At 38.4% G+C, this 72,089-nt stretch overlaps 1 protein-coding gene and 1 non-coding gene across 2 annotated transcripts; both read right to left on the reverse strand.

The window, feature by feature from the left end:
• Positions 1-2,540: 2,540 nt before the first annotated feature.
• LOC130981025 (zinc finger BED domain-containing protein RICESLEEPER 2-like) lies at positions 2,541-5,846 on the reverse strand. The gene is made up of 4 exons (XM_057904664.1): positions 5,822-5,846; positions 5,257-5,458; positions 2,690-3,878; positions 2,541-2,585 (listed from the first exon to the last, which is right to left on the reverse strand). The coding sequence occupies exons 1-4, from the start codon at positions 5,844-5,846 to the stop codon at positions 2,541-2,543; spliced, it is 1,461 nt and encodes a 486-aa protein (XP_057760647.1).
• Positions 5,847-28,735: 22,889 nt separating this feature from the next.
• LOC130984516 (small nucleolar RNA R71) lies at positions 28,736-28,839 on the reverse strand. Its single transcript, XR_009088450.1, has one exon. It is a non-coding gene; the product is annotated as a small nucleolar RNA R71 (small nucleolar RNA).
• Positions 28,840-72,089: the final 43,250 nt, after the last annotated feature.

The raw sequence follows: 72,089 nt of genomic DNA on the forward strand, positions 1-72,089 counted from the left end.
GTCGAAAAAGAGAAGAGAGGTTAAAACTTAGGAGAAGGAAAAGAAAAAGTTAGTTGAAAAAGAAAACAAAAGTCAAAAGTTATAAAGAAAAAGGAAGAGTTAGTTGAAAACAAAAAAGAAAAGCAAAAGTTATGTGCATAGCAAAAACGTCCTTAATTCCAAAAACATTTTCAAAGTTTCAAAACAACCAAGTCTTTGTTCACTTCTCAAAAATTCAAGATGCCAAAACAAGTGATGCACATGTATGTGTAGAGCACATAATCAAGTAATTATCAATCACAAATAAAGTGGCATAAGTTTAAGCAATTTGGTGTTGATAAAATCAAAACATTGAGAAACAAGTTAATCAAGAAACATTCAAACACCAAATTCAATGAGGCATAAAAGTCACAAGTTGAAAAAAGAATGGAAAACCTCATGATCTATGTGACTTAGTGTAAATTTGGTATGAATAAAATGAATCAAATCAGCCACATAGATTAAAAACCTTCAAACTTGGGAGTTTATGCAAAAGAGGCTCAAATTTTCCAAAGAATTTCAAGTTTATGGTTAATTTTGAAAAATCACTTGAACTACTCAATGCATAGAAATAAATTAGCATCACAAGTAAGCAAAGAAAGTTAGAAGCATGACCAAAACTTGCAAAGAAGTGTTTGAGGAGTTTTCCAAAACCATTTAGCCAACAAGATTCTATTCACATAGAAATCCGTCAAATAGAATCTTGTTGCACCCAAGAAGACAATGTCATTTAATGAAACAAGGTTAGGAAAAAAATCCTGTAGCATTTCAGCAGTAAATTGGCCTATTTTCTAATTTCAAACAATCAATTCAGACTTCCTATGAATTCATGGACAATTAAAAACATAAAATCATATATAAATTCATAGGAAGTAATCAAATAAGCCAACATACAGCAACAACAGCAGTGAATAATTAAGCCATAACTAATAAATCAACAAGCAGCATGCTTTCTTTGAACAATGAACAAAAATAATGGCTTAAAACACAGCACCAAAACAGCACAATGACCAAAAGTACTGGATTCAGGAAGCATTCTAATCATTGAGTTCAACAACCATTCCAGAAGCGGCATAAATTCAAGAAATTACTTATAACTAAATCCAACAATGAAATGAAACTTCTGCAGCACTCAAATCCAATTTAAAACAGCAAGAATCAAGCAACAAGAACATTATGCAGCATCAAGAAACCAATTGAGTACAAAGGCATGGCATCACCAGCAACAAAACAGCAATTAATGGCCCAAGATTCGGCCTCACAATAGCAATAATGAACAATCCAGCAGCAATAACAAGTTGAATTCAAAAATTTATCAAAATTATCACAACTGCAACAACTATCTCTTGGAATTATTTGTTTCAAAAACTAGCCACCAACAAGAAAAAGTGATAACTAACAGCAGGACAGCATTCTGTTCGTTTGAAATTAACAACCAATCACAATCAACATGAATTCAAACAATTAAGCATCACTGAATCAAACAATGAACTTTCAAACTGAAATAGGAACTCAGCAGCAATAACAATTGAAGTTTATAACATCCTTCAGCAAGAGTAGAGCAGCAATAAGACTATGCAGCAGCATGAACAAATCAATTCAGCACCGGGAGAGATCAATGAAACAGCAACATTCCAAACAGCATTATTAATCAAAACAAACCCAAAGCCACTATCCACGCCAGATTCTCTAACAAGCTAATCAACTAACATGCATTTCTAACTAACTTAATCAACAAAAATTAACCTAAGCTAACCAAAAACAGAAAGGGAAATAGGAAACAGAAAAGAAAATGGAACCTGGAAGGAAGGAAATGGAACAGAGGAAGAGAAGAAAAGGTGGATGATGGTGAGTGAACGGCCGGAGTAACCCAGCTGGCCTGGTAGTGGAGCTGCTCCAATGGCAGCAGCTGAAGAGGGGCACAACAAAGGAACAAGGCTCTTGCCCTGTTCTATCGTTCTAGCCAGTGAAGAGAAACAGGGGGAAGGCTTGAGTGCGGAGGAGTTCTGGGCTCGATGGAAGAGGGGTGGTGTCAGACGGGGTCGCGAAGAAGAGGACCTATGGTCTCTGGACTTGATGGCGACAGAAAGGGGAGAGGGAGGAGGCTGGGCTAAGGATGGCAACGGGTCCCCATGGGGGCGGAGACATGCCACCCACCCCCCGCCCCCCGCCCCGCCCCCCAATTACTGTCCCAGTCCCCGCCCTGTCCCCATGACGGGTAACGGGGACCCCGTATCCGTCGGGGACCTAGGTCTCCGCGGATATCCGCGGATTTTTGTAAAAATAAGTAAAAGTTGAAAAAAATGAAAAAAATTAGAGAAAATCAAAGATAATCTTCAATTATCATTACAAACATAATATCCATAGTCTTTAAAGGCTTAAATAGCAATAACAACAAACATAAACATCCAAACATATCCATAAACAACCAAATATTACATAAACAACCAACCATATTCATAAACAACAAAATAAAGTTTATGACATCATAAAAACATAATTCCACCATCCCAATCTTCCTTTCATCGCATAATGGTAGTGATGGTAGATTCAGACTTACTTGAATCCTACATTGACAAGAAAACAATTTAAAGTTAAAATCATATAATAACTCAATAAGTCAATAATATAAAAACATAGTGTATTATATGTAATTTAATAGTTTACTTACGTCAACATCTTCTTCAATGTTATGAATTGTGTAGCACTCAAATCCTATGTTAGCTATAGTGCCAAGTTCATTCCAAAGCCAATCTTGATTACACATTAGAGCCTCTAATGTGTCCGGACGCAACCTACTACGATGTGGCATAACAAATCGACCACCCGTACTAAATGAAGATTCAGAGGCAACGGTAGAGATAGGAATCGCCAAAAAATCTCTAGCAATAGCTTGCAAAGTAGGAAACTTCGCTTCATTTGACTTCCACCAATTTAAGATATAAAAATAATGTTCAGTTTGTGGTACCGGTCTCTCTTCAAGATAATAATCCAACTCGCTCTTTGTATTAATAAATGCGGATTCCTCACTTACATGTGCAGCAAAATCAGCTTGCCAATCTTCATGACTGAACTTCCTCCCCTTTGAACTTGAACGAATTGATGGTGGTGGCGGCATATCTAATTGAGCAGCTTGGTCTCTCTCTCTTCCCTTTGTTGCATATTCTAAAACTAAATCTTGCACTACTCTTTTTACTTGACCAATTACAACACATGCTTCCGTCTCACCATATATTTTACGAAAAAAGAAATTCAATAAATACATCTTGTACCTAGGATCCAAAAGAGTCCCAATAGCCATAACTGTATTAATCACACCCCAATACTTTTCAAACTTAGTTATCATACTAGTAGCCATCATTTCAATTATCTCATATCCATAATTTTTCCACTCCATCAAAGCTAACTTAATCACACAAACCTTAGGAAAATAAAGATTTGATGTAGGATAAGTTGTTCCAGAAAATAATTCAGTCACATCAAAAAATACCCTCAATCTTTGAAAAATCTCATCCGCCATATCCCAATCCTTCTCACTAGGCAAAGATTTATATTGACTTTCATGCAATGACAATCTTTCAAATACATCTCTATACATAATTGCAACTTCAAGCATCAAAAATGTTGAATTCCACCTAGTTTTACAATCAAGACAAAGATTTTTTGTGTAGGGTATTTTAAGTTGCGCACATGTTTCCTTAAAATTTTCTTCTCTTTTAGGTGTTGCAATCCAATAATGAACACTATCCCTCACCCTTTCAATAGCATGTGAAATAAGTTGTAACCTATTAGTGCCTATAGGTTCTTCCGATGGAGCACTCTTCTCAAGAGTATTACTCAATGCATCCGAAGAAGACATTCTATAAATAATGAAATATAAATCATGAATCAAAATCACATTAATCTAAAATATAAATCGTCAATCAAAATCTCATTAACCTAACTTAAAAATATAAATTAAAAATTAAAAATTAAAATTTAGCTCTCCAAACTATTCAAATAACACTTAGATAGGAATATGATATTAGTTAAAACTATTTGGTCTAGTGAAACAGATCAAAGAATAAATGAACTGGAAGCAGGAAAAAGAATTTCAGCTTATTTCTAAGCTTTATATATATATATATATATATATATATATATATATATATATATATACTAAATTAAAGAATCTCAGCTACTGAAGCTTGAAAAAGAAGAACGTAAGAAAACAAAGAATGAACAAGAAAAAATAATAGAAAAATCAGAATAAACAAAGATAATTTCTTGCAGACTAAGTAATCATTCAAATGAGTATATACAATTTCTTGTATGTAATATTCTTACACTAGTGTATTAAAACATAATTAGACTCATACATCAGGGAGGAAAAAACTAATAAACACAACTACTCTTATATAGTGCTCCAAGTTTATAATAACTGAGCTACTACTGCTGTTAGAACAGAAAAACATAAAATAGTTTCTAACGAATTTCTTGGGTTGCTTCTTGATTAGCTTCAGTTTGTTTTCCTTTTCTATCTTTAATATAGACCTTCTCCACCAAGCTCAGTTGGGGTGTGCGTGTGTGTTGATGAGAGGAAGGGATGGATTTTTTTCGTATAAGTCCAATGTCCAATACTCCAATCTCTTTTAAATTGTATTATGTGCCTCGCTCTTATATATTTATTTGGCCTAATTCATTCAGACTTAACTGCCAAGACAGTAATCACCACTCAATATCATATCTAATGTAATCAAATATTCAAATAGGAATAACTCTTCACTAGAATAAAAATGCAAATATTGTTTATCAAATTATTTTGCAATGACTTTTAAAAAAAATGAAACCATTTGGACTTAGCATAATAAACTTTTATGCAGAAATTAGTCCAATTCAAAATATTAACTCAGAAATACCAATTACACACCAGAAATTCATAATCGGAATCAGATTAACCTAACTTTAGATTAACTCAATATTAACTCAAATATTAATCAGAATCAAAAATCAAATTCATATCAACCTAACTCAGAAATATAAATTACACAACCAAAATCCAGAAATTCATAGTCAGAAATTTAGCAACCTAATTAGAAATTCAGCAACTCAAAACTCAAAAATCCAGAAATTCAAAACACAAAAATTTAGATCAATAGGAATCTCATTAATTCAGAACACCCAAATTCGTTACCCTAATTCAAAAATCTAAATTCAGAGAAGGGGATGGAAGACCAGTGAAGACCAGGGCTAACTTACCTGAACCTGATGGAGAAAAGGGGAAGGAAGACCAGCGTCCAGCGAAGACCGGCGACGCGAACAGGAGAAGATGACGACCACGACCAGGAATAGACGACGACGTTGCTGAGTCTGGGGTGGGAGGCAGCGCTGAGAGACCAGAGGGTGGAAGGCGGCGGTGATGGTCGGCGGTCGGCAGTCAGCGGGAAGGAGGCAGGAGGGACTAAGAGTTTGAGAAGGAGTGGAGTGTGGAGACGAGACTCTCAGGTCTCAGCTCAGTTCTCGCTTTCTGTCTCTCTCTGAAGTAGGACGGCTAGGGTTAGGTTATATTCAAATCATCAAATGAGAGTGGCTCACATAATATACATATATATATATATATATATATATATATATATATATATATATATATATATATCAGGGTATTTTTGTCTTTTCACACAAACGGGGATTTAACGGGTCTCCACGGGGCAGGAACCTCTACCCCGCCCCCGCCCCATTTATTATACGGGGCCCCGTCCCCCGTCTCCGTGGATAAAAATTACCCCCCATACCTGCTCCCCGACGGATAAATCCCCGCGGATACCCGCCCCACCGAGGATTTTTGCCATGCCTAGACTGGTCGCGGTGGTCGAGACTGGAGTTTGAGACAGGGCTAGGGTTCGGTGGAGGAGAGAAGAGACATGCGGCGGATAGGGCAGCGGCAGCCAGAGCTCGTTGGTTGCAGAGCGTGGTGCGGTGGCCCTTGGGCTCGCGGTTGTAGTGGCGGAGGTCAGGGTGATGATGATCAGAGGAGAGGAGAAGGGATTCGTACGAAGGGAAGGGGCCTGGATGCCGCGGCGGCGCTGGGTGGTGGGTTCAGAAGAGGGTTAGGCCGCGGAGAGGTCGTCGGCGTAGGTGGGTAGAGAGAGAGGGGCGCGGAGACTCGTCGAGGCCAACAGTGATGGTTGGTGGAGGCTGTGGTTCTGCAACGCGGAGAGAAGAGAAGAGGGTTGGGCAAGGGAAAGAAGATGAAGAGAAAAGGAAAGCTCGGTGACCGGAGGCTAAGAAAGGGATGGATGATGATGGTGAAGAAGATGGAAGTTCAAATGGAGAAGCTATTGGGTGGCTCAGAGAAAAAGAAAAGAGAAGAGAAGGGAAGAACAGGGGGACTGCGAACGCACATAACGTGCGTGTCCTTCCAAGAGAGGAGGGTGAATTGTGGGTGCGTATGCACGTACGCACGGATAGGAAAATGGGCTGCAATGCATACGCATATGCTGTGCGAATGCTGAGAATAGAAGGCGTGTATGAGAGTGTGCGTACGCATAGAGGGCTTTTTTTTCTTTTTTTTTTCAAATAAAAAATTTACCCAACAATACAAAATGCATATAAACAAGAAATTAATAAAAATATGCAACTATTTACATTAATTTTAAAATTAATCTAAAATTATATTTTTTAAATCAAAATCATAGACTATTCAAAGCACTTGTAATATGCACAAATAAAAATCCATTCAAATTTAATCATCCAAAAACTAATTAAAAATTTTTAAACATGGAATTTAAGTCAAAAAGGCAATTTAAAGCAAAATTACTAACTATTCACATATGCACTTTAAAACAAAAACCTATTAAGACAAGTTAACAACCAAGAGACATATTTACAAACAAAAACAAGCAATCAATCAAAAATAAATTATTCACATATTCACATATTAACAATAGCCAATGATATAACACCATTGCAATCTCCCCGACAACGGTACCAAAAACTTGATGAGCGAGAATTTGTCATTGATTCGGAATTTCTCAAAATAGAAATCACTCGTTGTAAGTATAGCCAAATCAACAACTAACTCTCAACATCAAAGTTTAATTCAAAGAATAAGTCACAATACAAAATAAATAACCGGGAGTTTGAATTCCCGGGTCGTTCTCCCTAGGAATTGTAATGAAATGCTCAATTGTTGGCTATGAGGGAAGCAAGGGGGTTGTGATTGCAAGGAGAAAGAAACTAAAGTGTAAGAAAGTAACTTAACATGCAAGAAATTAAATGAAGGCAAGTAAAGGCAATGAAAATAGAATTTAAATACTAAAAGAGCTCTTGGTGAGGATTGGGTGATTAGGGCTTGCTATCCTAGAAGTGGACCACAAACATGGTAATTGTGTGTTAATTAATCCCAATTAGTCAACCCTACATCGATGATGAGTCAAAAGGACATAATTAACCTCAATCCACAAGTCCTAACCAACTCAATAATTAACTTAGTGAAAGGCTAGCGTTAGTGGAAACCAAGTTAATTAACAACCCTCACACAATGTGGAATGGACATCCACCACTCAAGTTCACCTAAACCACTCAATTTCTCAACTTATAGTGAGAAAAACTATGTAAAAATCCAACCAAGCATTTTATCAAACACTTGGTGGGTATGAAAAGAAACATAAACATCAAAATTGCATTAAAGAAAATTAAAAGTGACAAGTGTGTTCATACAACTAAAATGAGCATAAAAGAGAAATTAAAAAAGGAAACAAAGAAAGTAAAGGCAATAGAACAAGAAAATGTAAATGAAATTACAATTAAACAAGAATTAAAGAGAGAAATTAATGAGAGAACAAAGATAAAAATCCTAATTCCAAAGAGAAGGGGGAGTTTTTCTCTCTAGAAAATGACCTACAACATGATAAAACCTAAATCTAAGTGCTCCCCCTTCATTCCTCTTCAATTTTGTTTGAAATAGTTTCAAAAATGAGTTGGATTGGGTTTTGGGGCCCCAGAAATCGCCCCCAGTGGTTTGCAGTTAATGAGCTCACGTGCCAGGACCTGTGCGGACGCACAGATGTGTGCGTCCGCACACTTGCTGTTTTCTGACCTATGTGTGCGTACACACACTTTAACTTAGTCTACTATAGCAAATTATATATCATTTCGAAGGCCGGGACGTTATCTTTCCAATGCCATTGGAACCGTCTCATTTGGACCTCTATAACTCAAGTTATGACCAATTTAGTATTGAGAGGTTAAGGCTGGCAGCTTTATAAATCCTTCATTTCTTGAATTATCCCATTTTGCATGCTTTCCTTCCACTTCTTCAATTCATACTTGTCTAGTAAGCCTAAAATTACTTAACAAACACATCAAGGCATCAAATGGAATTAAAGTGGATAAAATTTAGCAATTATAATGCTTAAAAAAATATGTTTTCACTTTCAAGCACAATTTAGAGAGAAACTATGAAACTATGCTATTTCAATGAATAAATGCAAGAAAAGTCAATGAAATTCACCTAATTAAAGCAAATAAATACCATGAAATGAGGATTCATCATTTATCCAACCCAATAAAAAATTCTATATAAAGAAAAGAGTATCTGAAAAAAAAAAGGAGAACGTAGAGATAAAGAAAGAGCATGGAGGAAAAATTACATTTTTGAGAAGAACGCAAATTAGGAAAAATAAGAAAGGGTAATAGTGGAATAATAAAAAATATTTTTGGATAAAAACAAAAAATAAATTCATAAAAATGGTCCGTGTCCCTCTTCCAAATCTCGTGTTTATTATTGTCATTCGTAAAAGAGTGGACACAAAATTATAAAAAATTGTCTCAGAGACAATATGTTCAGTGTCTATGTCTCTGCTTCCAAATACTTTTTAAAGACGTGCTGTCCATGTCTCTGTGTCATGTCTTCAAAAATAAACGCTACCTTAGTAAAGAACATAAGTATATTTTTAAGTGCTTATATATAATTATATCCATATAAACAAGTATCTTGATTAATGAAGTTTAATTAAGTTGATTCTCTAAAATTATCATATAAAATACGCCTGAATTATACATAAAATGTGCATAAATTATATGATACTACTATTAGAGGTGGTAATATTATCCGAAGCATAAATACTCACTCTGCTCTTACTCGATCAAGGCGCGGATTTTGTGAGACAGAGCAGGATGGAGTTGGTTTTAGAAAAAAAAAAGTATAAGTAGACAATTAAAATATTAAATAATTTAAATAATAAATATATTGAATATTTAATTTATTAGATGTACGAATAGTTATTTTAATATTTAAATTTAAGTGAGTAAATTGGAGTGTGGTGTGTTTTATTTGAATTGAGTCATTTTTATGACCCGTTATTTATGTTGTTTAAAAAATTCATTAATTACTTAATATAATCCAAAAAAAAATTACACACCCCAATATATATAAATATATATAATTTTAATATATAATATATCTAATATATAAAAAATATTAATAAAATTATTAATAATATTATTTGATATTTTATTATTCTTAACTTTTTAATTTAATTTATGTTATATATATAATTATAATTATATGAATTTTTAAATTTAATTTTGTTTGTTAAATTTTAATAATTATTAAAAATAGATAAAGCAGGACGGATTAGAGTACAAGTGTTTACTACCAAAAAATAGGAATGAAACAGATTTTATATGGATTAGGATTGAATGCGATAGAATTTGATAAGACAAAAATTCACTCTTATTTATTTCATTTACCACCCCTAATTACTATTTTTATTATGACCGCTAATACCACTAATATTATCACTATCACTACTATTACCACTAAAGAGTTGAAATTTACAGGGCGAAGGAGGTAAATATCATGATTATATGTGAGAAATGAACTGAATTAATTGATTCAATTGTTGTCACTTAACTAGTTCATCCGTTGATTTGTCAAAATCAAAGGGTTGAACCGCTGCTTTTTGTTTTTATAAGAAAACTAGCTTAAAAGAATATATATTTTAAAGAAATATATTTTATATAGAAGTATATTATTTTATTATGGTCAATACGTTTTTAGTTTCATAAATAGAATTATTAATTTGATTCTCAAAGTCTTAGTAAATATTAGATTATATTGGTCTAATTGTTCTTATATATATATATATATATATATATAAACTTGCAATGACATTAGATTGTTAAACTCATTTACTTAATTCTATCACGGTACATCACACGTAAACTCGAATCGACCAAACCTTTTAAGATCGTAAAATTATAAAATATTAGTTTGTTATTGTTTATCCAAAGACGTACACAAGTACACAACAACATTGTTTTGGGAGTTACTTGAAGTAGAAATTTGGGTCTGAACGTGAGGTTTAGATTTTTTTTGAGACAGCGTCTGACTTGTTCTGATGTCGAGGTACTGCTGTTCGAGTTTTTCGTGAGAAGGTGGGGATACTATTTTCAAGAGACTCTGATACTTAAGTTAACAAAGTATAAACAGTGTCTCTACTTGAATCCCAATTTTTATGAGGTCGGGTTCAAGCATTTTATGGTTCCAACTTTCTTCGTCAGGTATGCTGCTTCAAGAGGTCGGGTACTCGACGTATTTCAAAAATTTTTGTAACGTTGCTCCCTTTAATGACATGGTGCACGCTACGCAGCAGTTCCTTAAGGATCTGCGCGTGACCTTTAAAGAGGGGTGTGGAATGTCCTTTTTGCCTTTTTTTTCTTAAAAAAGTTTCACCTCTTCCCTCTTTTTTCTTTTCCTGTTTCTGAAACGTTCCTCTTCGTTCTTCCTTCATAACTGTGTCCCAGTTCAAAATTTCTCCATCTTGAATCTTTTTAAAGATTTTGTTTGCATTTTGGAGAGGAATGTTCGTATTTCTACTATTTGGCATGCCTTCTATTTCCGCTTTTTATTAAGGTCGGTGCTTTTTACCCATTTTTCTCTCTTTCTGTTTCGATTGCTCTGGGTTGTATTTGTATTTGTTTTGAATGATACTTTGAATGGTGATTTGAAATATTGTTGGTGATGGAGACTTTTGTATCTCCTTTTGAAACTATCGCTTACTTGTTTGTGTCTTGAAACTATTGAAACCATCACTACTTGAGATTGTTGCTACGGGCTATAGTTGTATTCTCCCCAAATGGTGTCGCTTTTGCATGTTTAGAAGCGATGCAATTTCTATATCTTGAGCATGTTTGTGAAAAAACCTTTTAAAATCATATTTTTTGTTTTGTTGTTGAAATCCGATTTCCTTTGTTTGGTGTCCAAGCTCTTTTGTGACGATTTCTTTGATTGTTGTATTTGTAGGTATAGCTTTAATGTATTGATCTATTATTCACAACATGTCAACCAAAGTTTTGTCTGACCTTACTTGAGTAGATATATCTGTCCTTACTCCTATCCCTGTAATTGATAGAGAGTATACTGAACAATTTTGTAGATGTCATAGGTTGTGAGTAAACCAAGAGGATGAGAGGAGCTATGAAATTATTGTTGCTGATCCTGAGGAGAGTGTGTGTTTTTCCCGACTTGATAGGTCAGAATGTCCTTTCTTTTATGCCTATGATTGCTTTTTCATTAAGCTAGATGTCCACCTCCCTAGGATGTCCTCTGGACTTATAATATTGCCCCTACCTATATGCATCCTTATTCTTAGGGTTTTTTAAAGATATACTAGCTTTTGTGTTGGGAACTCGATGTCCGACCATCTTTGAAGGTCTTCTTTTATCTCTTTGTGCTTACCAAGCTTTTAGTTCTTTTAAAAAATCAGGTTGGGTCTCTTTTCGGGCTATCCAAAGGTGGAAAGCATTTGCTATCTTTGATGAGTCATTTCATAATTTTAAGAATTATTTCTTCAAAATCTGAGCTATTGATAATAGCCGACCTTTCTTTTTCAATGAAAACGATGAACCACAATTTCCTTTATATTGGGGGGAGAAACGGGTGATAGTTAAGTACAATGTGGACAATTTTGATGATCTTGAGAAGAGCGTAGCTGAGCTGTTCTAGGAGTGCTAGGGTCGTGCTCCTTATTTAGATACCAAAAGATTTTTAGGGAACTCCAGCCAACTCCAATCCGAGCAAGGTAGCCTTCTTTCTATTTTCTTTTAAGGAGCTGTTAATTATACCTTTCATGCCTGACTTTGTTTTTAATTTCTTGATGTGGTGTAGAAAAAATGGCTCCCAAGATGGCCACAATAAAGAATTTACAGACTTTGAGAAAGAGTGCGGTTGCTCAAAATTTATAGCCTCAAGAGACTGGTGGGGTGGCTTCGTCCTCCAAGTCAAACTCGGGTGCTTCTGCCTCGGTAAAATCTATACCCGATCCAGGTCCCCATATAGTCTCCTCTACCTCAGAACAAGCAACTCGTCCCCGAAAACAAGTAAATCATCCCCCTCCTTCAAATCTTGATTCGGGCTCTAAAAAGCGCAAGACGTCGAGTTTGGACATCTACGAACAAGGTTTTAATGCCTTGGCCTGGAGTGAGAAGCACATTCTTCCTCATAGTTTTATAAGCATGGATGATGTGGCTATTGAATCTCACCTCGAGGTTATGGCCCGAGGAGGGGTTCGGATGGCTAGGCTCCGCGTGGCCTTACTGAAAGAGTTGAAGAAGGCCCACTTTAGGCACCACTCAGAGTAACCTGGTCAAGTTACAAATTGAGGTGGAGTCTTTGAGGGAGATAAAAAAAGAGTTGGAGGCCAAGAAGGAGACCCGAGTGTCTAACTTGTCCAAAGCTCGAGAAAAATTGAAGCAGTCTGAGGCGGCTTTGACCATGGTCGAGGGACTGAAAAAGAAATTCGAGGAAAGTTACACCAGGATTTTTGGAGAAAGGCTGGACTTGGTGGATGAGTTGGCTAAGGCAAGGGACAATTATCAAGACTTGGAAGATAGTGTTGCTGAGGGGATGGATGAGCTCGTGGAGAATCTAAAGGCCTAATTTCGAGTTCATGCTCTCGAGGTTGACCTTACTCCGATCTCAGCTGACAATGTTGTGGTGGACGGGAAGATAGTTCTTACTCCCAAGGATGACTATGCCCGACCTCATGGCGCCGGGTCGTCGTCCTAAGGAGAATTCTCAGGGACTTGCTCAAACCGATGACGAAGCCATCCCTTCCCCGCCTAAGGAATAGCCTCCCCCTTCTAATTCAGTCCCGACCTCTTCCATCCGTCCCGAGGACGCTGTTACCGGCGAGGAGCTGCAGCCTTTGTGATTTTGTTCTGTATGGCCCAACTTGTGTGTCTTTGATGAACACTTTTTGTAGTTGTTTGAACAATTCATTTTGCTTCAGTTGTAGTTAAACAACTTTTTGCTAAAGAACCTTTCTTTATTTTGATAATGATTGTAGGTCTTACGTAATTGTTTCTCGTTGAATTAGATCTTAGCCTATACAGTTACTTAGTTGGGGATTATACCTCGACAACTTTTTAACGTTGTTTTTTTGCTAAGTTTAATAGTGATGTTGGGGCAATAGGTTGGTGTAGAATATTCTGTTTTCCTTTGTAAGTTTCGACTTTGTGTAATCGGACTTTGCCAAGTTACTTTTACATTTCATTTTTGTTCTGCCTTAATTTTGGTGTCGATCTTACGAATTACTTACATAACTTCTTACATTAATCTATACCTTGTCGTTTCATTTTACCGACCATACTTGGTCGGGCAATGATTTTTGCAGTTTGTTAATCTTAAATTAATGCCTTTTTATAGAAAACTTTTGAAGAAGAAGTGGATTTATCATTATTAAATGAAAAATGACTTACATAAAGTTTGCTACTAAGGACTTTTTACTACCTTTAGCCTTTGTTATGATGCCTCATTAAAACCCTTTTCAGAAAAAATCTTTCTCAAAAAGAAATCATGAAGTCGGGAAAAATAGTACACCGAGGAACAAGGTGCTTACCTAACTATAGTACTTCTTCAAGTTACTCGCATGCCACGACCTTCGGAGTTCATTCCCTTGTAAGTCGGTCACTTTGTAATAATCCTTTCCTAAGACTTCAACAATCTTGTAGTGTCCTTTCCAGTTTGCAGCCAGCTTTCCATTGCCTGACTTCTGAATCCCGATGTCATTTCAAATTAGTATCAGGTCGTCCATGGTAAAGCTTCTTTTGATTACCTTCAGAGCCATCCTTTGCTTTAGTGCTTCCTCTTTGTTCCGAGCTTATTCTCAGACTTCTAGGAGGAGATTAAGCTCTTTCTTTTGTGCTTAGATATTAACCCCTTCATTGCATAATACAACCCTTGGAGATTCTTCAGCGATCTCTACATGAATCATGGCTTCCATTCCGTAAGCATGTCGGAAAGGTGACTCCCCTGTTGTGGAATAAGGAGTTGTCCAATATACCCATAAGAGGATCGTCTGCCCATGCTCCCTTTTTCTCTTGTAGTCGGCACTTCAACTCAGCCAGTATGACCTTATTTGCAGCTTCGGCTTGTCCATTGGCCTGATGGTATTCTACCGATGTGAATTAGTGTTTTATCTTTAGGCCGACCACCAAGTTCCTAAAGGTTGAGTCAGTAAATTGAGTTCCATTGTCCGTGACAATAGAGTGGAAAACTCCAAACCTTGTGACAATGTTCTTGTAGAGAAACGTCCGACTTCGCTGGGCCATGATAGTCATTAATGGTTCTGTCACAATCCATTTAGTAAAATAGTCAATCCTCTATGAGGTATTTTACTTGTCCTGGAGCTTAAGGGAATGGTCCGACGAGATCGAGACCTCATTTTGTGAATGGCCATGGTGAGGTGACGCTGATATGCTCTTCGGGAGGTGGAACATGAAAGTTGGCATGTTTCTGGCAAGGCGGGCACCTTTTGATGAACTTGGCTGCTTCCTTTTGCTAGATCAGCCAAAAGATGCTGGCTCGGATCACCTTCTTGGCTAGTGATTAGGCTCCCTAGTGGTTTCCACATATGCCATTGTGTACTTCCTCTAGGACCTCCTTCGTATTAGAGGCCGGGACACACTTTAGGACAGGTGTTGATACCCCTCTTTTGTATAAAACATTGTGGACCAAGGTATAATTTTGTGCTTCCCTTATGAGTCTTCGAGCCTCTTTTTCATCTTTAGGAATGATATCAAATGGAAGATAGTTGACTATGGGGGTCAGCCATCCTAAATTTTTGTTGGATATGGCCATTATGTTTGAGTTGTCATGTCCCTTTGACACTGATGGTTTGTGGAGAGTTTTCTGGATGAGACTTCTTTTATTGCCCCCTGGCTTGGTGCTGGCTAGCTTGGAGAAGGTATTTTCTCAGGCGTTTGACTTCCGAGTTATGTGTCGAACCTCTCTTTCTTAGAACTGTGCTAGTTGTTCCCATGCTTCGTCTAGGTACTTCTTCATATTAGGATCTTTAGCTTGATAAGTGCCATTAACTTGTGAAATTACGTCTTGGAACTCACTAAACACTATTAACCTTTTTGCCCCTACTTCTTTAGCCAGCTTCAAGGCAGCAAGTAAGGTTTCATATTCTATTTGGTTATTAGATACAAGAAACTCGAATCTTAGCAAGAGTTCTATCTGAGTTCCTTGCTCACATTCCAAGATAACACCTACTCCACTGCCGGATTTATTGGATGATCCATCTACGTATAAGCTCCAAGTTGTCGGGCTTCCTCAACTTTCAGTGTATTTAGCTATGAATTCGACAAGGTACTAGGACTTGATTGTTGTCCAAGCTTCATGTTTCAAATCAAAGTTGGACAGTTCCACAGCCCATTGTAGCATTCTTCTGCTAGGTTCATTTTTTGTAGAATGTGTTTCATGTGTTGATTAGTTCGGACCTTTATAGTATAAGTTTGGAAGTAAGGTCGGATCCTTCGGGAGATGAGGATAAGAGCATATGCAAGCTTTTCTATCTTTTGGTAGTTTATCTCTGCTCCTTGTAAAGCTTTGCTAAAAAATTAGATTGGTTGCTATCTATTCTTAGCTTCTCGAATTAGGACAAATGTGCTTGCCACTACCAAATAGAGAACGAGCTCTTCTTCTGTAATAGGTCAGGTGAATATAGAGGGTTAGCCCATAAATGCTTTAAACTCTTGAAAGGCTTGTTCACATTCCAGGGTCCATTCAAATTGACTCCTCTTTTTGAGTATCGAGTATAATGGTAGAGACTTGAATACTGACCCTGCTAAGAACCTGGATAGTGTTGCCAACCTTCCATTTAGTTTTTAGACTTCTTTGAGGCAAGTCGGACTCTTCATCTCTAGTATGGCTGTGCACATGTCTAGGTTGGTCTCAATACCTCTTTGAGTGAGCATAAAACCTAAGAACTTTTCAGCTTTCACTGCGAAGGTGAATTTTGAGGGGTTTAGTCTCATCCCATGCCACTTTATTGTGGAGAATACCTCGGAGACGTCGGACAGGAGAGCTAAGTCATCTTTAGTTTTGACGAGCATGTCGTCCACATATACTTCCATGAGTTCTCCTAAGTGGAGGGAAAACACCTTCTTCATCAGTTGCTGGTATGTAGCTTCAGCCTTGTTTAATCCAAAAGACATTACTACATAGAAATAATTAGCCTTTAGAGTGCTGAAAGAAGTCTTTTTTTGGTATGGCTTATACATCAGAATTTGATTGTATCCCAAGTATGCATCCATGAAGGACAAATACCAATAACTTGAGGCCGAGTCAACCAGAGCCGATGTTCGAGAGAGGGCATCGATCCTTGGAACAATCCTTATTGAGGTCAATGTAATCGACACACATTCTCCACTTTCCATTTTGCTTCTTTAACAGAACCACATTAGCCAGCCTCACTGGATACTCTACCTCTCTTATGAAATCGGCTTCCAATAATGCTTGCACCTGTTCTTCCACGACCTATGTTCTTTCAGGCCTGAGTTTCTAAAATTTTTGCTGAATAGGTATGGAACCCGGATAGACGGCAAGCTTATGAGATATTAGGTCAGAATCTATACCAGGCATGTCAGAGGCTTTCTAGGTGAAGAGGTTAGAGTTTTTTCGTAGAAGGTCAACGAGTTGTGCTTTCAGACCTCTTTTTCGGTTAGCCCCTATTTTCATTGTCTTTTTAGGATGATCTCCGATTCACACTTCTTCTACCTTTCCTCCAGGTTGGGGGCGTAGTTCTTTTCGAGTTCGAACACCATGGAGCTCGATAATGTTGACTTCTTTTCCTCCCGGGTTGTGCTTTAGATTAAGCCTTTCATTGTAACACTTTCGTGCCAAATTTTGATCTCCCTTTATGGTGGCAATTCCTTCTACAGTGGGAAATTTCACACACAAGTAGGGCGTAGAGACGACTGCTACTAGTCGATTTAAAGTGGTCCACCCTATTAGGACCTTGTATGCTGACATAACATCAACCACGATATAGTTGACGTTTAACGTCCTTGACTTCGTGCCCTTTCGAAAGGTGGTGTATAGGAAGATAAATTCAAGAGGTTGGATTAGCGTGTCCCCTAGCCGAAAGAGGTTATCTGGGTATGCCTTCAAATCATTTTCTTCTAGCCCGAGTTTGTCAAAAGCGGGCTTAAACAATATGTTTGTCAAACTCCCATGATCCAGTAGAGTTCTATAAAGATTTGCATTAGTGAGGATTATTGTTATTACCACTGGGTCGTCGTAGCCAAGTTTCACTCCTTGAGCATCTTCTTTAGTGAACGAGTTGGTTAATAAATGAGGAGTTCTGTTATCATCTCCAACTTGGTACACCTCTTTAAGATGCCTTTTTCATGAGGATTTTGAGATTCCTCCTCCAACAAACCCTCCATTAATCATGTGTATGTGTTATTCAAGAGTTTGTGGGGGGGGGGGGGCATTCTTGCCGACCCCTATCTTCATCTCTCTTCCTTTTTCTTTGGTCATCTGACCTCTCAGCCAAGTATCTGTCTAGCCAACATTCACTGGCCAATTTTTCTATGACATTCTTTAAATCATAGCAATTGTTGGTAGAATGTCCGTAAATCTTGTGGTACTCACAGTATTCTGTCTGACTTCCTACCTTTTTATATTTCATTGGTGAGGGGGAGAAAGTTTCACACTGTGGCATATCTCCTTGTAGACATCCACAAGAGATACTTAAAGAAGGGTGAAATTATGATACCTTCAAGGTTTTTCTAAGTTGTACTCTTCCTTTTTCTTAGTTTTTTTCTCCTTTTCCCAAGTTGGGTAGGACGAGTTGGGCCTCGGGGGAGGTTCTCTAAGTCAGAAATTTTTCTTCATGTTGATGTATTTTTCTGCCCGCTCTTGTACTTCATACAAGGAAGTCGGGTGTTGCTTGGATATGGATTTTGAGAACGACCCTTCTTTAAGGCTATTAACTAATCCCATTATCACTGCTTCAGTAGGCATGTTTTATATTTCAAGTAGGCTTTATTGAATCTCTTTATATAGTCTCGGAGTGTCTCTTCGACTTCCTGTTTAACCGTTATCAAGCTTGGAGCATGCTTCACTTCGTCTTTTTGAATTGAAAATCTGGTAAGGAACTTCCTTGCCAGGTCATCAAAGCAAGTTACCGACCTGGTAGGTCAGTTATGAAACCACTTCATCGCAAGTTGTCAGGAAGGCTTTCCAACGAGTCACATCAATGGTATCGGCTAGATACATCCTACTTTTGAAATTATTGAGGTGGTGCATCGGATCGGTCATTCCATCATAGAGATCCATGTGAGAAGTTTTAAACTTTTTGGAAAGCCTAACTTGCATGATTTCTTCAACAAACGAATCTTCTCCTCCTAGAGGGTCTCCTCCTGATCTGCCTGGTTGTTCCGTCTTCAGAGGTCGACCTCTAATCTTAAGAGCTTTTCCTTCAGCTCTTTTCGTCGTACCTCCCTTCATAATTTCTGTTGTACTTCTCGTTGTCGTTTAACTTCTAGTTCGAGTTTCTCTAATCGTTCACAGTGGTCATGAACTAATCCCAATATTTTCGTTAGATGAGGAGGTTCTTCATCTTCGGGAAGGTTGAAATCTGAATGGATCTGCCATGGTTGAGGGTTTCCTGACATTCCTTTCCCGTAGGGGGTATTTGTTCTTTCTCGAGGTGGAGGTAATGCTAGCGTCAAGTTGTCATGGTGGTGCTCCAGTTCTAACTCAGACGTCGAGTGACCGTCTTTGTATTGATTGTCCGCCATACGCGGATGTAGATTTCCAGGCCCCCAACAATGGTGCCAATGTTTTTGGGGGTTACCTGAAACGGGAATTTGGGCTTGAACGTGAGGTCCAGACTCCTTTTGAGATGGCATCCAACTTGTTCTGATGCCGAGGTGCCGTCGTCCGAGTTCCTCGTCAGGAGGAAGGGGTGGTACCTGCAAGAGACTTCGATGCTTAAGTTAGCAAGGGTTTTAAGCAAGTTTTTAGTAGATTGGGACTTGAATATACTTAAGGGGTGTTAGAGTATTTATAGTAGGAAAGATGACCACTTTTTAAAGTAGATGCACCTTTATCTTAGGAAGTTATTCAGATCTTCCTTCTAGATAGGATATAGATAGTAGAAGAGATTTAAGAGAGGTAGTTACTTATTTAGATAAATGGGACTGAAGCTCCCTCGTCACGCCCGACCTCTTAATAGGTCGGGCAGGCAGAAGTGGCTACCCTTTTGGGTGGGCCTTCTTCCTTGTTGGGTCTAGTTTTATGTTTTGGGTAGGATATGAACAAACATATTAATATAACTTTGAATATGTACTATATGTACTATATATACTATGGTTTTTAAATTATTCTATCATTCATAATTTGTAACTCTAATCATCTCCAGAATATATGCATCTTTATTCAAAGCTTTATGAGTAATTATTTTTTTTCTTATTTTTTAACATACATACTTTGGTTTGCAGGTATATGCATTGATGACTTTATTCTCCTTCCCAACATAACCTTTATCCACGTCAAGAAAAGCGAAACAATCACTATATAATTTTTTTATAAGAAGCCCAAGAAAAAAAAAAAATTTAATTTATGCAATTTAATATATCGGTTCGAATTTGACAAGGATAAAACGGTAACAACACAATAACAAGCTGTTATTAGTTAGTTACGTTACTAGAAATAATTCTTACCTCATAAACATACAATTGAATAATTGATAATGAATCATATATTTATCCTTCGATTTATCTCTTTATACTTTCTCTTTTTTGTCTTTCTTTGTTTTTATCGTTTATCATCTTCTATCTTCAATATCTTTTATTTCAAGATTCTTTCATGGTATCCGGAGCTATTTTCTGATCCATGGTCAAAATTTGCAATTTTCACTACTACTTCCCCCTCTAAACTTTTTCTTTCTACTCTAATTATTGACGAACTTGACAAGAACACATTCAAGGCCTGACAATAGCTTGCGCTACACATAAATGGGGCAATTGGACTTTACGATCTTCTTCACTCAAACGAAATTCCAGCAAAATTTAACTTATTAACTGAAGAAACTGCTGGAACAATATCTTATAAAGATTGGAAGGTCAAAGACCATTATCTTATGACCTGATTGCTGACCTCTATGGATCTTTCTTTTAAAACAAAATGCTTAATTTCACTTGTGCATATCAAGTCTAGGGAAAATTTTAGCAACATTTTGCTTAAAGTTTCAAGATTCAGCTAAATCAATTGAAATCTCAACTGAAGCTCATTAAGAATGAAGCCCTTACAGCATCAGAGTATTTGAAGAAAATTCAACAAGTAGTACATTCTTTAGCTTCAATTGGCCATGCCCTTTTCACTGAATATCACATTGAAGCCATTGTTGAAGGGATTAGTGAAGATTATGCTTTGTTTCTCTCTTCTTTTATGACAAAATCAAATTCTATCACACTTCTTGAAGTTGCTTCACTTCTTCTTAGAAATGAAGATATGCTGAAAATATTTAGAAAAACTATTGCATCATTCAATCAAATTTCACATAAGGCTCTTCGTTTGGTAGAGTTTTTGGCAGAAGAACTTTTGGAAGAAGAAGTCGTGGCTCAGGTAGAGGATTTTCACGTGGAGGAAGGTTCAATTCTCAATTTAATTCAATATTTGAATGTCAAGTTTGTGGCAAACTTGAACATTCAGTGATGCATATACATCATGTGTATTTTTCTATGCTTTTTCATATAAAAAATCAATTCATCATGCTTAATTATTGAGTATTTTTGTACTTAAGTCATATATTACTTTGATCTCTTTGAATTGATTAATTTTGTAGAAAATGATAGAAAAAGAAGAAAAAGTACAAAGAAAGCTTCAAAGGATTTGCTACCTTAACCTCCTCATACTCCAATATAAATAACTTGAGCTACAAAGCTCTAAATGAGGTGATTCTAATGCCATTGGAAATTCGACTTCCAAAGCTTTCCAATCATATATGGCACTACATGGTGGACACTAAATTTGAGGGAGAAAATTCAACCTGAAAATGCAAAGAGGAAGAACCCATCGCTGGAAATGGCACTAGGTAAACCAACGGCAGGAGCAACCCTGGAGCTAGCCCTAGCGCTCAAATGGGCGCTAGGTTGGGCGCTGGAAAAATAAAAATATCCCTATTGAGGGCTTTTCACCGTGGAAGATGGTGGTATTTGATGAGCGGATAATTTATACGCTTTTTGGCATTATTTTTAGGTAGTTTTTAGTAGGATCTAGCTACTTTTAGGGATGTTTTCATTAGTTTTTATGTTAAATTCACATTTCTGGACTTTACTATGAGTTTGTGTATTTTTCTAAGATTTCAGGTATTTTCTGGCTGTAATTGAGGGACCTGAGCAAAACTCTGATAAGAAGGCTGACAAAGGACTGCTGATGCTGTTGGATTCTGACCTCCTTGCACTCGAAATGGATTTTCTCGAGCTACAGAACTCCAAATGGCGCGCTCTCAATGGAGTTGGAAAGTAGACATCTAGAACTTTCCAGCAATATATAATAGTCCATACTTTATTTGAGATTAGATGACGCAAACTGGCGCTCAACGCCAGTTCCATGCTGCATTCTGGAGTCAAACGCCAGAAACACGTCACGAACCAGAGTTGAACGCCAAAAACACGTTACAACTTGGCGTTCAACTCCAAGAGAAGCCTCTGCATGTGTAAAAATCAAGCTCAGCCCAAGCACACACCAAGTGGGCCCCGAAAGTGGATTTCTGCATCAATTACTTATTTCTGTAAACCCTAGTAGCTAGTCTAGTATAAATAGGACATTTTACTATTGTATTAGACATCTTTGGATTACTTTTGGATTACCTTATGATCCTTTGATCACATTTTGGGGAGATGGCCATTCGGCCATGCCTGGACCATCACTTATGTATTTTCAACGGTGGAGTTTCTACACACCATAGATTAAGGGTGTGGAGCTCTGCTGTACCTCGAGTTTTAATGCAATTACTACTATTTTCTATTCAATTCAATTTATTCCTGTTCTAAGATACCATTCGTACTTCAACCTGATGGATGTGATGATCCATGACACTCATCATCATCCATCCCTATGAACGCGTGCCTGACAACCACCTCCATTCTACAAGCGAGAGCTAGAGTGTGTATCTCTTGAATTCCTGATGCACGACGCATGGTTGCCCTCGCCTGACAACCGAGCCTTCCATTCCGTGAGATTAGAGTCTTCGTGGTATAAGCTAGAATTGATGGCGGCATTCATGAGAATCCGAAAAGTCTAAACCTTGTCTGTGGTATTCCGAGTAGGATTCTGGGATTGAATGACTGTGATGAGCTTCAAACTCGCGATTGTTGGGCGTGATGACAAACGCAAAAGAATCAATGGATTCTATTCCGATATGATCGAGAACCGACAGATGATTAGCCGTGCCGTGACAGAGCATTTGGACCTTTTTCACTGAGAGGATGGGATGTAGCCATTGACAACGGTGATGCCCTACATACAGCTTGCCATGGAAAGGAGTAAGAAGGATTGAAAGTAAGAAAGCAGTATGTTGTAGAGATCCAAAAGGAACACAGCATCTCCATATACTTATCTGAAATTCTTACCAATGATTTACATAAGTATTTCTATCTTTTTTTTCTATTTATTTATTATTATTATTTGAAAACTCCATAACCATTTATTACCCGCCTGACTGAGATTTACAAGAAGACCATAGCTTGCTTCATACCAACAATCTCTGTGGGATCGACCCTTACTCACGTAAGGTTTATTACTTGGACGACCCAGTGCACTTGCTGGTTAGTTGTGTGGAGTTATGACAAAGTATGATTCACGTTTGAGAGCACCAAGTTTTTAGAGCCATTGTTGATGATCACAATTTCGCCTATCAAGTTTATGGCGCCGTTGCCGGGGATTGTTCGAGTATGGACAACTGACGGTTCATCTTGTTGCTCAGATTAGGTAATTTTCTTTTTATTTTCTTTTCAAAAAGTTTTCAAAAATCTTTCAAAAATTTTTCTTTTCTTTTTCGTTTTCCAAAACAATTTTCGAAAAATAAATCCAAAAAAATTTAGAAAATCTTAAAATAAAAAATATTTTGTGTTTCTTGCTTGAGTCTTGAGTCAATTTTTTAAGTTTGGTGTCAATTGCATATTTCTAAAAATTTATGCAATTTTCGAAAATTCATGCATTCATAGTGTTCTTCATGATCTTCAAGTTGTTCTTGATAAGTCTTCTTGTTTGATCATGATGTTTTCTTGTTTTGTGTCTTTTATTGTTTTTCATGTGCATTTTTGCATTCATATTGTCTAAGCATTAAAGATTTCTAAGTTTGGTGTCTTGCATGTTTTCTTTGCATCAAAAATTTTTCAAAAATATGTTCTTGATGTTCATCATGATCTTCAAAGTGTTCTTGGTTTTCATCTTGACATTCATAGTGTTCTTGCATGCATTATGTGTTTTGATCCAAAATTTTCATGTTTTGGGTCATTTTTATATTTTTCTCTCTCATCATTGAAAATTCAAAAATAAAAAATATCTTTTCCTTATTTCTCTCAAAATTTTGAAAATTTGAGTTGACTTAGTCAAAAATTTTTAAAACTTAGCTATTTCTTATAAGTCAAGTCAAATTTTCAATTTTAAAAATCTTATCTTTTCAAAACTTTTTCAAAAATCAAATCCTTTTCAGTTTTCTTACTATTTTTCTTAAATTCTTAATTTGAATTTTAAAATCTTTTTCTTATCTTTATTTCAAAAAATTGAAACTTTACTAACAATTAATGTGATTGATTAAAAAATTTGAAGTTTGTTACTTTCGTGTTAAGAAAGGTTCAATCTTTAAATTCTAGAATCATATCCTTTAGTTTCTTGTTAGTCAAGTAATCAATTTTACTTTTAAAAGATTAAATCTTTTTCAAAATATCTTTTTCTTAAAAATCATATCTTTCTACCATATCTTTTAAAATTATATCTTTTTTTTCAAAAATTTGATTTTAAAATATCTTTTCTAACTTCTTATCTTTTCAAAATTGATTTTCAAATCTTTCTCAACTAACTAATTGACTTTTTGTTTGATTCTTATCTTTTTCAAAACCACCTAACTAATCTTCCCTCTCAAATTTTCGAAAATATCTCACTCTTTTTCAAAATTCTTTTTAATTAATTAATTATTTCAAATTTTAATTTTAATTTTATTTCTTCTCTTAATTTTCGAAAATCACTAACCCCTTTTCAAAATTAATTTTCGAACTCTCTCCCCCTCATCTTCTTCTATTTATTTATTTATTTACTAACACCTCTTTTCATCTCAAGAATCTGAACCTATCCTCACCCTTGTGTTTGGATTCTTACCTTTTCCTTCTTCTATTCCTTTCTTCTTCTACTAACATAAAAGAATCTCTATACTGTGACATAGAGAACTCCTCTTCTTCTTCTGTTCTTTTCTCTTTCATATGAGCAGGAACAAGGAAAAAGACATTCTTGTTGAAACTGATCTTGAACCTGAAAGGACTCTGAAAAGGAAATTAAGAGAAGCTAAAATACAACAATCCAGAGATGACCTTACTGAGATTTTCGAACAAGAAAAGGATATGGCAGTCGAACCCAACAACAATAATGCAAGGAGGATGCTTGGTGATTATACTACACCAACTTCCAAATTTGATGGAAGAAGCATCTCAACTCCTGCCATTGGAGCAAACAATTTTGAGCTGAAGCCTCAATTAGTTGCTCTAATGCAACAGAACTGCAAGTTTCATGAACTTTCCATTAGAAGATTGATGAGCGGATAATTTATACGCTTTTTGGCATTGTTTTTAGGTAGTTTATAGTAAGTTCAAGTTACTTTTAGGGATGTTTTCATTAGTTTTTATGATAAATTCACATTTTTGGACTTTACTATGAGTTTGTGTATTTTTTTGTAATTTCAGGTAATTTCTGGCTGAAATTGAGGGACCTGAGCAAAACTCTGATAGGAGACTGACAAAGGACTGCTGATGCTGTTGGAATCTGACCTCCCTGCACTCGAAATGGATTTTCTGGAGCTATAGAACTCTAAATGGCCCGCTCTCAATGGCGTTGGAAAGTAGACATCCAGAGCTTTCCAGCAATATATAATAGTCCATACTTTATTCGTAATTAAATGATGTAAACTGGCGCTCAACGCCAGTTCCATGTTGTTGTCTGGAGTAAAACGCTAGAAACACATCACAACCCGGAGTTGAATGCCCAAAATACGTTACAACTTGGCGTTCAACTCCACGAGAAGCCTCAGCTCGTGGATAGATCAAGCTCAGCCCAAACATACACCAAGTGGGCCCCAGAAGTGGATTTATGCATCAATTACTTACTCATGTAGCTAGTTTATTATAAATAGGACTTTTTACTAGTGTATTATCTATCTCTGGACGCCTAGTCCTTAGACCTTGGGGGCTGGCCATTCGGCCATGCCTGAACCTTTCACTTATGTATTTTCAACGGTGGAGTTTCTACACACCATAGATTAAGGGTGTGGAGCTCTGCTGTACCTCAAGTTTCAATGCAATTACTATTATTTTCTATCCAATTTGATTTATTCCTGTTCTAAGATATTCGTTGCACTTCAACATGATGAATGTGATGATTCGAGACACTGATCATCATTCTCACCTATGAACACGCGTGATTGACAACCACTTCCGTTCTACCTTAGACCGGGCGCATATCTCTTGGATTCCTTAATCAGAATCTTCGTGGTATAAGCTAGAATTGATGGCGACATTCATGGAAATCCGGAAAGTCTAACCTTGTCTGTGGTATTCCGAGTAGGATTCCGAGATTGAATGACTGTGACGAGCTTCAAACTCCTGAAGGCTGGGCGTTAGTGACAGACGCAAAAGAATCAAGGGATTCTATTCCAACCTGATTGAGAACCGACAGATGATTAGCCGTGCTGTGACAGAGCATTTGGACCTTTTTCACTGAGAGGATAGGATGTAGCCATTGATAACGGTGATGCCCTACATACAGCTTGCCATAGAAAAGAGTGATGAGAAGGAAGAAGGAAGAAGTACGAAAGCAGAGATTCAGGAGGAGCACAGCATCTCCATACACCTATCTAAAATTCCCACCATGGAATTACATGAGTAACTTTATCTTTATTTCCTACTTATTATTTATTATTTTAGAAAACCCAATAATCAATTATAATCCGCCTGATTGAGATTTACAAGATGACCATAGCATGCTTCATACTAACAATCTCTGTGGGATCGACCCTTACTCACGTAAGGTATTACTTGGATGACCCAGTACACTTTCTGGTTAAGTTGAACGGAGTTGTGTCCACACATAGCAAAGAGACATTATAATTATTCCATACAACAACAAAGAATACTACATTGATGTGATCACAATTTCGCCCACCAAGTTTTTGGCGCCGTTGCCGGGGATTGTTTGAGTTTGGACAACTGACGGTTCATCTTGTTGCTCAGATTAGGTAATTTTCTTTTCAAAAATCTTTTTCAAAATTTTTCTTTTCTTTTTCGTTTTTTTTCCAAAAATATTTTCGAAAAAAATTAATAAAAATCCAAAAAAAAAAATTTGAAAATCATAAAAACCAAAAATATTTTGTGTTTCTTGTTTGAGTCCTGAGTCAATTTTTAAGTTTGGTGTCAATTGCATGCTTTAAAAATTTTTTCTTGCATTTTTCGAAAATTTCATGCATTCATAGTGTTCTTCATGATCTTCAAGACGTTCTTGGTAAATCCTCTTGTTTGATCTTGATGATTTCTTGTTTTGTGTTGTTTGTTGTTTTTCATATGCATTTTTCGTTTGTTAGAGTCCATGCATTAAAGATTTCTAAGTTTGGTGTCTTGCATGTTTTCTTTGCATCAAAAATTTTTCAAAAATTATGTTCTTGATGTTCATCATGATCTTCAAAGTGTTCTTAGTGTTCATCTTTACATTCATAGTGTCTTGCATGCATCTTGTGTTTTGATAGAAAATTTTCATGTTTTGGGTCATGTTTGTGTTTTTCTCTCTCATAATTAAAAATTCAAAAATAAAAAATTATATCTTTTCCTTTTTTCTCTCCAAATTTTTGAAATTTTGGATTGACTTGGTCAAAAATTTTTTTAAAATTAGTTGTTTCTTACAAGTCAAGTCAAAATTTCAATTTTAAAATTCTTATCTTTTTAAATTCTTTTTCAAATTATTATCAAAATCTTTTTCTTATCTTTATATCAAATTTTCGAAAACTCACTAACAATTAATGTGATTGATTCAAAAATTTGAAGTTTGTTACTTTCTTGTTAAGAAAGGTTCAATCTTTAAGTTCTAGAATCTTATCTTGTAGTTTCTTGTTAGTGAAGTAAGTAATTTTAAATTTAAAAATTAAATCTTTTTATCTTTTATCATATCTTTTTCAAAAATTTTATCTTTTTCAAAATTTGATTTCAAAATATCTCATCTAACTTCTTATCTTCTAATCTTTTCAAACTTGATTTTAATATCTTTTTCAACTAACTCTTTGACTTTGTGTTTGTTTCTTATCTTTTTCAAAACCACATAACTACTTTTCCTTCTCTAATTTTAGAAAATATCTCATCTCTTTTTCAAAAATTCTTTTTTGTTTTAATTTTTAATTTTAATTATATCTTATCTTTAATTTTCGAAATTACTAACCCCTTTTCAAAAATTAATTTTCGAATTCTCCCTCTCTTCTCTTCTTCTATTTATTTATTTACTAACACTTCTCTTCACCTATCTTCATCTAAAAAAATCCAAACCCATTCTTCTTCACTCTTCTCCCCTTTCTTCTTCTACTAACAATAAGGAACCTCTTTACTGTGACATAGAGGATTCCTCTTCTTTTCTTGTTTTCTTCTCTTTCATATGAGCAGGAACAAGGAAAAAGGCACACTTGTTGAAATTGATCCTGAACCTGAAAGGACTCTGAAGAGGAAACTAAGAGAAGCTAAATTACAACAATCTAAAGGTAACCTTTCAGAAATATTAGAGCAAGAGAAGGAGATGGCAGCTGAAAATAATAATAATGCAAGGAGGATGCTTGGTGACTTTACTAAACCCACGTCCAAGTTTGATGGAAGAAGCATCTCTATTCCTGCCATTGGATCAAACAACTTTGAGCTGAAACCTCAGCTAGTTGCTTTAATGCAACAAAACTGCAAGTTTCATGGACTTCCATCTGAAGATCCTTATCAGTTTTTAACTGAGTTCTCGCAGATTTGTGAGACTGTAAAGACGAATGGAGTAGATCCTGAAGTCTACAGGCTCATGCTTTTCCCTTTTGCTGTAAGAGACAAAGCTAGAACATGGTTGGACTCACAACCTAAAGATAGCCTGGATTCCGCGGAAAAGCTGGTCACGGCCTTCTTGGATAAATTCTTTCCTCCTCAAAAGCTGAGCAAGCTTAGAGTGGATGTTCAAACCTTCAAACAAAAAGATGGTGAATCCCTCTATGAAGCTTGGGAAAGATACAAGCAGCTGACCAAAAGGTGTCCATCTGACATGTTTTCAGAATGGACCATATTAGATATATTCTATTATGGTCTATCTGAATTTTTGAAAATGTCATTGGACCATTCTGCAGGTGGATCCATTCACCTAAAGAAAACACGTGCAGAAGCTCAAGAACTTATTGACATGGTTGCAAACAACCAATCCATGTACACTTCTGAGAGGAATTCCGTGAATAATGGGACACCTCAGAGGAAGGAAGTTCTTGAAATTGATACTCTGAATGCCATATTGGCTCAGAACAAAGTGTTGACTCAGTAAGTCAACATGATTTCTCAAAGTCTGAATGGATGGCAAAATGCATCCAACAGTACTAAAGAGGCTGTTTCTGAAGAAGCTTATGATCCTGAGAACCCTGCAATGGCAGAGGTTAATTACATGGGTGAACCTTATGGAAACACCTATAACTCATCATGGAGAAATCATCCAAATTTCTCATGGAAGGATCAACAAAAGCCTCAACAAGGCTTTAATAATGGTGGAAGAAACAGGCTTAGCAATAACAAGCCTTTTCCATCATCTTCTCAGCAACGGACAGAAGCAAATTTAGTCTCTGATCTGTCAAAGGCCACTTTAAGTTTCATGAGTGAAACAAGGTCCTCCATTAGAAATCTGGAGGCACAAGTGGGCCAGCTGAGTAAGAAAGTCATTGAAACTCCTCCCAGTATTCTCCCAAGCAATACAGAAGAGAATCCAAAATGAGAGTGCAAGGCCATTGATGTAATCAATATGGCCGAATGCACAAGGGAGGAGAAGGACGAAAATCCTAGTGAGGAGGACCTCCTGGGACGTCTCTCAAGCAAGAAGGAGTTTCCTATTAAGGATCCAAAGGAATCTGAGGCTCATATCAAGACCATAGAGATTCTATTAAATCTCCTTCTGCCATTCATGACCTCTGAAGACTATTCTTCCTCTGAAGAGGATGAAGATGTGACTGGAGAGCAAGTTGCTCAATATTTAAGAGCTATCATGAAGTTGAATGCCAAGTCGTTTGGTAATGAGACTTGGGAAAGTGAACCTCCCTTGCTCATTAGTGAACTAGACACATGGATTCAGCAAACTCTACCTCAAAAGAAACAAGATCCTGGCAAATTCTTAATACCTTGTACCATAGGCACCATGACCTTTGAAAAAGCTCTGTGTGATCTGGGGTCAGGGATAAATCTTATGCCACTCTCTGTAATGGAGAAGCTGAGGATCAATGAGGTACAACCTGCCTTGTTCTCATTACAATTGGCAGACAAGTCAGTAAGACAACCCTATGGATTAGTGGAGGACGTGTTAGTAAAGGTTGAAGGCCTTTACATTCCTACTGATTTCATAGTCTTAGACACTAGGAAGGAAGAAGATGAATGCATCATCCTTGGGAGACCCTTCCTAGCCACAACAGAAGCTGTGATTGATGTTAACAAAGGAGAATTAGTCCTTCAATTGAATGGGGACAACCTTGTGTTTAAAGCTCAAGGATCTTCCTTTGTGACAAAGCAGAGTAAGCATGAAGAGCTTCTCTCAGTACAGAGTCAAACAGAGCCCCCACAGTCAAACTCTAAGTTTGGTGTTGGGAGGCCACAACCAAACACTAAGTTTGGTGTTAAGACCCCATATCCAAACTCTAAGTTTGGTGTTGGGAATTTACAACATTGACCCGATCACCTTTGTGGTTCTATGAGAGCCCACTATCAAGCTATTGACATTAAAGAAGCACTTGTTGGGTGGCAACCCAATTTTTATTTATCTAATTTTATTTTATTTTTTTGTTATTTTGTGTTTTATTAGGTACATAATCATGTGGAGTCACAAAAAAAATATAAAAAAATTAAAAACAGAATCAAAAACAGTAGAAGAAAAATCACACCCTGGAGGGAGGACATACTGGCGTTCAACGCCAGTAAGGAGCATCTGGCTGGCATTCAACGCCAGAACAGAGCATGAATCTGGCGCTGAACGCCAAAAATAAGCAACATCCTAGCGTTTGAACGCCAGGAATGTGCCTTGAGGAAAGCTGGCGCTGAACGCCAGTAACAAGCATGGAACTGGCATTCAACGCCAGAAACATGCTACACATGGGCGTTGAACGCCCAGAGTGTGCATCATCTCAGCGTATAAACGCCAGAATGGTGTGCAAAGGCATTTTACATGCCTAATTGGTGCAGGGATGTAAATCCTTGACACCTCAGGATCTGTGGACCCCACAGGATCATCTCAGGATCTGTGGACCCCACAGGATCCCCACCTAACATATTCTCCCCTCTTCTCAACATTCATTCTCTCTTTCCAATAAACACACTTCCCAACAACTTCAATCTCTCTTCCCAATTACCCCCTTCACCACTCACATCCATCCACTCTTCCCCATAAACCCCACCCACCTTCAAAATTCAAAAATCTTCACCACCCAAACCCACCCTAAATGACCGAAACTACACCCACTCCCTCCCTATATATACTCCTCCATTCTACTTCATTTTCACACAACACAACCCCCTCTTCTATACCTTGGCCGAATCCATCTCCCCTCACTCTCCTCCATACTTTCTTCTTCTTCTTCTCTTCTTTCTTCTCTTACTCGAGGGCGAGCAATATTTTAAGTTTGGTGTGGTCAAAGCATAATCTTTTTGTTTTTCCATTACCATCAATGGCACCTAAGGCCGGAGAATCCTCTAGAAAAGGAAAAGGGAAGACAAAAGCTTCCACCTCCGAGTCATGAGAGATGGAAATATTCATCTCCAAAAGCCATCAAGACCACTTCTATGATGTTGTGGCAAAGAAGAAGGTGATCCCTGAGGTACCTTTCAAGCTCAAGAAAAATGAGTATCCGGAGATCTGACATGAAATCCGAAGAAGAGGTTGGGAAGTCCTAACCAACCCCATGCAACAAGTCGGAATCTTAATGGTTCAAGAATTCTATGCCAATGCATGGATCACTAAGAACCATGATCAAAGTATGAACCCGAGTCCAAAGAATTATCTCACAATGGTTCGGGGGAAATACTTAGATTTTAGTCCGGAAAATGTGAGGTTGGCATTCCACTTGCCCATGATGCAAGGAGATGAACGCCCCTACACTAGAAGGGTCAACTTCGATCAAAGGTTGGACTAAGTCCTTATGGACATATGTGTGGAAGGAGCTCAATGGAAAAGAGACTCCAAAGGCAAGCCAGTTCAACTGAGAAGACTGGACCACAAGCCTGTGGCTAGAGGATGGTTGGAATTCATTCAACGCTCCATCATTCCTACTAGCAACCGATCTGAAGTTACTGTGGATCGGGCCATCATGATTCATAGCATCATGATTGGAGAGGAAGTAGAAGTTCATGAAGTCATCTCCAATGAAATCTACAAAATAGCCGAAAAGCCCTCTACCATGGCAAGGCTAGCTTTTCCTCATCTTATTTGCCATCTATGTTACTCAGCTGGAGTTATCATAGAAGGAGACATCCTCATTGAAGAGGATAAGCCCATCACCAAGAAGAGGATGGAGCAAGCAAGAGAGACCCTCCACGGATCTCAAGAGATGCATGAGGAAGCTCATCATCCAAAAATCCCTGAGATGCCTCAAGGGATGCAATTTCCTTCCAACAACTATTGGGAACAACTCAACAATTCTCTAGAGGATTTGAGTTATAACATGGATCAATTAAGGGTGAAACATCAAGAGCACTCCATCATTCTCCATGAGATTAGAGAAGATCAAAGAGCAATGAGGGAGGAGCAACAAAGGCAAGGAAGAGACATAGAAGAGCTCAAGGACATCATTGGTCCTTCAAGAAGAAGACGCCGCTAAGGTGGACTCACTCCTTGTTCTTATTTCACTATTTTTCTGTTTTTATGCTATATGTTTTTCTATGTTTGTGTCTTCATTACATGATCATTAGTGTCTAGTGTCTATGTCTTAAGCTATGAATAATTCCATGAATCGTTCACCTTTCTTAAAAGAAAAATGTTTTTAATTCAAAAGAACAAGAAGTACATGAGTTTTGAATTCATCCTTGAATTTAGTTTAATTATATTGATGTGGTGACAATACTTTTTGTTTTCTGAATGAATGCTTGAACAGTGCATATTTTTTATCTTGTTGTTTATGAATGTTAAAATTGTTGGCTCTTGAAAGAATGATGAATAAAGAGAAATGTTATTGATAATCTGAAAAATCATGAAATTGATTATTGAAGCAAGAAAAAGTAGTGAAAAAGCAAAGGCTTGCGAAAAAAAAAGTGGCAAAAAAATATATAGAAAGGAAAAGAAATAGCAAGCAGAAAAAGCCAATAGCCCTTAAAATCAAAAGGCAAGGGTAAAAAGGGATCCAAGGCTTTGAGCATCAATGGATAGGAAAGCCCAAGGAAATAAAATCCAGGCCTAAACAACTAAATCAAGCTGTCCCTAACCATGTGCTTGTGGCATGAAGGTCAAAGTGAAAAGCTTGAGACTGAGTGGTTAAAGTCGTGATCCAAAGCTTTAGGGTTATTGGCTTTTTCTGCTTTTTTATTTTTCACATTTTTTTTGAATAAGCATATATATATATATATATATATTTTTTTTCTTTTATTGCTTTTTTGCTGCTTTTTCTTGCTTCAAGAATTAATTTTAAAATTTTTTAGATCATCAATAATACTTCTCCTTTTTCATCATTCTTTCAAGAGCCAGCATTCTTAAGCTCCATTTTCAATTATGCACTGTTTATTCATACATTCAGAAAACAAAAGCAATACCACCACATCAAATAATTGAACTATTCTTAAGATCAACTTGGAATTAATGCATCATAATTTTCTTTTTCAAATAAAATTTTCTTTTAAGTAAGATGAGAGATATATGGAATACTTTATAGCCTTAAGACATAAATATGATTATGCACTAGAAACAGACAATAAAACAAAATACATGGAAAACATAAAATAAAATAAACAACAGGGGAGTAAAGGAAACGAATCCACCTTAGTGATGGCGGCTACTACTCCTTTTGGAGGATCCAATAGAGTGCTTAATCTCTTCTATGTCTTGTCCCTGTCTCTGTTGTTCTTCCTTCATAGTTCTTTGAACTTCTCTTATGTTATGGAGGATGGTGGAATGCTCTTAATATCCCATCCTTAGTTGATCCATGCTGGAGCTTAATTCTCCTAAAGAAGTGTGCAATTGGTGCCAAAAAGAAAAATTTTTGGGGAGAAAATACATCCCTTGAGGTATCTCAGGGATTTCTTGTTGAAGCGACTCCACATGCTCTTACTGTGGTTCATGTGCCGGCTCTCTAGCATGCTCCCTCCTTCTTTTAGTGATGGGCTTGGCCCCTTCAATGGGGATGTCTCATTCTATGACAATCCTATCTGAAATGCGTAAGTGACATATGGGGTGAGGGAAGCGGAGGCAAGTGCCTTTGGTGCCAGTCTTTGTTGCCATACTTAGGAGTGGTAGAAGTCAAAAAGCAAAGCTTTTGTAATAAAAACTTAAGAGTTTTGCTCGTCCTCTAGCAATTGGCTTAAGGTTTATTCTTTTCAGCTTGTTTGGCTTGCCTTTTGCATCCTTAATCCATTGAGTTCCAGGCAGGCAGATGTCCTCTAGGACTTGATCCAGCTTAAGGTTAGCTACCACCCTTCTATTGTAGGAATTAGGGTCGTCCCTTTTCAAGGGTAATTTAAAGATCTCTCTCACCTTATTCAGATGAAAATAGATGATCTTCCCACTCATCATAGTGCGAAAAGTATGGAATGCTGTTTCATCTTTTTTTTTAGTTATCTTTCATCCACAGATTTGCATAGAATTCATGGATCATGTTGAATCCAATAGTGATCTCAGGATTGGCTAGAATCTCCAAGCCTCTCTTTCGAATTTGCTCTTGAATCTCCGGATATTCATCTTCTCCTAATTCGAATCTGACTTCAGGGAATACTGGCCTCTTACTCATTATTTTGTGATAATGTTCTTCATGTTGGTTGTCGTAGAATCTGACAGGTTTGAAAACAACTGTTGGGTCATCTGCTTTCTTGTTTCTTGGAGCGGTTTTGCCACTTCTTGGAGCCATGGTGTTCGAATTTTAATTAGAGAACAAGGATCTTTCTACACCAAACTTAATAGGTTTGCTTGTCCTCGAGCAAAAGGTAAGAAAGGAAGAAGAAGAAAGCGAAGGAGAGGATAAGAGGAGAGGAGAATTCGAATGAAGAGGTGGTGAATGAGTGAGACTAGAGCACGGATATATATAGGGAGGGGAGGCTGGGATTTTAAAATTTAATGATTAAAGAAAGATAAAGAAGTTTTGAAAAAGATAGAAAAAGATATGTTTTTAAACTTGAAAGATATGAAAAGATATAAATAAGATATAAAAGATATAAAAAATAAGATAAGAAGTATTAAAAAGATTTTAACTTTAATAAAAGATATGAACAAGAATTACTAAAGATAAGAAAAGATTTTGAAAGAAATTGAAAACCAGTTGAAAAAGATATGAGCCTTTGAAAAAGATTTAAAAATATTTTAAATTTGAAATCAATTTGAAATTTGAAATATTTAGAAAAGATTTTATTTAAATGTCATGGAAGTTCAAAATTAAAATTTAAAATGGTAGTTTAAATGGAGAAGAAGATAAGATGAAGGAAGGATAAGGTTTTGAAGCATTACCTCCCTTGCTGTCATTCTAGCGTTAAACGCCCAGAATGGCTTCATTCTGTCGTTTAACGCTGCTGCCCCTACTTGATAGGCATTAAACACCCAGAATGGCTTCATTCTGTCGTTTAACGCTGCTGCCCCTACTTGCTGGGTGTTAAACGCCCAGAATGGCACCCGTTCTGGCATTCAACGCCAGGCTGCCCTCCTTTGTGGGCGTTGAATGTCCAGCCAGTGCCCCCTGGCTGGCGTTCAGCGCCAGGTATGCCTACCTCATTGGGTGTTGGAACGCCCAGCCATGCTCCCTAGCTGGCGTTTAATGCCAAGTTGAGCTTCCCTCATGGGCGTTAAACGCCCATTCTTCATCCTTTTCTGGCATTCAACGCCAGAAAGGTGGTTCCTCCAGGGTGTTCTGTTTTCTGTTCTATATTATTCTCTCTCTATTTAAACACTGTTCATGATCACTAACATAAAAAAGCAAATTAATAAAAACCAATTATGAAAAAGATTAATTCAAACAGGAATAGTTAGAGAAATAGAAACTACTATGCTATTAATCATTGGGTTGCCTCCCAACAACCGCTTCTTTAATGTCTTTAGTTGGACTTCACTGTACTTAACTTAGTAGCACTGTCGAGCCGCCTAGCTCAATATCCCCTTCGAGGTAATGCTTGAGTCTCTGTCCGTTGACAGTGATTCTGTTGTCTGGTTCTTTTCCTTGAAGTTCTGGGTGCCCATAAGGTGATACACTAGTAATCACATATGGTCCCTTCCTACAAGATTTGAGTTACCCAGGGAATAACTTGAGTCTTGAATTGAAGAGCAGGACCATTTGTCCTGGTTTAAAGACTTTGGAAGATATCTTCCTGTCATGCCACCTTTCTGCTTTTTCTTTATAGATCTTTGCATTTTCAAATGCAGCTAACCGGAATTAATCCAACTGATTTAATTGGAGTAGCCGTTTCTCTCCTGCTGCTTTAGCATCAAGGTTAAGGAATCTAGTTGTCCAATAGGCCTTGTTTTCTAGTTCCACTAACAAATGACAGGATCTCCCAAACACCAGCTGCTATGGTGATGTTCCTAGAGGGGTTTTAAAAGCTGTTCTGTATACCCGAGCATCTCTTAAAGAGATATGGTTCATCCCACAAGTAGTACTTTGCATCATACATGAGTTTTCAAGCTTGATGCCTATTGTACTCTTTGGGAATGAATCTTATAGCTTTGTAATTTGCCATGTCTGCAAACCAAGGTGCTGTCCAGATGGCATCGAGTTGCTCATCTGGAAAGGTTTCGGAGATGTCAGTGGAGGGAGGAAAAGTCCCTGCCACTGGTTCAATCCGAGACAAGTGGTCAGCCACTTGATTTTCTGTACCCTTTCTGTCTCTGATTTCTATATCAAACTCTTGCAGGAGTAATACCCATCTTATGAGCCTGGGTATATAAGCATGCTTAGTGAGTAGATACTTCAGAGTAGCATGGTCACTGTAGATAATGACCTTAGATCCTACTAAATAGGATCTAAACTTGTCAGTGGCATAAACCACTGCAAGTAATTCCTTTTCTGTGGTGGTATAGTTTTTCTGCGCGTTATTCAGAACACAACTGGCATAATAAATGATGTGCAGAAGCTTGTCATTCTCTGCCCCAGAACTGCACCAATGGCATGGACACTGGCATCACAAATCAGCTCAAAGGGAAAGTCCCAATTGGGTACAGAGTTGATGGGGTAGAGACAAGTTTGGCCTTCAGAAGTTTAAAGGCATGCAGATACAGGGGTTTTGCAATTTTCGAAAAATCATTTATAAACCTCCTGTAAAATTCTGCATGTGCTGTAAAAATCCTTTATGAACATCTTGAAAAATCCTGCATTGGTAGGTGGGGGTAATTGTTCAATCATTTCCACCTTAGCTTGATCCACTTTTATCCCCGTGTTTGAAATCCGATGTCGAAAAACAATGCCTTCAGTCACCATGAAGTGGAATTTTTTGCAGTTTTGAACTAGGTTTGTTTCTTGACATCTTTTCAAAACCAAGGCCAAATGGTCAAGGCAGGAGTCGAACGAATCTCCAAAGACAAAACAGTCATCCATGAACACTTCAAGGAACTTCCCTGCCATATCAGAGAAGATAGAGAGCATTGATAAACCATTATTTTATGATTTATATTATGTTTAATTGAGTGGTTTTATCAAGTCTTTCACCCACTTATTTATATGATTAGCGTGATATTACAAGTCCTTCCCAAAATTGTTCTATGATTGAAAACTTACTTCCTAAAGATCTTTTAATTGTATATTTTTATTCTCGTTTATACCATTCAATGCCGTGATCTGTGTGTTAAGTGTTTCAGGCTTTATAGGGCAGGAATGGCTTAGAAAATGGAGAGGAAGCTTGCAAAAATGGAAGGAATACAAGAAATTGAGGAGATGATCTGCGAGAAGCGACGCGGACGCATGACTCACGCGTCCGCACGAAATGGAGAAAATCACAGCGACGCGAACACATGCCTCACACGAGCGCGTGGATTGGAATCTGTACGAGTGACGCAAACGCGTGGATGACGCGCACGCATGGCAAGGAAAAACACTGGATGACGCGAACACGTGGACGACGCGGTCGCTTGACGTGTGCGATCTGCAGAATTTACAGAAATCACTGGCATGGATTTTGGGCCGCGTTTTAACCCAGTTTTCTGCCCAGAAACACAGATTAGAGCAAGGGAACATGCAGAAACTAAAGACGATTCTCATTTCGCATAATTTTAGTTTTAGTTTTTGAATCTAGGGAGAGAATTCTACCTCTTCCTCTAGGTTTTTCTTTTAAACTCAGTTTAGAATTTGATTGTTTTGCTTTAGTTATTGAGAAGAGTCTACCTCCGAAACTGATTATTCTAGTTTGTTTTCTTTACCTTATTTACTCCTTTATATTTTTAATCCTTATTCAGAGTTACAATTTGGAAGCTTTTATGACTTGTTGAGATTTATTAATGCAAGAACTATTTTATTTTTAATTGATCTTTTGATTATTATTTATCATGTCTTCTCTTTATTCTCTCCTTAATTCTGTGAAGTCTATATTTATGATAATGGAGTAGTTTCCTAACTTGATTGGGAGTAGATTTAAAGGAGAACCTTGAGTTGGGATACTCAAGAGTTCAATTGTAATTGGTTCGTTGTTGGTTGGCTGGTTAGTCACTAACTCTAACCTTCCCAAGGAAGAGGATTAGGACTTATGAATAGAAGTTGACTTCCAACTACTTGACTTTTCCCTAAATTAGTTAGGGTAAACTAAGTAGAAACAACTACTAATTATTAATTGATCTTGAGAAAATTCCAACAAGGATAGAACTTCTGATTAATCTTCTCCCAGTCAAGGTTTTTATTTGAATTACATAAATTCTTTGATTTAATTTCCTGTTTATCAAACTCAAGGACATTTTGGAAAACCTTTGATTAATAAAATAGCACATCTTTCTGCAACTCGTTGGGAGACGACCTGGGACTCATACTCCCAGTAATCTTATTCTTAAATTTGTGACAACTCTTTTCTAAATTGACAAGTGGATTTTCGTTGGTTAAGAGTTGTACTTACAACGTTGTTTTCCTTAATAATTCTTAATCTGCCAATTTCCACCATTGCCAATTTTTGGCACCGTTGCCGGGGAGTTACAATAGAGTGCTAATTTATTGATTGGAATTTATTTATCTGCATTTTATTTTATTTTGTTTTTGCCATCATGAGCTGTGTGTTTCTTCCATTGAATGACGCGTTCATTGCCTGATCCGAACTTAGCCGCTTTTGATCCTTTAAGTGAAAGAACTATTTAACGTATTAGGCGAGCTCGACGTCGGTTAGCCTCTGAGGGTGGTGAAGTGATTGTCATTAATTCACCAGTCTTCTCTAAGGGCAAACATGAACTGCCATTTGAGGTAGAAACAAGCTCTTCTACTACTGATTCAGTTGATTTACGTGTAGGTAGCATGGCAGCACCTAGGAGAGTTACTATCCAGGAAGCTGGAGCCCCAAATTTTACACTGCAACCGTATCAAGCGCATCACCCAGCGGTGGCTGCAGATTTTGAACTGAAGACTGCACTATTCAACTTGATGCCCAAGTTTCACGGCTTACCTGCTCAAGAGCCTATCAAGCACCTTAGGAATTTCCAGAGAGCCTGTTCTACTGTTAAGCGTGATGGGCAGATGAAACTTCTATTTTGTTAAAAGCCTTCCCATTCTCTCTTGAGGGAAAGGCGAGATAGTGGTACTACACTCAACCTGGAGCGACTATTGCTAACTGGGATATGCTTAGAAGAGAATTTTTGGAAAAATACTTTCCAGCTGAAGTTACTGATAGATTGAGGAAAGAAACTTCCATGATTATTCAAGGCGAATCCGAGACTCTCTACGAATATTGGGAGCGCTTCAACAATCTTCTGGAAGCATGTCCCCACTACATGATTGACAAGTTTGTGTTGCTCGGCTACATCACACAGGGCATGAAGCCTCAAGATAAGACCACATTGGAAGGTGCTAGCAATGGGTCTATGAAAAAGTACAAGACCACTGATGAAGCATGGAAATTGATCAATGACTTAGCTGAATCCACTAGGAATCATAGGCAGAGGCAAAGCCACTCAAAAGCTGTTACAGAGATATCCTCTAGCAAAGAGACCACTACTCTAACTCAGAGTATATGTGAAATGACCAACTTACTGAAGCTGATGCAGTTGAGTCAACAATAAGCTCAGTTGGTTCCACGAAGACTATGCAGAATCTGTGCTAATTATAGTCATTATACTGATGAATGTTCGTAGCTCCAACAGGAAGACAACACTGTGGCAGCCACTCATAACTTCTATGACCGCCCAAATTAAGGATACAATCAAGGTGGCAGCTACAACCATGGATGGCAGGACAATTCCAATCAAGGTTGGAGAGATAATTCTAACCATGGTTGGAGGGACAATCATAACAGAGGAGGCAGAGATAACAATGGAAACCAGGGATGGAATAACAATAACAACATCAGACAACAAAATTAGAATCAGGCCTACAGAGCACATCACCTAAAGCAGCCCCAAGCATCTCAGCAGACCCCTTAAATCACTTATCCCTCTTCATCTTCTAATGATGAGTTACTACAATATATTGATCGGAGACAGCAGGCCATGGAAAACAACCTTGCTTCTACTTTAAATGGTCTGAACTCTTCCTTGTAAGCTCTTGTCTCACAGATTGGATCACTAAATAACTCTAATAACCAACCTTTGAGCTCCAGTAGAATCCCCTCTCAACCATTACCCAACCCCAAGGGTGGCATCAATGCCATCACCTTGAGGTCTAGAACCACACTACAAGGGAGGAATCCTGAGGAGCCAAGCCCGCTAGAACATGCCTCAGCTGAGGACATGGTTGAGGTAGAGGATGTTGAAGAAGAAGATCAAGCACAAGGCATGGCTGAAGAAGAAGCAGCCCAACCAAAGAATGCAGAACCCCAGCAAGCTGAAGCTATAAGAAATGCCACCTTATCCCATTTCCACACCTTGCTAAGAAATCCAAAAAGCAGATGGAACTTGATCCCAAAATAGTAGAAATCTTCAAAAAGGTTGAGGTAACCGTTCCTCTTTTTGATGTTATTCAGCAAGTACCTAAATACACAAAGTTTCTAAAAGATTTGTGCATACATAAAGATAAAATTAATGAATTAGAAACTATTCCTTTAGGTAGTTCTATATCTGCTTTAATGGGAGGTATACCTGAAAAATGTAGTGATCCAGGTCCATGTATGGTTAACTGTACCATTGGAGGCGTAAATTTTTCTGACTGCATGTGTGATTTAGGAGCGTGCGTGAGTATTATGCCTTTGTTTATATATAATGCTTTAAGGCTCCCTCTCTTAAAAAGGCCGGCAGCTTGTTTCGTGTTAGCAGATAAAAGCATTATTATAGTGGTTGGAATTGTTGAAGATGTGTTAGTGAGCATTAAGGGGCTCACATTTCCCATTGACTTCTATATCTTGGAGATGCCCCAAAATGACTCAGGAAAGCCATCATCAATCCTGCTTGGAAGACCATTTTTGAAGACTTCAAAGTTCAAGCTGGATGCCTTTTCGGGAACCTATTCTTTTGAGATAGATGACAAAACAGTGTGCTTCAATCTGGATGAAGCTATGAAGCATCCCTCGGAAGATCACTCTATATTCGAATGTGACATCATTGATGAAATTATAGCTGTAATTCACCAGGAAGAAATGGAAGAGAAGCACATGGAGCAAGATCCAAGTGTGGGGACACCTGCTGAACATAATGAAGACCCTTTGCCATTTTCACCAGCCCCAAATGATCCAGAGCCAAGCCATGAGCAGAAAATGGAATTAAAGCCCCTTCCTCCACACCTCAAGTATGCTTACCTTGAGGACAAGCAGAAGTTTCCAGTGATCATTGCAAGGGAGCTCACTTCCCAACAAGAAGAACAACTGCTTAGTGTACTGAGGATGCATAAGAAAGCAATTGGATGGAGCTTGGTGGATATAGTCGGCATCAGCCCTCAAGTTTGTGAACACAGAATATTCTTAGAAGAAGGAGCAAAGCCTGTCCGTCAACCTCAAAGAAGATTGAATCCAACCATCTTAGAAGTTGTCAAGAAGGAAGTAACCAGACTACTTGAAGTAGATATCATTTACCCCATTTCAAATAGCGAATGGGTCAGCCTAGTGCAAGTGGTGCCCAAGAAGTCTGGAGTCACAACAATAAGAAATGAGTGTGGAGAACTTCTGACAACCAGAGTGCAGAACTCATGGAGAGTTTGCATTGACTACAGGCATTGATGAGCGGATAATTTATACGCTTTTTGGCATTGTTTTTAGTATGTTTTTAGTAGGATTTAGTTAGTTTTTAGTATATTTTTATTAGTTTTTAGTTAAAATTCACTTTTCTGGACTTTACTATGAGTTTGTGTGTTTTTCTGTGATTTTAGGTATTTTCTGGCTGAAATTGAGGGACCTGAGCAAAAATCTGATTCAGAGACTGAAAAGGACTGCAGATGCTGTTGGATTCTGACCTCCCTGCACTCGAAGTGGATTTTCTGGAGCAACAGAAGCCCAATTGGCACGCTCTCAATGGCATTGGAAAGTAGACATCCTGGGCTTTCCAGAAATATATGATAGTCCATACTTTTCCCAAGATTTGATGGCCCAAACCGGCGTTCAAAGTCACCTTCAGAATTTCCAGCGTTAAACGCCGGAACTGGCACCAAAATGGGAGTTAAACGCCCAAACTGGCACAAAAGCTGGCGTTTAACTCCAAGAAGAGTCTCTACACGAAAATGCTTCATTGCTCAGCCCAAGCACACACCAAGTGGGCCCGGAAGTGGATTTTTATGTCATTTACTCATCTCTATAAACCTTAGGCTACTAGTTCCCTATAAGTAGGACTTTCCCAATTGGCACGCTCTCAACGGCATTGGAAAGTAGACATCCTGGGCTTTCCAGAAATATATGATAGTCCATACTTTTCCCAAGATTTGATGGCCCAAACCGGCGTTCAAAGTCACCTTCAGAATTTCCAGCGTTAAACGCCGGAACTGGCACCAAAATGGGAGTTAAACGCCCAAACTGGCACAAAAGCTGGCGTTTAACTCCAAGAAGAGTCTCTACACGAAAATGCTTCATTGCTCAGCCCAAGCACACACCAAGTGGGCCCGGAAGTGGATTTTTATGTCATTTACTCATCTCTATAAACCTTAGGCTACTAGTTCCCTATAAGTAGGACTTTTTACTATTGTATTTTCATCTCGGTTCTTCTGGTTCCCTCTCTGGGGGCCGAAGCCAATGATCACACTATCACTTATGTATTTTCAACGGTAGAGTTTCTACACACCATAGATTAAGGTGTGGAGCTCTGCTGTACCTCGAGTGTTAATGCAATTACTATTGTTCTTCTATTCAATTCCGCTTGTTCTTGTTCTAAGATATTCATTTGCACCCAAGAACATGATGAATGTGATGATTATGTGACACTCATCATCATTCTCACTTATGAACGAGTGCCTGACAACCACTTCTGTTCTACAAGCAAACAAGGCTTGAATGTTTAACTCTTGGATTCTTTAACCGGAATCTTCGTGGTATAAGCTAGAACTGATGGCGGCATTCAAGAGAATCCGGAAGGTCTAAACCTTGTTTGTGGTATTCTGAGTAGGATTCAATGATTGAATGACTGTGACGAGCTTCAAACTCCTGAAGGCGGGGCGTTAGTGACAGACGCAAAAGAATCACTGGATTCTATTCCGGCCTGATTGAGAACCGATAGATGGATAGCCGTGCCGTGACAGGGTGCGTTGAACATTTCCACTGAGAGGATGGGAGGTAGCCACTGACAACGGTGAAACCCTTGCATACAGCTTGCCATGGAAAGGAGTAAGAAGGATTGGATGAAGACAGTAGGAAAGCAAAGAGACGGAAGGGACACAGCATCTTCATGCGCTTATCTGAAATTCCCACCAATGAATTACATAAGTATCTCTATCTTTATCTTTATGTTTTATTCGTATATCACCATATCCATTTGAGTTTGCCTGACTAAGATTTACAAGATGACCATAGCTTGCTTCATACCAACAATCTCCGTGGGATCGACCCTTACTCGCGTAAGGTTTATTACTTGGACGACCCAGTGCACTTGCTGGTTAGTTGTGCGAAGTTGTGTTTATGCCATGGTATTGAACACCAAGTTTTTGGGGTTCATTACCGGGGATTATGAGAGTTGTGAAAAGTATTGTTCACAATTTCGCGCACCAAGTTTTTGGCGCCGTTGCCGGGGATTGTTTCGAGTATGGACAACTGGCGGTTCATCTTGTTGCTTAGATTAGGTATTTTTCAGAGTTCTTAAGAATGAATTCTAGTGTTTCAAGGTGATGATCTTATCATCACCAAAGCTGATTGATTCTCATCAATTTAGCTCTTGAATGCAATGTCCTGCTGAAGCTTGGCTATCCATGTCTAATTTCTTTAGACTAAAGCTTTAGACTAACATTGCATGATTCCTGGAATTCTCATTAAGAATTTTGATACCTTTATTTTCTTTTCCACTTAATTTTCGAAAAATCCAAAAAAAAATTTTAAAAAACCATAAAAACCAAAAATACTTTATGTTTCTTGTTGAGTCTAGAGTCTTATTTTAAGATTGGTGTCTTGCATGCATTGTTTATTTGATCTTGGTTCTATTTTCAAGTCAATAGTACAGGGAACTGAAGATTCAGAACATGCAGTAGAGGAATTACACAGAAAAAGCTGGGCGTTCAAAACGCCCAGTGAAGAAGGACAGACTGGCGTTTAAACGCCAGCCAGGGTGCCTGGTGGGGCGTTTAACGCCCAAAAAGGTAGTGCATTGGGCGTTAAACGCCAGAATGTGCACCATTCTGGGCGTTTAACGCCAGGATGGCACAAGGGGGAGGATTTTGTTTTCAAATCAATTTTTTTTCAAGTTTTCAAAGTTTTTCAAAATCAAATCTTTTTCAAATCATATCTTTTCAATCAAATGTTTTCAAAATCAACTTCTTTCCTTTTTCAAAGATACTTGCTATCAATTAATGATTTGATTCAACATTTCAAGTATGTTGCCTTTTCTGTTGAGAAAGGTTTAATGTTTGAATCATATCTTTTCTTGATAGCCAAGTTATTAATTTTTAAAATCAAATCTTTTTAAAATTGTTTTCAAATCATATCTTCTCAATCATATCTTTTTAATCACATCTTTTTCAAAACAGTTTTCAATCATATCTTTTTTATTTCTAATTTCAAAATCTTTTTGGTGCACGAAATTGCAATAACACTTTTGCAATCCCGCACAACTAACCAGCAAGTGCACTGGGTCGTCCAAGTAATACCTTGCGTGAGCAAGGGTCGATCCCACGGAGATTGTCGGCTTGAAGCAAGCTATGGTTATCTTGTAAATCTTAGTCAGGATGGCAGAAATTATCAGGATTGTTTGTGAAAAGCAAAAGAACATGAAATGGTTACTTGTTTTGCAGTAATGGAGAATAGGTTGAGGTTTGGAGATGCTCCATCTTCTGAATCTCTGCTTTCCTACTGTCTTCTTCTTCAGTCACGCAAGTCTCCTTCCATGGCAAGCTGTGTGTAGGGTTTCACCATTGTCAGTGGCTACCTCCCATCCTCTCATTGGAACGATTCCTAATGCCCTGTCACGGCACGGCATTCCATCTGTCGGTTCTCAATCAGACCGGAGTAGAATCCAGTGATTCTTTTGGCGTCTGTCACTAACGCCCCGCCTTCAGGAGATTGAAGCACGTCACAATCATTCAGTCATTGAATCCTACTCAGAATACCACAGACAAGGTTTAGACCTTCCGGATTCTCTTGAATGCCGCCATCAGTCTAGCTTATACCACGAAGATTCCGATTAAAGAATCCAAGAGATAACTACTTAATCTAAGGTAGAACGGAGGTGGTTGTCAGTCACACGTTCATGGTTGAGAATGATGATGATTGTCACGGATCATCACATTCATCCGGATTAAGAACAAGTATTATCTTAGAATGGAAGCAAGCATGATTGAATGAGAAACAGTAGTAATTGCATTAATCCATCATGACACAGCAGAGCTCCTCACCCCCAACCATGGGGTTTAGAGACTCATACTGTAGAAGAAAACGTGTACAATGTCATAAGGTCGCATTCGGTACTGATTACAAAGTCAAAAGGTCCTATAAGTAGTAAACTAGTATCCTAAGGTTTACAGAAATGAGTAAATGACAGAAAAATCCACTTCCGGGCCCACTTGGTGTGTGCTTGGGCTGAGCATTGAAGCTTTTATGTGTAGAGACGTTTTCTGGAGTTAAACGCCAGTTCTCATGCCAGTTTGGGCGTTTAACTCCAAGTTTTATGCCAGTTCCGGCGTTTAACACTGGAATTTCTGAGGCCGGTTTGCTACGCAGGTTTGGGCCATCAAATCTTAGGCAAAGTATGGACTATTATATATTGCTGGAAAGCCCTGGATGTGTACTTTCCAACGCCGTTGAGAGCGCGCCAATTGGGCTTCTGTAGCTCCAGAAAATCCACTTCGAGTGCAGGGAGGTCAGAATCCAACAGCATCTGCAGTCCTTTTTAGTCTCTGGATCAGATTTTTGCTCAGAACCTTCAATTTCAGTCAGAAAATATCTGAAATCACAGAAAAACACACAAACTCATAGTAAAGTCCAGAAAAGTGAATTTTAACTAAAAACTAATAAAAATATAATAAAAACTCAACTAAAACTACCAAAAACATACTAAAAACAATGCCAAAAAGCATATAAATTATCCGCTCATCACTTTTTCAAAAATTACTTGATCCCTTTCTCACTCTTGATTTTCGAAAATCAAATTAAAGTTTTTCAAAATGCTTTTAAAATCTTTTTAATTAATTTTCGAAAAATTTCCTCCTCTCTTCTCACATCCTTCTATTTATGGAGCACCACTCCTCCTCAATGCACAATTCGAACTCTATCTGACTAAGTTCGAATTTTTCGCCTTCTTCCTTCTATTTTTCTTCTTCTCTGACACCTCAAAGAATCTCTATACTGTGACATAGAGGATTCTATATTTTCTTGTTCTCTTCTCTTTCATATGAGCAGGAGCAAAGACAAAGGCATTCTTGTTGAAGCTGACCCTGAACCTGAAAGGACCTTGAAGCGAAAGCTAAGAGAAGCTAAGGCACAACTCTCTGTAGAGGACCTAACAGAAATCTTTAAACAAGAAGAACCCATGGCAGCCGAAAACAACAACAATGCTAACAATGCAAGGAAGGTGCTGGGTGACTTTACTGCACCTACTCCCAACTTCTATGGGAGAAGCATCTCTATCCCTGCCATTGGAGCAAACAACTTTGAGCTTAAGCCTCAATTAGTTTCTCTAATGCAACAGAATTGCAAGTTCCATGGACTTCCATTGGAAGATCCTCATCAGTTTTTAGCTGAATTCTTGCAAATCTGTGACACTGTCAAGACTAATGGGGTTGACCCTGAGGTCTACAGACTTATGCTATTCCCTTTTGCTGTAAGAGACAGAGCTAGGACATGGTTGGACTCACAACCTAAAGAAAGCCTAAACTCTTGGGAAAAGCTAGTCAATGCCTTCTTGGCAAAGTTCTTTCCACCTTAAAAATTGAGTAAGCTTAGAGTGGAAGTCCAAACCTTCAGACAGAAGGAAGGAGAATCCCTCTATGAAGCTTGGAAAAGATACAAACAATTGATCAAAAAGTGTCCTTCTGACATGCTTTCTGAATGGAGCATCATAGGAATTTTCTATGATGGTCTGTCTGAACTATCCAAGATGTCCTTGGATAGCTCTGCTAGAGGATCTCTTCATCTGAAGAAGACGCCTACAGAAGCTCAAGAGCTAATTGAAATGGTTGCAAATAACCAATTCATGTACACTTCTGAAAGGAATCCTGTGAACAATGGGACAAGTCAGAAGAAAGGAGTTCTTGAGATTGATACTCTGAATGCCATATTGGCTCAGAACAAAATATTGACTCAGCAAGTCAATTTGATTTCTCAAAGTCTGTCTGGAATGCAAAATACATCAGTCAATACTAAGGATGCTTCATCTAAAGAAGAAGCTTATGATCCTGAGAACCCTTCAATGGAAGAGGTGAATTACATGGGAGAACCCTATGGAAACACCTATAATTCTTCATGGAGAAATCATCCAAATCTCTCATGGAAGGATCAACAGAGACCTCAACAAGGTTTCAACAACAATAATGATGGAAGAAACAGGTTTAGCAATGGCAAGCCTTTTCCATCATCTTCTCAGCAACAGACAGAGAGTTCTAAGCAGAGCCACTCTGACTTAGCAACCATGGTCTCTGATCTAATCAAAACCACTCAAAGTCTCATGACTGAAACAAGGTCCTCCATTAGAAATTTGGAGGCACAAGTGGGACAGCTGAGCAAGAAAATTACTGAACTCCCTCCTAGTACTCTTCCAAGTAATACAGAAGAAAATCCAAAAGGAGAGTGCAAGGCCATCAACAGGGCCGAATGTGGAGGGGAGGAAGAGGCAGTGAACGCCACTGAGGAAGACCTCAATGGACGTCCACTGGCCTTCACTGAGTTCCCCAATGAGGAACCATGGGAATCTGAAGCTCAAAATGAGACCATAGAGATTCCATTGGACTTACTTCTGCCTTTCATGAGCTCTGATGAGTATTCCTCCTCTGAAGAGGATGAGTATGTCACTGAAGAGCAAGCTGCTAAATACCTTGGAGCAATCATGAAGCTAAATGACAAGTTATTTGGAAATGAGACTTGGGAGAACGAACCTCCTTTGCTCACCAAAGAACTGGATGACTTGTCTAGGCAGAAATTACCTCAAAAGAGACAAGACCCTGGGAAGTTTTCACTACCTTGTACCATAGGCACCATGACCTTCAAGAAGGCTCTGTGTGACTTAGGGTCAAGTGTAAACCTCATGCCTCTCTCTGTAATGGAGAAGCTAGGGATCTTTGAGGTACAAGCTGCAAGAATCTCACTAGAGATGGCAGACAATTCAAGAAAACAAGCTTATGGACTTGTAGAGGATGTTCTGGTGAAAATTGAAGACCATTACATCCCTGCTGATTTCATAGTCCTAGAGACTGGGAAGTGCATGGATGAATCTATCATCCTTGGCAGACCCTTCCTAGCCACAGCAAAGGCTGTGGTTGATGTTGATGGAGGTGAACTGATCATTCAAGTGAATGAAGAATCCTTTGTGTTTAAGGCTCAAGGATATCCCTCTGTCACCATGGAGAGGAAGCATGAAGAGCTTCTCTCAATCAGAGTCAAACAGAGCCCCCACAGTCAAACTCTAAGTTTGGTGTTGGGAGGCCACAACCAAACTCTAAGTTTGGTGTTGAACCCCCACATTCAAACTCTAAGTTTGGTGTTGGGAGGTTCCAACATTGCTCTGAGAAAATGTGAGGCTCCATGAGAGCCCTCTGTCAAGCTACTGACATTAAAGAAGCGCTTGTTGGGAGGCTGATGAGCGGATAATTTATACGCTTTTTGGCATTGTTTTTATATAGTTTTTAGTAAGTTTGAGCTACTTTTAGGGATGTTTTCATTAGTTTTTATGTTAAATTCACATTTCTGGACTTTACTATGAGTTTGTGTGTTTTTCTGTGATTTCAGGTAAATTCTGACTGAAATTGAGGGATTTGAGCAAAACTCTGAAAAAGGCTGACAAAAGGACTGCTGATGCTGTTGGATTCTGACCTCCCTGCACTCGAAATGGATTTTCTGGAGCTACAGAACTCTAAATGGCGCGCTCTCAACGGCGTTGGAAAGTAGACATCCAGGGCTTTCCAGCAATATATAATAGTCCATACTTTATTCGAAGAATGACGACGCAAACTGGCGTTGAACGCCAAGTACACGCTCCTTTCTGGAGTTAAACGCCAGAAAAACGTCATAATCCGGAGTTGAACGCCCAAAGCACATCACAACTCGAAATTCAACTCCAAGAGAAGCCTCAGCTCGTGGATAGATCAAGCTCAGCCCAAGCATACACCAAGTGGCCCCAGAAGTGGATTTATGCATCAATTACTTACTCATGTAAACCCTAGGAGCTAGTTTATTATAAATAGGATGATTTACTAATATATCAATCATCTTTGGTCTCAGTTCTGTTTTATTCTTCATCTTAGGAGATCATTGATCACGTTTAAGGGGGCTGGCCATTCGGCCATGCCTGACCTTCTTTCACTTATGTATTTTCAACGGTGGAGTTTCTGCACACCATAGATCAAGGGTGTGGAGCTCTGCTGTACCTCAGAGATTAATGAAGTTCTATTTTCTTTTATTCAATACTCCACTTTATCCATATTCCAAGATATTCATTCGTACTCAAGAACATGATGAGTGATGATGAGTTAGATAACCCTCACCATCATTCTCACTCATGAACGCGCGTGATTGACAACCACTTACGTTCTACATGCAACACAAGCTTGAATGTGTATCTCTTAGATTCCCCAACAGAATCTTCGTGGTATAAGTTAGATAGATGGCGGCATTCATCTGGATCCGGAAAGTCCAACCTTGTCTGTGGTGTTCCGAGTAGGATCCTGGGAATCCGGAAAGTCTCACCTTGTCTGTGGTATTCCGAGTAGGATTCCGTTCATGAATGACTGTGACGTGCTTCAAACTTTAACCTGCTGGGCGTTAGTGACAAACGCAAAAGAGGGATTCTATTCCAGTAGGAGCGGGAACCAACCGGTGATTGGCCGTACTGTGACAGAGTGCGTGCATTAGCTTTCACTGCGAGGATGGGATGTAGCTATCAACCATGGGTGATGCCTCCAGACTGGTTAGCTGTGCGAGTGACAGCCGTGCAGGTTATTTCCCCGAGAGGAATGAAAGTAGCCACAGCTGATAGTGAACCCCTATACAAAGCTTGCCATGGAGAGGAGTAAGAAGGATTGGGTAGAAGGAATAGGAGAGCAGGCGTCCTAGAGCTCTACAGCACCTCCATTCCGCTTATCTGAAATTCCTACCAATGAATCTGCATAAGTATTCTATCCCTTTTTATTATTTATTTTATTATTAATATTCGAACTCACCATAAACAGATTTAATCTGCCTAACTGAGATTTGCAAGGTGACCATAGTTTGCTTCATACCAACAATCTCTGTGGATTCGACCCTTACTCACGTAAGGTATTACTTGGACGACCCAGTACACTTGCTGGTTAGTTGAACGGAGTTGTGCTTTCACTCAGTGCCAATTTCTAAAATCCAATTACAATGAATCAAATCAAAGAACATGTGATCACAATTTCGTCCACCAAGTTTTTGGCGCCGTTGCCGGGGATTGTTCGAGTATGGACAACTGACGGTTCATCTTGTTGCTCAGATTAGGTACTTTTCTTTTCAAAAATCTTTTTCAAAAATTTTTCTTTTATTCTTCATTTTTCTTCACATTATTTTCGAAAAAATTAATAAAAATACAAAAAAAATTAGAAAATCATAAAAATCAAAAAAATTTTGTGCTTCTTGTTTGAGTCTTGAGTCAATTTTTAAGTTTGGTGTCAATTGCATGCTTTTAAAATTTTTCTTGCATTTTTCGAAAATCTCATACATTCATAGTGTTCTTCATGATCTTCAAGTTGTTCTTGATAAGTCCTCTTGTTTGATCTTGATGATTTCTTGTTTTGTGTCTTTTCTTGTTTTCTTGTGCATTTTGCATTCATATTTTCCATACATTAAAGATTTCTAAGTTTGGTGTCTTGCATGTTTTCTTTGCATCAAAAATTTTTCAAAATTATGTTTTTGATGTTCATCATGATCTTCAAAGTGTTCTTGGTGTTCATCTTGACATTCATAGCAATCTTGCATGCATTCATGGTTTTGATTTAAAAATTTCATGCATTGAGTATTTTTGTTGTTTTTCTCTTTCATAATAAAAATTCAAAAATCAAAAAAATATCTTTTCCTTATTTCCCTCCAATTTTCGAAATTTTGGGTTGACTTGGTCAAAAATTTTTAAAATTAGTTGTTTCTTACAAGTCAAGTCAAAATTTCAATTTTAAAAATCTTATATTTTCAAAATCTTTTTCAAAAATCATATCTTTTTCCTTTTTTTATTATTTCGAAAATTTCAAAATCTTTTTCAAAATATTTTCAAAATCTTTTTCTTATCTTTATTTGATATTTTCGAAAATAAACTAACAAGTAATGTGATTGGTTCAAAATTTGAAGTTTGTTACTTTCTTGTTAAGAAATGGTCAATCTTTAAGTTCTAGAATCTTATCTTGTAGTTTCTTGTTAGTTAAAAATTAAATCTTTTTCAAAAATATCTTTTTCTTAAAACTTTTATCTTATCTCTTTATCTTATTCTTTTTAAAATTTTATCTTTTTCAAAATTGATTTAAAATATCTTATCTAACTTACTATCTTCTTATCTTTTCAATTTTGATTTCAAATCTTTTTCAATCAACTAACTAACTTGTTGTTTGTTTCTTATCTTTTTCAAAACTACCTAACTACTTTTTCCTCCTCTATTTTCGAAAATATTCTTCCCTTTTTCAAAAATTCTTTTTAATTAATTAATTGTTTTAAATTTTAATTTTAATTTTATTTTATCTCTAATTTTCGAAAATCACTAACTCCTTTTCAAAAATTGTTTTCGAATTCTCTCTTCTCTTTTCTTCCTCTATTTAATTATTTAATTACTAACACTTCTCTTCACCCCTCTTCATCAAAAATCCGAATCTATTCCTCTTCTTCTACCCCTTTCTTTTTCTACTAACATAAAGGAATCTCTATACTGTGACATAGAGGATTCCTTCTTTCTTTTTTGTGTTCCCTTTTCTTCATATGAGCAGGAACAGGGACAAAGGCACTCTTGTTGAAGTTGATCCAGAACCTGAAAGGACTCTGAAGAGAAAATTAAAAGAAGCTAAATTACAACAATCCAGAAGCAACCTTTTAGAAAATTTCGAACAAGAGGAAGAGATGGCCGAAAACAATAATGATAATGCAAGGAGAATGCTTGGTGACTTCACAAAGCCAACATCCAAGTTTGATGGAAGAAGCATCTCCATTCCTGCCATTGGAGCCAATAACTTTGAGCTTAAGCCTCAACTAGTTGCATTAATGCAACAAAACTGCAAGTTTTATGGACTTCCATCTGAAGATCCTTACCAGTTTTTAACTGAGTTCTTGCAGATCTGTGACACTGTAAAGACAAATGGAGTTAATCCAGAAGTCTACAGACTCTTGCTTTTCCCTTTTGCTGTAAGAGACAGAGCTAGAGTATGGTTGGATTCTCAACCCAAGGATAGCCTGGACTCATGGGATAAGCTTGTCACTGCATTCTTAGATAAGTTCTTTCCTCCTCAAAAGCTGAGCAAGCTGAGAGTGGATGTTCAAACCTTCAAACAAAAAGATGGTGAATCCCTCTATGAAGCTTGGGAAAGATACAAGCAGCTGACCAAGAGATGTCCATCTGACATGTTCTCAGAATGGACCATATTAGATATATTCTATTATGGTCTCTCTGAATTTTCGAAAATGTCATTGGATCATTCTGCAGGCGGATCTATTCACCTGAAGAAAACGCCTGAAGAGGCTCAAGAACTCATTGACATGGTTGCAAACAACCAGTTTATGTACACCTCTGAGAGGAATTCCGTGAACAATGGGGTACCTCAGAAGAAAGGAGTTCTTGAAATTGATGCTATGAATGCCATACTGGCTCAGAACAAAGTGTTGACTCAACAGGTCAACATGATCTCTCAAAATCTGAATGGATTGCAACATGCATCCAACAGTAATAGAGAGGCAGCTTCTGAAGAAGCTTATGATCCTGAGAACCCTGCCATGGCAGAGGTTAATTACTTAGGTGAACCTTATGGAAACACCTATAACTCATCATGGAGAAATCATCCAAATTTCTCCTGGAAGGATCAACAAAAACCTCAACAAGGTTTTAACAATGGTGGACGTGCAAGGCTGAATAATAGTAAGCCATATCCATCATCTTCTCAGCAACAGACAGAGAACCTGGACAAAATAATTCTAATTTAGTCAACATAGTCTCTGATCTGTCAAAGGCCACTTTCAGTTTCATGAATGAAACAAGATCCTCCATCAGAAATCTGGAGGCACAAGTGGGCCAGCTGAGCAAGAAAGTTATTAAAACTCCTCCCAGTATTCTCCCAAGTAATACAGAAGAAAATCCAAAAGGAGAGTGCAAGGCCATTGATTTAATCAAAGAGGCCGAATGCACTAGGGAGGAGGAGGACGAAAATCCTAATGAGGAAGACCTCCTGGGACGTCCCTTAAGCAAGAAGAGTTTCCTATTAAGGATCCAAAGGATCTGAGGCTCATCTAGAGACCATAGAGATTCCATTAAACCTCCTTCTGCCATTCATGAGCTCTGAAGACTATTCATCCTCAGAAGAGGATGAAGATGTGATTGGAGAGCAAGCTGCTCTATATTTAGGAGCTATCATGAAGCTGAATGCCAAACTATTTGGTAATGAGACTTGGGAAAGTAAACCTCCCTTACTCATTAGTGAACTAGACACTTGGATTCAGAAAACTCTACCTCAAAAGAAACAAGATCCTGGCAAGTTCTTAATACCTTGCACCATTAGCACCATGAGCTTTGAAAAAGCTCTATGTGATCTGGGGTCAGGAATAAATCTTATGCCACTCTCTGTGATGGAGAAGCTGGGAATCATTGAGGTACAACCTGCCTTGTTCTCATTACAACTGGCAGACAAGTCAGTAAGACAAGCTTATGGATTAGTAGAGGACGTGCTAGTAAAGGTTGAAGGCCTTTACATCCCTACTGATTTCATAATCCTAGATACTAGGAAGGAAGATGATGAATGCATCATCCTAGGAAGACCTTTCCTAGCTACAGCAGGAGCTGTGATAGATGTCAACAGAGGTGAGTTAGTCCTTCAATTGAATGGGGACTACCTTGTGTTTCAAGCACATGGCCATCCCTCTATGACAAAAGAGAGTAAGCATGAAGAGCTTCTCTCAGTTCAGAGTCAAGAAGAGCCTCCACAGTTAAACTCTAAGTTTGGTGTTGTGAGGCCACAACCAAACTCTAAGTTTGGTGTTCAAACCCCATATCCAAACTCTAAGTTTGGTGTTGGGAACACTACACACTAAATTGACCTGATCACTATGTGGCTCCATGAGAGCCACTGTCAAGCTATTGACATTAAAGAAGCGCTTGTTGGGAGGCAACCCAATTTTATTCATCTAATTTTTATTTTGTTTCTTTGTTATTTTTGTGTTTTATTAGGTACATGATCATAAGGAGTCACGAAAAAATCAAAAAAATTAAAAACAGAGTCAAAAACAGAAGAAAAAAAAATTTTTCACCTGGGGACGCACGGGCTGGCGTTCAACGCCCAGAAGGTGCATCTGGCCGGCGTTCAACGCCAGAACAGAGCACCATTCTGGCGTTGAACGCCCAAAACAAGCAACACCTGGCGTTTAACGCCAGGATGCGCACACAGAGGACAATCTGGCGCTGAACGCCAGAAACAAGCATGAAACTGGCGTTCAACGCCAGAAACATGCATAACATGGGCGTTTAACGCCCAGAACGTGCATCAAGGGGCGTTTGAACGCCAGAATGATGCATCAAGGCATGTTACATGCCTATATGGTGAAGGAATGGTATTTGTTTTCACCTCAGGATCTGTGGACCCCACAGGATCCTCACCTTAGGATCTGTGGACCCCACAGGATCCCACCTACCACTTTTCTTTTAATCCTAATCACACTCTTCTAATCCAAATCTCATTCTCAATGTCACACTTCCCAAAAACCTTCACCTATCACCTCAATTCCTCTTCCCAATTACCTCATTCACCATTCACATCAACCCCTCTTCCCCATACACCCCACCTACCCCCACTACTTTCAAATTCAATTTCCCACCCTTTCCCACCCAACATGGCCGAACCTATACCCTCCCCCCTCCCTATAATACCCTTCTTTTCTTTTACATTTTCACACAACACAAACCCACATTCTCCCAGATAACCGAACCCTCTCTTTTCCCTCTCTACCATATTTTCTTCTTCTTCTTCTACTCTTCTTTTCTTTTTTGCTTGGGGACAAGCAAATTTTAAGTTTGGTGTGGTAAAAAGCCTAAGCTTTTTGATTTTCATTCACCATCAATGGCACCCAAGACCGGAATTTCCTCAAGAAAAGGGAAAGGGAAAGCAAAAGCTTCCACTTCCAAGTCATGGGAGAAAGAGAGATTTATCTCCAAGAGCCATCGAGACCACTTCTATGATGTTGTGGCAAAGAAGAAAGTGATCCCTGAGGTCCCTTTCAAGCTCAAGAAAAATGAGTATCCGGAGATCCGACATGAAATTCAAAGAAGAGGTTGGGAAGTCTTAGCCAACCCCATGCAACAAGTCGGAATTCTCATGGTTCAAGAGTTCTATGCCAATGCATGGATCACTAGAAACCATGACCAAAGTATGAACCCAAGCCCAAAGAATTATCTCACAATGGTTAGGGGGAAATACTTGGATTTCAGTCCGGAGAATGTGAGGTTGGCGTTTCATTTGCCTATGATGCAAGGTGATGAACACCCCTACACTAGAAGGGTCAACTTTGATCAAAGGTTGGACCAAGTCCTTAGGGACATTTGTGTTGAAGGCGCCCAATGGAGAGTTGACTCCAAAGGCAAGCCAGTCCAACTAAGAAGACTGGACCTCAAGCCTGTAGCTAGAGGATGGTTGGAGTTCATTCAAAGATCCATCATCCCTACAAGCAACCGATCTGAAGTTACTGTGGATCGGGCCATCATGGTTCATAGCATCATGATTGTGAAGAAGTAGAGGTTCATGAAGTCATCTCCAATGAACTCTACAAAATAGCTGACAAGCCTTCATACATGGCACGGTTAGCCTTCCCCCACCTTATATGCCATCTATGTTACTCAGCTGGAGTTATCATAGATGGAGATGCCTCCATAGAAGAAGACAAGCCCATCACCAAGAAAAGGATGGAGCAAACAAGGGAAGCTCCTCACGGCCCTCAGGAGAACAAGAGGAAGTGCATCATCAACAAATGCCTCAAGGAATGCACTTTCCTCCCAACAACTATTGGGAGCAACTCAACACCTCCTTAGAGGATTTGAGTCATAATGTTGAACAACTAAGGGTGGAACATCATGAGCACTCCATCATTCTCCAAGAAATAAGAGAAGATCAAAGAGCAATGAGGGAGGAGCAACAAAGGCAAGGAAGGGACATAGAAGAGTTGAAGAACATCATTGGTCCTTCAAGAAGAAGACGCCACTAAGGTGGATTCATTCCTTGTTCTTTATCTCTTTCTGTTTTCGGTTTTTAATACTATGTTTATCTATGTTTTGTGTCTCTATTTCATGATCATTAGTGTGTAACCATGCCTTAAAGCTATGAATAAAATCCATTAGTCCTTCACCTCTCTTAAAAAGAAAAATGTTTTAATTCAAAAGAACAAGAAGTGCATAATTTTCGAAATTATTAGTGAATTTAGTTTAATTATATTGATGTGGTGACAATGCTTTTGTTTTCTGAATGAATGAATGAACAGTGCATATGTCTTTGGATCTTGTTGTTTATGAGTGTTAAAATTGTTGGTTCTTGAAAGAATGATGAACAAAGAGAAATGTTATTGATGATCTGAAAAATTCATGGAATTGATTCTTGAAGCAAGAAAAAGCAGTGAAAAAAAAAAAAAAAAGAGTAGAGATCTAAAAGAGTATATAGAAAAAGAAGGAGCAGTAGAAAAAGCCAATAGCCCTTAAAACCAAAAGGCAAGGGTAAAAAGGATCCAAGGCTTTGAGCATCAATGGATAGGAGGGCCCAAGGAAATTAAATCCAGGCCTAAGCGGCTAAACCAAGCTGTCCCTAACCATGTGCTTGTGTCATGAAGGTCCAAGTGAAAAGCTTGAGACTGAGTGGTTAAAGTCGTGATCCAAGGCAAAAGAGTGTGCTTAAGAGCTCTGGACACCACTAACTGGGGACTCTAGCAAAGCTGAGTCACAATCTGAAAAGGTTCACCCATTATGTGTCTGTGGCATTTGTGTATCCGGTGGTAATACTGGAAGACAAGTGCTTAGGGCCACGGCCAAGACTCAAAAGTAGCTGTGTTCAAGAATCAACATGCTTAACTAGGAAAGTCAATTACACTATCTGAAATTCTAAGTTCCTAAAGATGCCAATCACTCTGAACTTCAAAGGAAAAAGTGAGATGCCAAAACTGTTCAGAAGCAAAAAGCTACAAGTCCCGCTCATGTAATTAAATTAATATTCATTGATATTTTGGACTTTATAGTATATTCTCTTCTTTTTATCCTATTTGATTTTCAGTTGCTTGGGGACAAGCAACAATTTAAGTTTGGTGTTGTGATGAGCGGATAATTTATACGCTTTTTGGCATTGTTTTTATATAGTTTTTAGTAAGTTTGAGCTACTTTTAGGGATGTTTTCATTAGTTTTTATGTTAAATTCACATTTCTGGACTTTACTATGAGTTGTGTGTTTTTCTGTGATTTCAGGTAAATTCTGACTGAAATTGAGGGATTTGAGCAAAACTCTGAAAAAGGCTGACAAAAGGACTGCTGATGCTGTTGGATTCTGACCTCCCTGCACTCGAAATGGATTTTCTGGAGCTACAGAACTCTAAATGGCGCGCTCTCAACGGCGTTGGAAAGTAGACATCCAGGGCTTTCCAGCAATATATAATAGTCCATACTTTATTCGAAGAATGACGACGCAAACTGGCGTTGAACGCCAAGTACACGCTCCTTTCTGGAGTTAAACGCCAGAAAAACGTCATAATCCGGAGTTGAACGCCCAAAGCACATCACAACTCGAAATTCAACTCCAAGAGAAGCCTCAGCTCGTGGATAGATCAAGCTCAGCCCAAGCATACACCAAGTGGGCCCCAGAAGTGGATTTATGCATCAATTACTTACTCATGTAAAACCCTAGGAGCTAGTTTATTATAAATAGGATGATTACTAATATATCAATCATCTTTGGTCTCAGTTCTGTTTTATTCTTCATCTTAGGAGTCATTGATCACGTTTAAGGGGCTGGCCATTCGGCCATGCTGACCTTCTTTCACTTATGTATTTTCAACGGTGGAGTTTCTGCACACCATAGATCAGGGTGTGGAGCTCTGCTGTACCTCAGAGATTAATGAAGTTCTATTTTCTTTTATTCAATACTCCACTTTATCCATATTCCAAGATATTCATTCGTACTCAAGAACATGATGAGTGATGATGAGTTAGATAACCCTCACCATCATTCTCACTCATGAACGCGCGTGATTGACAACCACTTACGTTCTACATGCAACACAAGCTTGAATGTGTATCTCTTAGATTCCCCAACAGAATCTTCGTGGTATAAGTTAGATAGATGGCGGCATTCATCTGGATCCGGAAAGTCCAACCTTGTCTGTGGTGTTCCGAGTAGGATCCTGGGAATCCGGAAAGTCTCACCTTGTCTGTGGTATTCCGAGTAGGATTCCGTTCATGAATGACTGTGACGTGCTTCAAACTTTAACCTGCTGGGCGTTAGTGACAAACGCAAAAGAGGGATTCTATTCCAGTAGGAGCGGGAACCAACCGGTGATTGGCCGTACTGTGACAGAGTGCGTGCATTAGCTTTCACTGCGAGGATGGGATGTAGCTATCAACCATGGGTGATGCCTCCAGACTGGTTAGCTGTGCGAGTGACAGCCGTGCAGGTTATTTCCCCGAGAGGAATGAAAGTAGCCACAGCTGATAGTGAACCCCTATACAAAGCTTGCCATGGAGAGGAGTAAGAAGGATTGGGTAGAAGGAATAGGAGAGCAGGCGTCCTAGAGCTCTACAGCACCTCCATTCCGCTTATCTGAAATTCCTACCAATGAATCTGCATAAGTATTCTATCCCTTTTTATTATTTATTTTATTATTAATATTCGAACTCACCATAAACAGATTTAATCTGCCTAACTGAGATTTGCAAGGTGACCATAGCTTGCTTCATACCAACAATCTCTGTGGATTCGACCCTTACTCACGTAAGGTATTACTTGGACGACCCAGTACACTTGCTGGTTAGTTGAACGGAGTTGTGCTTTCACTCAGTGCCAATTTCTAAAATCCAATTACAATGAATCAAATCAAAGAACATGTGATCACAATTTCGTCCACCAGAGGCAACCCAATGTTATTTTATATATTTCCTTTGTTATTTTATTTTATTTTGTAGGTTGATGATCATGAGAGGTCACAAAATCAATTGAAAAAGCAAAACAGAATGAAAAACAGGAAGAAAAATAGCACCCTGGAGGAAGAACCTACTGGCGTTTAAACGCCAGTAAGGCTAGCAAATGGGCGTTTAACGCCCAGTCTGGCACCATTCTGGGCGTTTAACGCCAGAAAGGGGCACCAGACTGGCGTTAAACGCCAGGAAAGGGTAAGAACCTGGCGTTAAACGCCAGAAATGGGCACCAGCCCGGCGTTTAACGCCAGAATTGGCTCAAAACGCATTTTTGCATGCCATTTGGTGCAGGGATGACTTTTCCTTGACACCTCAGGATCTGTGGACCCCACAGGATCCCCACCAACCCCACCACTCTCTCTCTTCTTCACCCATTCACCAATCACCTCAACACCTCTTCCCAAAAACCCTTCACCTATCAAATCCCATCTTTCTCTTCACCACTCACATCCATCCTTCATAAAACACCACCTACCTCACCTTCAAATTCAAACCACTTTCCCTCCCAAACTCACCCTCCCATAGCCGAACCATGACCCTTCCCCTCACACCTATATAAACCCATCTTCACTCCTTCATTTTCACACACCCTAAACACCACTTCTCCCCCTCTTTGGCCGAACACAAAGCCATTCCCTTCTTCCTATTTCTTTCTTCTTCTCTACCTCTTCTTTCTCTTTTGCTCGAGGACGAGCAAACCTTTTAAGTTTGGTGTGGTAAAAGCATTGCTTTTTGTTTTTCCATAACCATTTATGGCATCCAAGGCCGGAGAAACCTCTAGAAAGAGGAAAGGGAAGGCAAAAGCTTCCACCTCCGAGTCATGGGAGATGGAGAGATTCATCTCAAGGGTGCATCAAGACCACTTCTATGAAGTTGTGGCCATGAAGAAGGGTCAACCTTGATCAAAGGTTGGACCAAGTCCTCACAGACATTTGTGAAGAGGGCGCTCAATGGAAGAGAGATTCAAGAGGAAAGCCAGTTCAACTGAGAAGGCATGACCTCAAGCCCATTACTAAGAAAAGGATGGAGCAAACAAGAGATCCCACTCATCATGAAATCTCTGAGATACCTCAAGGGATGCACTTTCCTCCACAAGACTATTGGGAGCAACTGAACACCTCCCTATGAGAATTGAGTTCCAACATGGGACAACTAAGGGTGGAGCACCAAGAACATTCCATCCTCCTCCATGAAATTAGAGAAGATCAAAGAATCATGAGAGAGGAGCAATAAAGACAAGGAAGAGACATTGAGGAGCTCAAGCACTCCATAAGACTTTCAAGAGGAAGAACAAGCCGCCATCACTAAGGTGGACCCGTTCTTTAATCTCCTTGTTCTTCATTTTTCTGTTTTTCGAAAATTTATGCTTATGTTTGTCCATGTTTGTGTCTTATGATCATTAGTGTCTTAGTGTCTAGCCTTAAAGTTATGAATGTCCTATGAATCCATCACCTTTCTTAAATGAAAACTGTTTTTATTACAAAAGAACAAGAAGTACAGGATTTCGAATTCATCTTTAAAACTAGCTTAATTAGTTTGATGTGGTGACAATACTTTTTGTTTTCTGAATGTATGCTTGAACAGTGCATATTTGAATTTGTTGTTCATGAATGTTAAAATTGTTGGCTCTTGAAAGAATGATGAGAAAGGAGACATGTTACTGAGGATCTGAAAAATCATAAAAATGATTCTTGAAGCAAGAAAAGCAGTGAATACAAAAAAAAAACGAAAAAAAGGAGAAAGAGAAAAAGAAAGAAAAGAAAGATAAAGTTGTGATCCAAGGCAAAAAGAGTGTGCTTAAGAACCCTGGACACCTCTAATTGGGGACTCTAGCAAAGCTGAGTCACAATCTGAAAAGGTTCACCCAATTATGTGTCTGTGGCATGTATGTATCCGGTGGTAATACTGGAAGACAGAGTGCTTTGGGCCACGGCCAAGACTCAATAAGTAGCTGTGTTCAAGAATCATCATACTTAACTAGGAGAATCAATAACACTATCTGGATTCTGAGTTCCTAAAGAAGCCAATCATTCTGAATTTCAAAGGATAAAGTGAGATGCCAAAACTGTTCGGAGGCAAAAAGCTACTAGTCCCGCTCATCTAATTTGGAGCTAAGTTTCATTGATAATTTGGAGTCTATAGTATATTCTCTTCTTTTTATCTTATTTGATTTTCAGTTGCTTGAGGACAAGCAACGATTTAAGTTTGGTGTTGTGATGAGCGGATAATTTATACGCTTTTTGGCATTGTTTTTAGTATGTTTTTAGTAGGATTTAGTTAGTTTTTAGTATATTTTTATTAGTTTTTAGTTAAAATTCACTTTTTTGGACTTTACTATGAGTTTGTGTGTTTTTCTGTGATTTCAGGTATTTTCTGGCTGAAATTGAGGGACCTGAGCAAAAATCTGATTCAGAGACTGAAAAGGACTGCAGATGCTGTTGGATTCTGACCTCCCTGCACTCGAAGTGGATTTTCTGGAGCTACAGAAGCCCAATTGGCACGCTCTCAACGGCGTTGGAAATTAGACATCCTGGGCTTTGCAGCAATATATGATACTCCATACTTTGCCAAAGATTTGATGGCCCAAACCGGCGTTCAAAGTCACCTTCAGAATTTCCAGCGTTGAACGCCGGAACTGGCACCAAAATGGGAGTTAAACGCCCAAACTGGCACAAAAGCTGGCGTTTAACTCCAAGAAGAGTCTCTACACGAAAATGCTTCATTGCTCAGCCCAAGCACGCACCAAGTGGGCCCGGAAGTGGATTTTATGTCATTACTCATCTCTGTAAACCTTAGGCTACTAGTTCCCTATAAGTAGGACTTTTTACTATTGTATTTTCATCTCGGTTCTTCTGGTTCCCTCTCTGGGGGCCGAAGCCAATGATCACACTATCACTTATGTATTTTCAACGGTGGAGTTTTACACACCATAGATTATGGTGTGGAGCTCTGCTGTACCTCGAGTGTTAATGCAATTACTATTGTTCTTCTATTCAATTCCGCTTGTTCTTGTTCTAAGATATTCATTGCACCCAAGAACATGATGAATGTGATGATTATGTGACACTCATCATCATTCTCACTTATGAACAAGTGCCTGACAACCACTTCTTTTCTACAAGCAAACAAGGCTGAATGTTTATCTATTGGATTCTTTAACCGGAATCTTCGTGGTATAAGCTAGAACTGATGGCGGCATTCAAGAGAATCCGGAAGGTCTAAACCTTGTCTGTGGTATTCTGAGTAGGATTCAATGATTGAATGACTGTGACGAGCTTCAAACTCCTGAAGGCGGGGCGTTAGTGACAGACGCAAAAGAATCACTGGATTCTATTCCGGCCTGATTGAGAACCGACAGATGGATAGCCGTGCCGTGACAGGGTGCGTTGAACATTTCCACTGAGAGGATGGGAGGTAGCCACTGACAACGGTGAAACCCTTGCATACAGCTTGCCATGGAAAGGAGTAAGAAGGATTGGATGAAGACAGTAGGAAAGCAGAGAGACGGAAGGGACACAGCATCTTCATGCGCTTATCTGAAATTCCCACCAATGAATTACATAAGTATCTCTATCTTTATCTTTATGTTTTATTCGTATATCACCATATCCATTTGAGTTTGCCTGACTAAGATTTACAAGATGACCATAGCTTGCTTCATACCAACAATCTCCGTGGGATCGACCCTTACTCGCGTAAGGTTTATTACTTGGACGACCCAGTGCACTTGCTGGTTAGTTGTGCGAAGTTGTGTTTATGCCATGGTATTGAACACCAAGTTTTTGGGGTTCATTACCGGGGATTATGAGAGTTGTGAAAAGTATTGTTCACATTTCGTGCACCAGGCATCTCAACCAAGCCACTCGCAAGGATCATTACCCCTTGCCATTCATTGATCAGATGCTTGATCGCCTATCAGGTAAATCTTATTACTGCTTTCTAGATGGATATACAGGTTATTTTCAATTCCATATAGCTTCTGAAGATCAGGAAAAGACTACTTTTACATGTCCTTTTGGGACTTATGCTTATAAGAGAATGCCCTTTGGCTTATGCAATGCACCAGCTACTTTCCAAAGGTGTATGATGAGTCTTTTCTCTGATCTAATTGAGAACTGTATGGAAATTTTTATGGATGACTTTAGCATATATGGTGATTCATTTAGCCTTTGTTTGGATAGTTTATCTAGAGTATTGGATAGGTGTGTTAGTTCAAACCTTGTTTTAAATTTTGAAAAGTGTCATTTTATGGTGAAACAATGAATTGTTCTAGGTTGTTTCTGATACTGGTATCTGTAGACCCAGCAAAGGTGGATGCTATTTCTAGTTTACCTTACCCCTCCTCTGTAAGGGAAGTCCGTTCGTTCCCTGGCCATGCAGGTTTTTATAGGAGATTCATTAAGGGCTTCAATAAGGTAGCATTACCTTTATCCAGACTACTGCAGAAAGATATGAATTCAAGTTCAGTGAGGATTGCAAACAAGCATTTGATAAGCTGAAGACCGCCCTAGCTCAAGCTTTGATTGTGCAAGGACTAGACTGGAGTCAACTATTTGAAATCATGTGTGATGCCTCCAATCATGCAGTAGTAGTAGCACTAGCTCAGCATGAAGGTAACGATCCTTTTGTAATTGCTTATGCATCTAAGACTTTAGATGCTGCTCAATCTAATTACACTACTACTGAAAAAGAGCTTCTAGCTATTGTTTTTGCTCTGGATAAATTCCGAGCCTATTTACTTGGTACTAAGGTAGTAGTGTACTCAGACCATGCAGCTCTAAAATATTTATTAGCTAAAAAGGAGTCTAAACCAAGCTTACCACGTTGGATGTTGCTGTTGCAAGAATTTGATTTATAAATTAAGGATAGGAGTGGTAACAAAAATTTAGTGGCAGACCACTTGAGTCGCTTTGAGCATATTAAAGATGACTCAATTCCTATCGATGATACTTTCCCATTTGATAGCTTACAGGCAGTATCTGAAGTTGTTCCTTGGTATGCACCCTGTAGCTAATTATCTAGTTAGCTACACTTTTCCTTCCGATTTTACTAAGCATCAGAGAGACAAGCTGAAAAGCGAGTCCAAATATTATATATGGGATAATCCATATCTATGCAGGTGTGGTGCTGACCAGGTAATTAGACGGTGTCTACCTCAATCAGAATTCCAGTCTGTTTTAGCAGCTTGCCATCATCTGAGAGTGGAGGACATTTTGGCCCTCAAAAAACAGCTAGAAAAATTTTAGACTGTGGATTCTGATGGCTTACTCTTTTTAAAGATGCTGCTGACTATTGTAAATCTTGTTCTCCTTGCCAAAGGTTTGGTAATATATCTAAAAGGGATGAAATGCCTCAACAAATTATGCTTTTCTGTGAAATTTTTTATGTTTGGGGCATTGATGGGTCCATTTCCAAATTCTAATGGTCACCTTTATACTGTTAGCTGTAGATTATGCTTCTACATGGGTGGAATCAATTCCTACCCGTACTGATGACGCTAACATTGTTGTTTCCTTTGTTAGAAACCATATTATTTGTCGCTTTGGATCACCACGAGCTATCGTGAGCGATCAAGGCACTCACTTTTGTAACAGGAGACTAACAGGATTACTGAAGAGGCATGGAATAATTCATAAAGTATTAACAGCCTATCATTCCCATACTAATGGGCAAGCCGAGGTGTCTAACAGAGAGATAAAGCGCATACTGCAAAAGATAGTCAAGCCTCATAGAAAGGACTAGAGCACCAGGCTCCAAGATGCACTTTGGGCATATCGGACAATATACAAGACACTAATCGGGATGAGTCCTTTCCGTTTAGTCTATGGAAAAGCCTGTCACCTCCCAGTTGAGTTAGAACACAAAGCCTTCTGGGCAGTAAAAGAATGCAACATGGAATTTGAGAAAGCCGGAGCTAAAAGGAAGTTGCAACTGCAAGAACTAGAGAACCTTGGCCTAGAAGCTTATGAAAACTCCAGGCTGTACAAAGAGAAGGTGAAAGGTGTGCATGATAAGAACATCAAGAGAAGAGAGTTCCAACCTGGGGACTTAGTCCTCCTTTACAACTTCAGAATGCGGCTTATGCCAGGCAAGCTGAGATCCAGATGGGACGGTCCCTATCGAGTAGAGAAGGCGGAGCCATACGGAGTCTTTCACTTGAGCCATCCTTCAAGCTCTGAACTTATAAAGGTCAATGGACATCGTTTGAAGTTATATCATGGCGAGAAGATGGCAAAAAAGAAGGAGCTAGAGATCTTCCTCTTCGAAGATCCACCCACAGCAGAAGACTGAGCTAGTGGAGCGTCCAACTTAAAGATGTTAAAGCAAAGTGCTAGGTGGGAGACAACCCACCATGGTATGATCGTTCTTTTTCCTCTCCTTAATTTCCTTTTTCAATAACAATTCTCACTCACGCGAACGCGTGGCCCTGTAAAATCGACGTAAATGGGTGTATGGTAGCAAGTTGTGTTGGAGCGGGGCTGGAACCGTGCTAAGAGCACAAGCCCTACCATGCGAACGCATGTACCACGCGTCCGTGTCATTTTTTAAAGTATGGCCATTTACGTGATCACGTCAACCACGCGAACGCGTCACCCTAAAATTTGGAAAAATGAGTTTCAAACAGAGAGTTGCGCAAACGCGAGGCTGCTCTCACGCCAATAGCACAAATCAACTCACGCGACCGCGTGACCTACGCGTTCGCGTCACTTGAAAACACCGCACACCACGCGACCACGTCACTCACGCGTCCGCGTCACATACGACGTACAACTTATCCAGATCAGCCAAATATCTTATCTTTTTCTCCCCAAATCCTAATTTTTCTTATCCCTTCTTATTTCTTCTTCTCCCTTCTTCCTCCTTCCTTCTTTCTAACTTTCTCCTTCCTCTTTTTCACCACCATTATCAAGGTTTTTCTTTTCTTTTTCCCTCTTTACTTTTCTATTCTATTCTTCTTTTTTATGTTTTCTTATTTTTCTTTTTACTTTCATTATCTATGTTTCTTTTTCCTTTTTCCTTTTAATCCCTTTTTTATTGGTGTTGGAAATTTATTTGGGTCTTTATTTTCTATATTTTGCTTGTGGATTATTAAGGAATTATTTGACAATTATATATATTACCTTTTATAGAGTTGCTTGCATGTTCAATTTAATACTTTCAATACCTTATTTACCATGCATGCCAAGTGTTTGTGAAAAAGCCCGTATAGCGTCATGCACTACTTTTATGTTATCCTACTTTAATGCCTATTTTTCACAAAACCCCTTTTATATTTTATTCATTAAATATAATTGTCTATACAAACAGATTGTTAGTTTGACAGACTTGGTAATCTAACTTGGATATTAAATGCTTGATCCATGCTACTCATGCCTTTGCCGGCATGCCGATAAACGCCTTGCATTCAATTGTCATCATGCACTTGCTATAATTCCATTGATGGACTTTTTACATGTAGTCTAGACCATGTGTTAACAACATCCTTCTTTCCCGTGCATTGATTATCACCTATACCGTCTCTTTCCTTGCTCTAACCCTTAAATTTATAAAGTTACATTCTCTTTCCCTTTTCAGGATGGCCACTAAGAAAGGCAAGGAGAAAGCTACTCCCAAACCACCAGCAAGAAGAGGAACGAAAAGAACATTAGTGGCACCATCTTCAACAGCGGTGAAACCCTCAACAAAAAGAATCAAGAGGATTATCAAGGTAAATGAACAAGAGAAAGCCTTCCCAGCAAAGGACACTGCCAGGTTTACTAACCGTTACTGCGAGCAGATGTTTCCCATTCTGGCGGAAAGGAATTATAATAATAAACACCTTCTCATCCTCCCACCTGAAATTGCTGAATTTGTTGAGCCCCGCATTGCGCGAAGACAGTGGGGACTCCTACAGAGATAGCCACGGCAGGTTAATCTTTCATGGGTAGTTGAATTATACTCCAATTTCTACTTGCCAACCCTGTAGTCTGTCTATGTCCGTCAGAAGCAAGTCCCCATTACAAAAGAGGCCATTCAACGAGCTTTAGATCTTCCCCCTACTCCAAAAGGACTGGACGCATTTCAAGAAGCTACACACAAGCGCCAGACGTACCAATTTGACTGGAACGCCGTTCTCAGAGTTATCGCACAACCTAGCAGCAGATGGATTTATGGATACCATCGTTCCTGACCTAAGGGAATATCGGCTTCCGCACTTACCTTGGAGGCTCACGTATGGGCACAGATTATGTCCCATTGCGTCTTTCCGAGTACTCATGAGTCCTCCTTCACTGCAGACATGGCTGTTCTACTCTGGTGTATCATTACAGACCAGCCTGTAAACCTACCAAGACACATCCAGAATGCCGTGGGACACATACAAATTGCGGGCAATTTACCTTTTCCCGCCTTAGCCTCAAATCTCGTCTCCGCAGCCGGAGTCTCCTACAAGACTGGGGACACCAGAGCCATACTTCCATGGAGTGATCAGTACGTACCTAACGGGAAATATCTCAGGCCACCAACAGCCACTACCAGCCAGCTTGCAGAACCAGCTGCAGACATTCCTCCTTCCACACCACAAGCAACTTCAACAACTCAACTGCTCCATCAAATACTGGAGAGGTTGGACTGGTAAGAAGAGAAAGCGAAGCTACGAGAGCGCCGTAACCAGCGCCGATTTAAATACCTCAAGGATCTACTCACAGGAAATCGTAGATTAGACAAAGACCCAGAGACTCCGGACTCTACTTCATTTACCAGCACAGGGATCCATGACGGTCCCGACTGTGGAGATACTGCTACCAGCCCACCTTTGTTCCTAACAGATGGCACCGAGGACGGTGCAAAGCCTTAAGTGTGGGAGGTCAGTCAGTACCTGACTTCCAGAGGTAATTTCTTTTCCCTAACATCAATAAAGTAGGATATTTAGTCAGTTTTTCTTTAGGATAGATTGTTTAGAAATAGGATTATTTACATGTGTGTTCTATTTAGTTGAAATATAATAAGTTTCTTTTAATACCCTATTTTTGAAAATTTTCACTAATTTAAATCAAAATTTAAATGTTAAACTTGTTTGATGATTGTAATTTGAAACATGATTTTTGAGCTAAAGAACACACAACCTGTGAGACTTTGAGCCTAAATACATGGTTACATTATTTAACCATAAATATTTTATTCTTGTGTGTTTACTTCTCTATGATTGTAATTTGTATTTTGTTTTATCCTATATGTCCAATGTTTAATGTGTTATTTGCATGCACATGATTGAGGCCGTTATTTGTTTAGCTTACTTATCACAAATAAGCCTACCCTTTAAATTACTTTTGTTAGCCACTTTGAGCCTTTTTAATCCCATTTGTTCTACATTTTACCACATTACTAGCCTTAAGCGGAAAAATAATTAAATATCCCAATTGAATCTTTGGTTAGCTTAAGATAGAAATTGTGTGTTAATTGAGTATGGGAAAACTGTGGGAACATGGGTTAATAAGAGAATGTATCATGTTTCTAATTTTGAATATTGGGAAATTGGATACCCACTCATGTAAAACAGAAAATCAAAAAAATTCCATATGCATTGATATGTTGTTTCAGTTTTTATGTCTCTAAAATAAATAAATAAATAAATAAATAAATAAATAAATAAATAAATAAATAAATATGGGAACAAAATTACCCCAATGTTAAGCTAATGAAAAATCAATGCATATGTGATAAAAATTAAAGAAAAGCTGATGCATGAGTAGGTAATGTAAAGTGAGGAATTTTGGTAGCTAGGCATGATTCTAAGTTATATAGAGTGTATGTATACTAGGTAAGAGCTTAGGTTAGTCAAAGATTCATACTTTAGCTCACTTAGCCTTATATATATACCCTTACCCTTACTTTAGCCTCGTTACAACCTTGAAAAGACCTCATGATGTTTGCATTGGTACATTAATTATTGTTGATTGGTTAGGTGAAGAACAAAGTTTAGAAAGCATGATTAGAGAAGGATAGAGTGATTACCCTATACACTAGAGGGATTAGAGTGCACACACCATCAGTGAGGGTTCAATGCTTGATTCTATGTTCCCTGCTTTCACGAGTTGTCTTCTTACAAATTTACTTGCTTTTATTGTATGATTTGAATTAGTGGGATTTGATCTATGTTTGTCTTAAGAGAACTTATTTGTTTTTAACCGAATAGACAAAATCATATAGTTGCATTCATATATAAAGGTTGCAGTGCATCGCATGAGTCTTACATGTCCCTATTCATTCATATTTATCTCCTTCAACTAAGCATGAAGACATGCTAATGTTTAAGTGTGGGGAATTTGATAAACCATTATTTTATGATTATATTTGTTTAATTGAGTGGTTTATCAAGTCTTTCACCCACTTATTCATATGATTAGATATTATAAGTCCTTCCCAAAATGTTCTATGATTGAAAACTTGCTTCCTAAAGATCTTTTAATTGTATATTTTTATTCTCCTTTATACCATTCGATGCCATAATCTATGTGTTAAGTGTTTCAGGTTTCATAGGGCAGGAATGGCTTAGAAAATGGAGAGGAAGCTTGCAAAAAATGGAAGGAACACAAAAAATTGAGGAGATGACCAGCGAGAAGCGACGCGGACGCATGACTCACGCGTCCGCGCGAAATAGAGAAAATCACAATGACGCAAACGTGTGCCTCAAGCGAGTGCGTGGATTGGAATCTATACGAGTGACGCGAACGCGTGGATGACTCACACGTGTGGCAAGGAAAAATGCTGGATGACACGAACGCGTGGACAACGCGGTCGCGTGACGTGCGCGATCTGCAGAATTTACAGAAATCACTGGCGTGGATTTTGGGCCGCGTTTTAACCCGATTTTTGGCCCAGAAATGCATATTAGAGCAGGGAACATGCAGAGACTAAAGACGATTCTTATTCCGCATAATTTTAGTTTAGTTTTTGAATCTAGGGAGACAATTCTACCTTTTCGTCTAGGTTTTCTTTTACACTCATAGTTTAGAATTTGATTGTTTACTTTAGTTATTGAGAAGAGTCTACCTCCGGAACTGATTATTCTAATTTGTTTTCTTTACCTTATTTAATCCTTTATATTTTAATCCTTATTCAGAGTTACAATTTGGAAGCTTTTATGACTTGTTGAGATTTATTAATGCAAGAACTATTTTTATTTTAATTGATCTTTTGATTATTATTTATCATGTCTTCTTTTATTCTCTCCTTAATTTTGTGAAGTCTATATTTATGATAATGGAGTAGTTCCCTAACTTGATTAGGAGTAGATTAAAAGGAGAACCTTGAGTTGGGATACTCAAGAGTTCAATTGTAATTGGTTCGTTGTTGGTTGGCTGGTTAGTCACTAACTCTAATCCTTCCCAAGGGAGAGGATTAGGACTTGTGAATAGAAGTTAACTTCCAACTACTTGACTTTTCCCTAAATTAGTGAGGGTAAACTAAGTAGAAACAACTACTAATTATTAATTGATCTTGAGAAAATTCCAACATGGATAGAACTTCTGATTAATCTTCTCTGGTCAAGGTTTTTATTTGAGTTACATAAATTCTCTGGTTTAATTTCCTGTTTATCTAACTCAAAAACATTTTGGAAAACCTCTGATTAATAAAATAGCACATCTTTCTGCAACTCATTGGGAGATGACCTGGGACTCATACTCCCAGTAATCTTATTCTTAAATTTGTGACAACTCTTTCTAAATTGACAAGTAGATTTTTGCTGGTTAAGAGCTGTACTTGCAACGCTGTTTTCCTTAATAATTCTTAATCTCCCAATTTCCACCACTGCCAAGCATACATCTCTGAAAGGTGGCAGGTGCATTCCACAAGACAAATGGCATCCGCCTATAAG

This window comes from Arachis stenosperma, chromosome 5 (assembly GCF_014773155.1).
Source record: "Arachis stenosperma cultivar V10309 chromosome 5, arast.V10309.gnm1.PFL2, whole genome shotgun sequence".
Classification (NCBI taxonomy): Eukaryota; Viridiplantae; Streptophyta; class Magnoliopsida; order Fabales; family Fabaceae; genus Arachis; species Arachis stenosperma.

Bases quoted from the DNA above. Each gene is read 5' to 3' on its own strand.
- LOC130981025 (XM_057904664.1), bottom strand. From the start codon at position 5,846: ATGGCAAAAATCCTCGGTGGGGCGG. The intron at 5,459-5,821 runs GTATCCGCGGGG...TCAAACTCTTAG, and splicing joins AAAAATCCTCGGTGGGGCGG to TCCCTCCTGCCTCCTTCCCG. The intron at 3,879-5,256 runs GTAAGTTAGCCC...CATTATTTATAG, and splicing joins CTTTTCTCCATCAGGTTCAG to AATGTCTTCTTCGGATGCAT.